The following is a 50,971-nucleotide window of genomic DNA, read 5'->3' on the forward strand; positions in this document are numbered from 1 at the left end:
ATATCAATAATAATAAGTCTGAGCACACTTATCAAACTAGTTTGAGGCTAAATCAGCCTACCACAAGATTGGGGTGGAACAAGCTCTAATCATATATGTCAATGATAATCATATATATATATATATATATATATATATATATATATATATATATATATATATATATATATATATATATGTATGTATATATATATATATATATATATATATATATATATATATATATATATATATATATATATATATATATATATATATATATATATATATACATGCATATAAGTTTTTGGGGTTTTTTGTAATTTATCTTTTTATTTCTCTGAAAGTTCAATGTGGGACACAGACTTTGCTCATGATATGCCAAGTGTTGTACAGTGACAGAAGAGATTGGATCATACATGAGCAGAATCCCATAAATTATTTGGAGGAACACAGTAATTCAGTAGTCCATCATTGAAGTAACATGATAAAAAGTTAGGAGTACTCATGAGTCTGGTCACCAGAGGGACAAGACAGCAAACCTGAGAGGGCCTGTGTGTCTTTTGATGAATATAAGAGCGCCTCAATGAGCTCAACACAGCTTAACCCATTAAGACCCAACCATTGAAAAAAATGCTAAAATAAGTCTATTTACAATTTGAAGTCTTTATTTATCCTTTGAATGAATTGTGAAGAGATATTTACTATTTATTTTTTACAGTGTAATCTTCTGCTTTCTGGTGTCCATTAAGGGGCAGAAGATAAAGGTCAGATTAAGATTTTGAGCAACGTTTGTACCATAAGGTGATGCCAAAGGTCACAGAAACTATGTATCATACATGTCATGGAGGGGATCTTTTGGGTTCATTGTGTAAAATAAGCAGCTCTAATGCATATCCCAGACTTTCTTCAGAAGGAATAACTCAGAGTTTTTTTTATTTTGATTCAGGAAACCCAGGGGAAGACCCAGATGTAAATCTCCCCGAAAGGATTAAATAGCTTTGTGATCTTCTTTGTGAGGATGTGGAGATTTGAGTCAAAACACCTGGAACCAAGGTTCAACGTTGCAGAAGTACCACCTTTGTTTTAAACTATTCCTTTTGTCCCATTAAGGAGTGCATGGTTAGAGTTGACTGACTGATAAGCAGAAGAAAATGGATGGATTTTAAATACATAAAAACAGATATGAACGTGTTAATGATTGCATTTTGATGAGTGATAAATGGTGTCTGTTAAGTTCAATCTTCTCCTTTTCATGTTAAAATAAGTTGACTGCTATTTCTGTTGTATTGTTCAATACGATCCTTAATTATTTGCAAACTATTTCCTGGTTGTTCGTTGAGGGGTTTGCCACCAACCACATTCTCCAAGTTAGTGCAACTGCACATGCAGTAACATGCAACAAATTCTCTTAGATATGCCAGGTTAAAACCACCATGACTGCTCACTAAAAATGAAGGTTCTTTCCAAACATTATTACTTCAATGTTTTTAGTCTGTAGAGAGACAAAAACAATCCATACCATCTGCTGACGTAGTCCCTTATTGTCCTCAAAGACAGTTTTTTTGTCTCACAGTATGCTTTTCCTAAAAGATGTGCAAAAAAATGAAGGAAGGTCTAATTTCTTTCCTTTTCACTTCCTTTTGGTTTTCATTAGGATGAAATCATTAACAGGTTTGTAAATGGCCAAGTTTATTTTTCCAGTCCAACAAGAAATCGCAGCCAAAATTTCATGTGGCGCTTCAAGTCATTGAAATACGTTTGACTTCAAAGGCAGTGGAAAAACAAACGTCAAGTTTCCTCTTGTGTTTGTGGAAAAAAAACATATGCCCACAAAAATGAGACTCAAATGAATTTGATTTGTTTTATTTATATTAGGTAATATCGCAACACATAGGCGTTTTTAGCCCATTTCTGGGGGGTGCTGAAGCACGGAAACAAAGCACCCCTAAAATCTGATTCTTTTAGTGTATGCGTTTTAAATACACACACACACACACATATATATATATATATATATATATATATATATATATATATATATATATATATATATATATATATATATATATATATATATATGTGTGTGTAAGAGTATGTATGTGAGACCATATGCTGGTGCGGTTGGTCCTGGGTTCCTCCTAATGCAAGACACAACTAGACCTCATGTGGCTGGAATGTGTCAGCAGTTCCTGCAACAAGAAGGCATTGATGTTATGGACTGGCCCGCCTGTTCCCCAGACCTGAATCCAATTAAGCACATCTGGGACATCATGTCTCGCTCCATCCACCAACGCCAAGTTGCCCCACAGACTGTCCAGGAGTTGGCGGATGCTTTAGTCCAGGTCTGAGAGGAGATCCCTCAGGAGAACATCCACCACCTCATCAGGAGCATGCCCAGGCGTTGTAGGGAGGTCATACGGGCACGCGGAGGCCACACACACTACTGAGCCTCATTTTGACTTGTTTAAAGGACATTCCATCAAAGTTGGATCAGCCAGTAGTGTGTTTTTCCACTTTAATTTGGAGTATAACTCCAAATCCAGACCTCCATGGGTTGATAGATTTGATTTACATTGATCATTTTTGTGTGATTTTGTTGTCAGCACATTCAACTATAGAAAGAACAAAGTATTTAATAAAAATATTTCATTCATTCAGATCTACATGTTACTTTAGTGTTCCTTTCATTTTTTTGAGCAATGTGTATACACACAAATACATATATATATATATATATATATATATATATATATATATATTTCATTTTCATCTGTCTCCAAGAACACTGGTCTGCTGGTCACTCAATGCATTTAAACAAACTTCTTGCTCAGATATTTATGCTTGAAAATTTTTCAATTTTATGAAACCAATCCATTAAATATATTTGTGTTTTAAACATTCTGTTGAGCGTTTTAATTTTTGGTTACAAATATACTTGCAGTGATATGAGAAGTCTCCTACTGTGCATCAGAGGTGTCCAATAATACTCTCATGTGTAATGCAATCAAATCATTAAGTTTTAAATCGGGTCATGTATAAAGACATTGACTTAAAATACACATAGTTTTCCTAGAACATTTAAACAACAATAAAATGTTTTGTAATAAATTAAAAGGTCAAACTTTAATTTCATAGAAATGTTACAGAAGGACTTTAACAAGCTTAAGATATACTGCAGATGAAGCTGTTATCTAAGAACAAATTAACTAAAAAATCTACAAGTGGATACATAGATGATAAAATATCATCCATTTATCTGAATTGTGAAGCTACATTTTCTATTTTTACACCAATTTTAAGAGAAAAATCAATGCAATATTCTTCAAAAATATAGAATATTGTACATGCACTAGAAATGTGAAAGTAAACTAGAATAAGACATTAGAAATCAACAGAAACATTTATCTGATAAACCAAAGCAAGACACAATAATAATTCAACCAAATCGATGACCATAAAGGGGGTTTATGAGTGTTCACTGATCTTGCAAACCACAAAAATTTTGACATGATTATCTACATACATCCTCTCCCTGAGCCGTCACCTTATCGTGGTGGAGGGGTTTGTGCGTCCCGAAGATCCTAGCAGCTATGTTGTCGGGGGCTTTATGCCCCTGGTAGGGTCACCCATGGCAAACAGGTGTCTAGGGGAGGGACCAGACCAAGCACGGCTCATAGACCCCTATGATGACGACCAACCTGGGCATGAATGTTCCCTTGCCCGGACGCGGGTTACCGGGACCCCCCTCTGGAGCCAGGCCTGGAGGCGGGGTACGAGAGCGAGCGTCTGGTGGCCGGGCCTTCGCCCATGGGGCCCGGTCGGGCTCAGCCCGAAAGGGTTACATGGGCCCCACCTCCCGTGGGCTCACCATCTGCGGGAGGAGCCGTAGGGGTCGGGTGCAATGTGAGCTGGGCGGCAGCAAGGGGCGGGGACCCTGGCGGTCTGATCCCCGGCTGCAGAAGCTGGCTCTAGGGACGTGGAACGTCACCTCTCTGGTGGGGAAGGAGCCTGAGCTTGTGCGCGAGGTTGAGCGGTTCCGACTAGATATAGTTGGACTCACCTCGACGCATGGCTTGGGCTCTGGAACCAGTACCCTCGAGAGGGGCTGGACCTTCTTCCACTCTGGAGTTGCTCATGGTGAGAGGCGCCGAGCAGGTGTGGGCATTCTCATCAGCCCCCAGCTTGGTGCCTGCACGTTGGGGTTTACCCCGGTGGATGAAAGGGTAGTTTCCCTCCGCCTCCGGGTGGGGGGACGGGTCCTGACTGTTGTCTGTGCTTATGCACCGAACAGCAGTTCAGAGTACCCACCCTTTCTGGGGTCCTTGGAGGGAGTGCTGGAGGGTGCTCCTTCTGGGGACTCCATAGTTCTGCTGGGGGACTTCAATGCTCACGTGGGCAATGACAGTGAGACCTGGAGGGGAGTGATTGGGAGGCATGGTCCCCCCCCTCTGAACCCAAATGGTGTTTTGTTATTGGACTTCTGTGCTCATCATGGATTTTCTATAACGAACACCATGTTCCAGCATAAGAGTGTTCATATGTACACCTGGCATCAGGATTCCCTGGGCCGCAGTTCAATGATCGACTTTGTAGTCGTATCGTCGGACCTGCGGCCACATGCCTTGGACACTCGGGTGAAGAGGGGGGCGGAGCTGTCAACTGATCACCACCTGGTGGTGAGTTGGCTCAGATGGTGGGGGAGGAAGCCGGTCAGAGCTGGCAGGCCCAAACGTGTTGTGAGGGTCTGCTGGGAACGTCTGGCTGAGTCCCCTGTCAGAGCGAGCTTCAACTCCCACCTTCAGCAGAGCTTCGAACATGTCCCGGGTGAGGCGGAGGACATTGAGTCCGAATGGGCTGTGTTCCGTGCCTCTATTGCTGAGGCGGCCAGCCGGAGCTGTGGCTGCAAGGTCGTTGGTGCCTGTCGTGGCGGTAATCCCAGGACTCGTTGGTGGACACCAGCAGTGAGGGATGCCGTCAAGCTGAAGAAGGAGTCCTATCGGGCCTTCTTGGCCTGTGGGACTCTGGAGGCAGCTGATGGGTACCGACGGGCTAAGCGGCATGCGGCTTCGGCCGTTGCCGAGGCAAAAACTCGGGCATGGGAGGAGTTCGGCGAGGCCATGGAGAAAGACTTCCGGACGGCTTCGAGGAGATTCTGGTCCACCATCCGGCGGCTCAGGGGGGGGGAAGCAGTGCTCCATCAATACTGTGTACAGTGGAGATGGGGAGCTGCTGACCTCAACTCGGGACGTTGTGGGTCGGTGGAGGGAATACTTCGAAGACCTCCTCAATCCTACCAACACGTCTTCCCATGAGGGAGCAGAGCTGGTGGACTCAGGGGTGGACTCTCCTATCTCTGGGGCTGAAGTCGCTGAGGTGGTCAAAAAGCTCCTTGGCGGCAAGGCCCCGGGGGTGGATGAGATCCGCCCGGAGTTCCTTAAGGCTCTGGATGCTATGGGGCTGTCCTGGCTGACACGCCTCTGCAGCATCGCGTGGACATCGGGGGCAGTACCGCTGGATTGGCAGACTGGGGTGGTGGTCCCCCTTTTTAAGAAGGGGGACCGGAGGGTGTGTTCCAATTACAGGGGAATCACACTCCTCAGCCTCCCTGGTAAGGTCTATTCAGGGGTCCTGGAGAGGAGGGTCCGCCGGATAGTCGAATCCCGGATTGAGGAGGAGCAGTGTGGTTTTCGTCCTGGTCGCGGAACAGTGGACCAGCTCTATACCCTCTCTGGGGTCCTGGAGGGGGCATGGGAGTTTGCCCAACCAGTCTACATGTGCTTTGTGGACCTGGAGAAGGCATTCGACCGTGTCCCCCGGGGGCTCCTGTGGGGGGTACTCCGGGAGTATGGGGTACCGGACCCCCTTGTACGAGCTGTCCGGTCCCTGTATGACAGGTGTCAGAGCTTGGTCCGCATTGCCGATAGTAAGTCGGATTCGTTTCCGGTGAGGGTTGGACTCCGCCAAGGCTGCCCTTTATCACCGATTCTGTTCATAACTTATATGGACAGAATTTCTAGGCGCAGCCGAGGGGTTGAGGGGATCCGACTTGGTGGCCTCAGGATTGGGTCCCTGCTTTTTGCGGATGACGTGGTCCTGTTGGCTTCATCTGGTCGTGATCTCCAGCTCTCGCTTGAGCGATTCGCGGCCGAGTGTGAAGCGGCTGGGATGAGAATCAGCACCTCAAAATCTGAGACCATGGTCCTCAGCCGGAATAGGGTGGATTGCCCTCTCCGGGTCGGGAGTCAGGTCCTGCCTCAAGTGGAGGAGTTTAAATATCTCGGGGTCTTGTTCACGAGTGAGGGAAGGATGGAGTGTGAGATCGACAGACGGATCGGTGCGGCGTCTGCAGTAACGCGGGCTCTGCGCCGGTCTGTCGTGGTGAAGAAGGAGCTGAGCCAGAAGGCGAAGCTCTCGATTTATCAGTCGATCTACGTTCCTACCCTCACCTATGGTCATGAGCTGTGGGTCGTGACCGAAAGAACGAGATCTCGTATACAGGCGGCTGAAATGAGTTTCCTCCACAGGGTGGCCGGGCTCTCCCTTAGAGATAGGGTGAGGAGCTCAGTCATCCGGGAGGGGCTCAGAGTAGAGCCGCTGCTCCTTCGCATCGAGAGGAACCAGTTGAGGTGGCTCGGGCATCTGGTCAGGATGCCTCCTGGACGCCTCCCTGGTGAGGTGTTCCAGGCACGTCCCTCGGGGAGGAGACCCCGGGGAAGACCCAGGACACGCTGGAGGGATTACATCTCTCGGCTGGCCTGGGAACGCCTCTGGATCCCCCCCGCAGAGTTGGCAAATGTGGCTGGGGAGAGGGAAGTCTGGGCTTCCCTGCTTAGGCTGCTGCCCCCGCGACCCGACCCCGGATAAGCGGCAGAAGATGGATGGACTATCTACATACATAATAAATTAAAGTTAGTAGGTGGTCTTGCAACATAACAAATAAATCAGTTCAATCCTATGAAGACGTCTAGTATACTGCTTGGACATGTTACTTCCATTTTTATTGGTATCATGTAACTTTAGCTTTAGGATTAGGAGTTACTTTGTCACAATCTAAGACAGATTTACAGATTATGAATAGGTAGTTATCACAATAATGAAATCAAATAGCTGTGGTTCAAATGTCAAGTAGGTGTCGGGTCAAAAAAGAAGAAAGTATAAAGCTGGAATGTGAAGAAATGCAGGTTGTGCTCAACATGTAGGCCACTGCAAAATCACTTTGTACATGTCTTCAGAAACATCCTTTAGTCGTGACCTTTTTACCTTCTACGTGCCAAAATCTGATAACCAAGGCCTAAAAGGGGGATTCATCGATGAGATCAAGTTTATTGCAGTTTCAAAGAACATGAATAAACAATGTATGACAGGTGGAATAAAAAAAAAAACTATGATTCTAGTTACTATAAACAGTTATACACAGAAGAGAAGAAAGTCGATACAGATAATCAATGGATATTAAAACAGTAGTTGATTAGTGACTTCGGTTTAATATCCTTTAAGCTTGAAAAGAATAACATCCATTGTTTTCAGTATAAGGTCAATGGCAAAATATTTGCTTTATGTTTGACAGACAGTGCTTGTGTCTTTAGGTCAGTGGTTTCACCCAAATTTATCATTGTCACCTTTTCTTCCTGCGATACTTCGCAGTAAGCTTAGCTCTACCAGCTGTCGTCCTTGTTGCTGTAAGTTGACTTTTCTAGTGAAACATTTCCAGAAACATAATTGTCTGTAAAGTGCATTTTTAATACCTCTCTGCTTTTGGAAAAAAAAAAAATAACCACAAAGTCTTAGATGCCATCCATCCATTTTCTTAACCGCTTGGTCCAATTACGGGTCATGGGATGCACACTCACTCCTAGGGACAATTTAGAGCCGGGTGGGCAACTCTTACATGTTTTGGAGTTTGCAAACACACCTGACACAGAAGAAATAATTAGCAGACTTGTGCAGACATCGAACTCTACACAAGTTTGTTGATTACACATTGATTTAAGTCAGGTGTGTTGCAACAGGGAAACTCCAAACACTTGCAGGACTACAGCCCCCAAGGTCCAGAGTTTGCCTGATTTAGAGTGACTAATTCACCTGGATGTCTCTCTGGTTACTTCGGAGGGAACATGAAACTCCACACAGAAAGGCCACCGTTGCAAACTCCCCCCCAGCCGAGGCTCCAAACAGCAACCTTGCTGTGAGGCCACAGAGCGAACTGCTACACCACCATGTCTCAGATGTTCATGTTTAAATGCTTTACGAGTATAACTATGCAAAAATAATGAAACAGTGACCTTTTTTTTATCCTGCATGATATACGTTAATATTCAAATCTCAACCATGTGCTGGACTGTATAAAAAATGGATAATATATCATCCAAGGTTGCCAATCGGAATGTAGCTAAAACTTACTGAAAACTCACAATTTCATAAATGATTATATTTGCATTGTGCATTTTGTTAGCCTCCAATTATCTGTTCTTTTATATGTATATTATACAGATTCCTACATGTATTTTTACCTCCGCCAAGGAGGTTGTTATTACCGGCATTTGTTTGTGTTTAAGATATCTAAAAAAGTTATGGACAGATTTTCATGAAATTTTCAGGAGTTGTTGAAATGTTAAAAGAAAAAAATTATTTTATTGTGGTGGTGATTCGGATCACCGTTTGGATCCAGAATATTTTAAAGGATCCTTTAACATTGTGACATAGGGCCATTTTCAACATTTGTGCACGTAACTCCAACTAAAATGGTTGGAGCACTAAGGAAAAAAATACAGGACAAGCTTCCAACAGGCTGTCAAATATATCAAAGACTGATGCAGGTAAATGAATCCTTCTGGATACTATGATCCAGAATATGAAAAATTAGGGGGTCTTTGGAATTTTCATCATAGGAAGAGAACAAATAATTGCCATGTGGGGAGAACTGTGGCCCTTGGTGGAGTTCTGTGCTCTCTGAGTGCTTTTCTAGTCTTTTTTGTTGTTAACTCTTAAAACAAGCTTGATATTATGACTGGAAATTGAACCGTTGAAAGTTGGGGGCAAACTCTTAGTCTATTTCTAGAATCTTTCAGGCTCTGATAGATCTAGCTTTTTGATGACTCGGTGTATCTCTGAAGCAACAGTATGTTTGTTGGACTTCTCTCAGTCAGTTCACAGCATCTATGAGGTCAGGCAATCTGGGCTTCATGTAGTGAAAAGATGTGTCTGCTCACATTTAAAAGGCAAGACCTCGAAACGTCTAGTTCTCCATGTTCAGCTTTCCTTTTCATTTTAAGTTCTTTTGAACAGTCAGAAGAAGTGGTGTCCTTCAGCATCAGATGCACCCCTATACAATCTGAGAGCTAAATTACCCTTCAGAAAACATTAAAAAAAAACAACATGAATTCTGTAAAAGGATAAACATACAGACCAGTTACAATCACTTTTCCAGTTTAGAGCACTGTTTCACAAGCTAGAGAAGCAATTAGCATGAACATCAAACCCTTTGTTTGCAAGGATTTATATCCTTTCAAAAGTCTCAAGCACAAACACATTCTAACACACAGAAATAAAAGTACACATAAAGATCATAGAGATAAAAAGATAAAAGTAGTGCCCGCACTAAGGCACTTTGGCCTGGTCAACAAGGACTCTGCATGGATTCAATCAGTCCTGTACGTTCAACACAGAGACAAAAACATGAAAAGGCACAGTGGAGACAGACAGAGAAGGGTGAGATGGCCATGCAGGGCTGGTAATGTGTCAATATGTGCAGATTCCCTGCAACATTTAAAGTTACAGTTGCAGTCATGCTTTATCTGTGGACAGTTTGTCGCCCGTCAGCCTTTCTCGTTCTCTGTGCCGCTGGATGGCTCGCCAGATCCGGCAAAGGACTCCACCCCTGGGAGTGAAGAGGACCATTTTAGAGGCAATCTTTTTCTTTTACATAGCCGAATTATGATTGGTGTCTAAAGCTGTGAGAGGTGGAAAATCTCATAAAAATCACACATGAATATTACAGCACTCTCTTGTTATTTAGCAAGATAGCCTGAGGCTTTATGGAGGTGGAAACGTAGCTTCATGTAACCTCTGTTTTACTCTGATTTCCTGAGATAGGACAGAAAGATATGTGGGTACCGTAGGCGTAGACAGCGGAGCTCATCTTTGCTAACGTCATTCAGGATGTCAGTCAGTGTGTATTCCTCTATCACAAACTGGAACAGCAAACGGACACTGTTAGTTTGGAAACACAGTGGTTGAACAGTAAAAAGAGCATGTACAGGAATATTTAGGGGGGGAAAGGACAATCTTGATACTAAACCTTGTCTATAGTGTCGGCATCTGCACCCTGCTCTTTCAGCCAATCAGTGAGCAGCTTGTCTGGCTCATGCTCTGCTGGGATGTGAAAGATGGAGGGAGGTGAGACGTCCACAAACAGAAGCAAATGTTTTACTTCCTCAAAGAAGATTTCAACCTCAGTAATATGTACATTTACACAATCTAACCTACTAATCTAACCAGATCAACTGTAGAAATTCTTCTATATATTCTTCCTTATTATAAAGTCCACTTTTATACCCAGTTAATCAACCCTTTTTCATTCCAACAGTCAAGCAGGAACCCTCAAAGCGTGTCTGTTTTCTTTTCTCTTGACAAATGATTCCTTTTTTTTCTTATACGTGGTGAAAAACTAGTTGTCAAAAATTAAGATGCCTTTATTTGGAATTTACTTGAATATTCTACTAGATCAGGTCACAATATTGCATCTGCATTACTAAATCACATTGTAACCACATGTATTACCAATATGTGACAACTTTTTTTTATTATTACAACTGTCAATACTGCTAAATTGTGACACCCATAATAAATTAAAGCAGCTGTAAAGTGAGTGAGACATGTTTATGTCTGACTTGTATTATTTAAAAATGGTTTAATTCTGGAGTTGCATTCAGATTAAGCATTTTTGAGGATAAATTGTTGCTGTAAGAATTAAGGATGGTTTGAGATTATACAAACGGGGAAAAAGAGCCCAACATATGCAGAATGTAGCAGGTTACTATAATATATTATTTTTTACCAGGGGGTCTGTGTTTGAGTTTGACCAGCTCCAGGTCCAGCGTCCTCTGCTGCAGTGTGGCCTTCAGGACCTGCTGATACTCCTTCTCCTTTTGCATCAGTTCCTCCAGCATCCTGCAGCAACAGCAACATGTGTTATTGTTAATGTTAGACATCCTATATTACAGCTGTAAGAGACTCCATAGATGCACAAACTTCTCAAAGAGTCAAGTTGAAATAAAAAGGGTTTGTGCAAGCTAAAAGACTACAGTCAGGTCCTTGACAGGTCCTCAACATTTACACCGATTTGATCATAACAGTTATAGACATGGATCCAATTTTTCATTTTTAAGCATATTTGAAAGAAAAGCTTGTTTTTAATCAATTTAATGATTTTATGCAAAACTATTGTATTGGTTCTGGTCAAACCAAAGTATGGAGACGCACTGGTCTATGTTGGGCATTTATTTAAACCTAAACAAGAAAAAAGATGCTCTCTATTTGCTTGACCTTAGTGATGCCCTTAATACTGTGGAACATGGCTTAAATATATTTCATGAGTGGTCCTTTCTAGAGGGTTGGATGGGTAAAGCAGTGTTGCTCTGATGTTTTATTTATCTATTTTTTTTTATGATTATTGCTGTTGTTTTTTCAACAGACATAAATCCCTTTCAGTCACAAATGTTACGTAAAGTACTAAAGGTGCTTCAGGGATGAAGATCGATTGATAAACAACATGTGGTGAAACTTCTGAGAAAAACATACTTTTGCAGAAGGTTGTAGTTTCTTGGTCTAAAACCTTTTCCAGAATTCAGATATTTTACTTTCTGCAGCTGTTGGTTAAAAATCATCAGATATGGATGTTTTCTTTGAAGCTGGGGTAGGTAATGTTGGGGAGCTAGTAACATGTATGGCTTTGACGATATGCTTTTGATTAGACTCTGATTCCGATTTTTTGGGTGCCGATTCAATTTAAATTGCGATTCTCACAGTTCTTCAATATTGCTGATTTTTGTAGATTAAAAACAAAAAAAAATGTAAAACACTTTTTTTTGCTCGTCATTTTTCTTGATTTCCATTAGTAAAAAACCACACAGTCACCAGACCATCCTTCTACTGTTATATTGCACAAGAAGACAAGTAAAAAGACCAATAAAAACAATAAAAATGACAAAAATTTTCATAATGGATTATTATTATTTATTTGGGGAAAAAAAAATGTTTTAACAAAAAAAATCTATTTGTAAAGCAAAAAATTGTAAAGCAAAAAATCCCGATTTTTGATTTTTTGATTTGATTGTCCCACCCCCAGTAAGATGTGAAAGTAGCGCCCTGTCCTGGCTCCTCCCCTCTGGTTTTGCTCCTTGCCTGATCCAAGGTTTTTTTTCTTACCTCTGCCAAGGCGGTTATGTTTTTACTGGTGTTCATCTGTTTGTGTTCAAGATAAATCAAAAAGTTATGGACGGATTTTCATGAAATCTTCATGAGTTGTTGGAAATTTTACAATGAATAAGTGGTTTAATTTTGATGGTGATCCGGATCACCGTTTGGATCCAGGAACTTTTTAAAGGCCTTGGTGGAGGTTTGTGCTCTCCGAGTGCTTTTCTAGTTCGCAACTTTTTCCACCAACGATTTTTTCTTTTTCGGCTGTTTAGCGGGAGGAGGCAAATAAACCGTTTCTGGGACATCTTTTTTGTATTTTTTCAGCCATGTTTTCCTTCCAAATTTCTTCTTCACTACTTTGTATTTTCATCCTAACACACTATTTATATGCAGGGTGTGGCTATCAGGTTTGCGCTGCAGGAGGGGGAGGAGGGGAACTGGGAGAAAAAGCTTTCGAAATATAAGAAATTAACAACTTCAATTTGGCCCGAACATTTGGGTTGGTCAGAGTTTTTACAGATTTACAGTAAACTGAGGGGTCTAACTATATTTCTTATTGTTCATGATTACAAAATGAATGGACAACTATCAGGACGAGGAACCACTTCACCCAGAGTAAAAAAAAATGTCTCTGAGCAACATTACCTAGTCCAGCTTTAAGTTTGGTCTCCAAACACAAGTAATTATATTATATATATTTCTGCTTTGCATAGTTTTTGGAATTTAAGAGAATAATTCCCTTGTTAGAAAAGTCTCATTAAACAATTCAAGCTGTTTTCATAAAGTCTAGACATTTTCTGGATAATAAGTCCTCGACAATGTCAAGATTTCCAACTTCACACACATTTAATACAACTGGAAAGTGTTGGTGTGAGACAAATTGTCAAAACTAAACAGTTTAAAGAAGCATCAGAATAAAGAACACAGATAGCACAATCTAATGCTGTAGAAATGTGTTTCCAGTGTTATGAAGATAGAGGATAAGGTCTCAAACCTTTCCCTGAAGGGTTTCATTGATGCACTGTACATATTGTTCAGGATTGAGTCCTCACACAGTATCAGGGTAAAAATATTCATAAATAAAAAGACAAGCAGATGGAAGTATCATCACACACATTGTGCTACTCTTGTGAAACAGTTACGTGTTGGTTTTTTATAGATAGTCTCAATTGAACATTAGTTTGCGTTCATTCAGAAAAAGCTGCACAGATTCTTACAGTTGTCTTCGTACGTAAAGCTCGTCTGTGTAACGTCCCGGAAATTTCGAGGCAGCTGTGGATGTATGAACACACCCTGAAAGAAGCTTGTAAAAGTCTGAATTAAATGTTTTAATGCAAGAGCAAATGTTGCTTCCAGTCTATTCTGGGTAGAACCAGATTCCTTGGACCATGACTCTGAGGACTGGATGGTCGAGTCAGAAAGTAAAGAAACAAGCTAACATGCTTCGTTCTGAAGCACTCATTCTTAATCTTGACAGAAACATCAGAAGGATAAAGCAAAATGACAGGAGAAATACTCATAATGACATAAATTATATTACTGAATAACTAATGTCGGCAGAATAAAAGAAGGAGGAAGCAGCCAAAGTTGTCAGTCTGCTCATATCTTCCTGTTCTCAGATTTCTTAAGATGAATTGATAAAAGTGCATGAAAATAACTGAGCATGGCTTTGAATGTTTACTCTGCAAAGTTTACGGGTTGTGGCGTCTCCATGCAGCCTCATCCAGTTGAGTGACACACCGCCCCAAGACATGGTTTATTATCAAAACATTATTTCCTATATTATATATCTAGGAAGAGTGATTGCACGCCTGAGTAACCTAAAGCAAACATCTAAAATTAAACAAAAGCTCAACTAAAACTAGATTTTTATTAAGAGAAAACTCTATAAAACACACCTTCAAATGACTAATGTGGTTGCAATTAATAAAAAAAAGATGAGTTATTATAGCTAATAAAAGGACATCTTAAAGGTGGAGTATGTAAGATTTTCAATATTTTCAAAATAAATTAACTAATAAAATAACTACAATCATAATTAGATAGTTTTTTGAACATGTAGGTTCCAGTCTGTCCATATTTGATGCGTTATTAAATTACAAGTTTAATTAATGACAAATGACAAAAAGCACTTTTTTTTTTTACTTGTAGGCAAACATTTAAGAAGGGTCTTTGTCATTAATTAAACCTGTAGTTTAATAACACATCAAATATGGACAGACTGGAACATGTTTAAAAAAAACTACCTAATTATGATTGTAGTTTTTTTTTTTTAGTTAATTTATTTTGAAAATATTGAAAATCTGACATACTCCACCTTTAAAGTAATGAGCCCATCTAACATCAGTTGCTCTGTGAGTTTATGATCATCTATTCAGTTTCCAACATGAGAATCAGAAATAACAACACCATGACATTTACGTGTGTGCACACAGCAGACTCTGAACCAAAGTGTAAACATTTTGTATCAACTATGTCAACAAGAGTGACGCTGTAACCTTAAAATAGCCAAAATGCTTTCTTTTATTTCCTCATCACACTCCTCTTTGATGCAGTGACCGCACAGTCCTGGCATTGTCCACCCTCAGCCCCCGCCAACCCACCATGAACAGCTTCCATCCCCGCGCTGTTAATGCAAACTCCAGTTTCCAATAGTTCATGGATATCATGATGACATTCAAATTATGCTGCACTTTACTTTTAACCTTTTGAGTCTTTTGCCTCTTTTGTACAACGGTTGAAAAAATGCATAAGCATAGAGACTTCTTCATGCAGCCACGAGTCATATTTAAATACTTTTGGAGTCACCGTAATCAATGGAACATTTGTGAGATCTATTAAGATGTGTAAACCCAGTACAGTTGTGCTCATAAGTTTACATATGCTGGCATAATTGTAAATAGATTGTCAACGGCAGAAGTTATTTGTCTGAAAGGGTGATGACATCTATGAACTTTTCTAATGTTGTTTTTTTTTTTTTTTTAAATATATTGTGGTGCTCTGTTATGCTATTTCTAGTTTTCTGAGCTTTCTGAGGTGTTATAGTGTAGAATACTCATTAGACATATGAAAGGCGCCGTATTTTTTTATCACCTAAACGCATGTTTGAGTTTTCCAGCACTCTCTACATTCGGTTTCCATGGCCACGGAAACGATTGGTTTTAGAGAGTTTTTTTCTACTTAGAAATTTTAGTGACATCCCGGTGGAGGGACTCGCCATCTTCTCTAGGTTGTGCACATTCACGAGAAGAAAGCCAGGCCCACCTTCACTGCTCAATATAACTACTCCTTGAAGTTGAACTTGCATATTAAAATAAATTAGACTGAAATGTGCATAATAGAGGCACTTTAAGTGCTTGTCGTTGTATAAGAGAATGGTTTGGGTAATGATTTTGGAAAAATGTACAGGTAAAGCAAGATTTCTCTGAGTCTAATGACTTTGTGACTGAATACCTGTGTGTGAGTTGACTGTTCAAGCATGTCCTTGTCAGCTACTATTTTAGAATGAGGAAACTAACAATTGCAGATTCCATTCAGATAATGTGCGTAAACCTGTCCCAGCTTTTCCACAACACCTTAACTATGGACAGCAGTGGATATGTGATTGGTTTGCACCTGTTGGTTTCCTGTTTTAGGCGCCCCAGCTGTGCTCCCAGGTGATGATGCGATCGCTGATATTCTTGGGTGTGGGGGGAGTTCTGTGTGCTGGCAGCCGAGTGGGAGGGGTCGACTGATGTCCCCGGGTCGTCTGAATTTGAAGCTAAAACTGGACCGAACTCTGCTTCTTCTTCATCAACCTCATCATCCTTCTCTGCGCCCTCACACTCCGACGCTGGACCAAAGTGGGTCTGCAGCTCTGCAGGTCAAACACATGACATTCTCATAAGATTACTTTAGATTGTGTTTGTCCGACATTTTCCTTAGCTTAAATATCTGTCAGATTTATTTGTCCACATGATTACATTTTTTTTTATGTCAAAACACATTATGCTGCAATTATTTGTGTTGCTACCTGGTATGAGAATGGTGATAGCAGCCTGCACCGCCCGGCGGATGATGTTATCCATCGCAAACATCCAGTGTGGTTTAATGTGATGATTCCTCAGGACCTTGTTCACCTGAGAATAAAAGGACACATGATCATATATTTTTAGTTTTAAACACTAACTCACAGTAAGTACATAATATAGTTTTAATGTGTTGATTGTTAGAGTTTCTGCAAAGCTCAGCTGATTAAAAAAATTAAATTATTTTATGAATGTAATTTTACATTGTTTAATAATCTAAACACTAGGGACGGTTAAGTAAAAAATAACTCATTTTTAAGAATGGATGTCTTGATATTTATAGAGTTTGTGCAGAGTTTCTTTTTGGAGAAGTTCACAATGGGAATGTTTTCATCTCAAGGGACTGTACAGAGTGCTTTTCAGGACTTTCCACTGATCTGCAGATAAGCCGACAAATCTCACACACCAGCCAAAAAACAAAAGGAAGATAAAGCTGTAAAATAAATATCGCATTTTTTCATGTGCTTCAGATGGACTCCCACCATTCTGTTAATTCTACATTAATTATAGCTTTTTCTTTATGCCGCTTTTAGTTCTAGTTGCATTTAGAGTTCTTTTTTTTTTTTTACCATAAGTCTATATATATTCTTTTCTTTTTATTGGGACTTTATCAGTGCTGTCTGATCTTGATATACTCATTTTTCCTTATCAAGTATATAACAAACTGTTTGGCAACTTTTGCCTCTGCTTAATCTGCATCACTTAAGCAGTGTCAGTCAAATTTAACCAGCATGTGAAAGTGTGTTTTATTGTGTGTGTTTGTGCTGACCGAGTCCTGGAAGCCAAACAGCACCAACTGGATCTGATTGATGGAGGTGGAGTCAAAATCAAGGTCCAGCTTGAGCTTGGAGATGGTGGCCGCCATGACACGCCTCTCTGGAGAATGGATGAAGTCCCGAAGTATGCAGATGATCTGCTTGATGTGTTCCACTGAAAGCTGGAGCTCCTCACTGCCCTGTTTACAAACAGAAACTCATCAGTCTTTTACTGATTAAGATGAAACTATATTCATCACAGCCTTATTGTGAAGCAATTATGATTCAAATCACTGAGTAGAATATGATATGTGATGGTCTGTCAAGAAGGAAGTTGCAAAAACAAAATGCAACAAGAGGTGATAAAAGTATTTTGATAGAAAATTTACACCCCCTACTGGTAGTAATAGGAACTGCAGGCTTACTTTCATGTGAACTACTGCGATCGTCAAAATTATTTTTAACCCGGTTTCTTCGGATTTTATTTGGAAAATACTAAATTCCTTTAAAAAGCAACTAAAGTCCTTTAAACAGCAACTATGATGCAAAATGGTGAATAAACTGATTAAATTATGAAAATTATAAACCAAACTCCCAAGGTGGATTCCACATTAAGCCACAACAACAGTGTGCTGATGCTGCAAAACAAAAGACAGAAAGAAGCACTGGCCTGCATCATATTTTTTTTTAAAAAGACGAGAAGTTGGGGATTTTAATCGTTTATTCCAGGAGCTGCAGCTGGACCACGGCCACATCTGCCTGGACTTCTATGACATGAGGTGAGTTCGAGGATTTCTTTAGCATAGCTGCTTGCTTTAAGAAGCAGAGAAGGAATGATGAAGATGTTCATCATGATGATAAAAAGTTTGAAACATATAGCAGCAAAGAGACCTCTGCTTAGCTCAAGACCAATGATCTGTTAGTCAACATACCTTCTCTGATTAGTTGATTATATCTGTTGGACGCGAATATAAAAAAATAAAAAAAAAAGAAAATCAAACTCAGTTTGAAAAAATAAAATTCACAAAGTCACTGGACACAATTTCATCCCTAATGTGAACGTTTACATTAATTTGATATTAACTTGACAAAAAATATTTCCAAGCAAATTATTGGGATGTGTTGATATCTAGTTGCTAAAAGTGTGACAGAGTACAGGAAAGTAAAATGGTGCCGTAAAATAATATGGTTTCCCAACCTCAGGACACTGATAGCTGTTGGAAGAGACATAACAAATGTCACTGTGTCATCAAAAAGTTTTCAAGTTGGATTGTTGTGTAGAGCAACTTTAATATGCTTTCTTCCCCATGGATCTTCCTGTATGTGAAACAATCAATTGGACATTTTGATTTCGAGTTTAAAAGCACAAACAAATGCAGCTTGAGTTCTGCTCCCCCCTTCCTCCTTCCCTTTCTGTTATTTTGAGTTCTGTTTCTGTTCAGGAGGATGTCATGATGCATATATATAAAAATAAAATAACTACTACTGTATAAAAGACCATTATTGACTTTATTGAAGAAACAGCTTCTCTGATTATTTTTTCTCAGAATCTGTGGATTCTTGTAAAATTCATCATTAGGACAAGTAAATACATCAAGATTCTCTATATCATGTTGCCACAATAGATTTATGATAGTAACAGCTTCATACTTGTTTAAGTTGCAAACTTCTGCTTTTAGTCCATGGATAGTTCATACAAAGTGCTTTACATTGAATCTATTATTCATCCGCTCCTTATTATTGCTTGGTGATGGTAAGTTACATGCGTAACCCCATCTGCCCTGGGGCAGGATGACAGACACGCAGCAGTCAATATGCACCAATGGCTTCTCTGACCACCACTGAAACATTTATTCAGATTGGAAGCCTGTTTATTTTCCTGTCAATGACATTAAAAAATCTTCCCCATGGGGATTTTCTTTTTGTCTCCATAAGATATTTGAGTCCCCATATTTCATCTTAGTAGAAGGACAAGTGTCCCCACAATGTGAGTAATACAAGTTACCACATGCGCACACATACACACAAGCAAAGACACACACCTGGATGTGGTTTTCTTTGAGGTTGGAGATGACCTTTTCCTGGTCATCATTGAGGACCTTGTACAGAATAGCACGTCTCTCACTGTCCTTCTTCAGCAGGAACAGACCGCTGTCCCTGTCTTCAGGTGAGGGAGGAGCACTGCGGTCCTCAGACACAGTACTGTCATCTGGAACACTGCAACACACACATACACACACTGTGACTTCATAGCTACATAAAACAAGAATTACACAAATGATTTACAACAGCGTGACACGCCACTCAATTTATTTACAGATGCAAGCCTCTCCTGGCTACTGTGTGTGTCCAGGGAAGTGCAGGACCAGCATGAGTCAATCCAGTAGGACGTGCACAGGTGTGCACGCACTTGTATCTGTGCACAACCAATGATTTGTGTGTGTGTGTGTGTGTGTGTGTGTGTGTGTGTGTGTGTGTGTGCAAGGAAACCAGATGAAGATCACTACATTATCCAACCTCGTTATATCAGTGTTGTAAAAGGCAGCAGAGAACAAACAGGCCACCTGCCACCAAAAAGCACTCATGCACTCACACATATTCACTCGCATCTCTTCAACCGTTTGTCCATTTTTTTTACAAGTGCAATATTAGTTTTGATTTAGTTTCACAATGAGAAAATGCATTTACTTTATTTATGATAATATTTAAATACATTGAATTAAATTAGGTTTAATAAATCCTACAATTATGCTCATATGTATTCATCCCCTTTCATTAAAGAAAAGGCTGAATTTACAACAGTCACTCAAATAACTGGAGACTTAAAAAAGGAACAATAACTAAACATTTGCAACAATATAATTTAGTAATATAAGACACTGTTTTTTCATTTAAATTGAGTTGAAGAAAGAAAAAAAAAATGGTCCTGGACAAATTAGAGACTTTTCTGTTGAACAGTGGGACAAAATACCTGTCAACTGGTGCAGAAGTCTGACTGAGAGGAACAGAAAACACCTGACTGGAGCGGAAACATTAAAGGATTGTTCAACTAAATATTAGTTTATTAGTGATGCAATATGTAATAAATTATCTTATTTGTTTGCTTTTAAAAAAAAATATTTCTATTGGACCAGAATTAGAAAATAATGTAAAGATTTTCATAAATTTTTTATTTATTATTACTTTAGTCAACTTCAGCTTATTTTACAGGCAGCTGTTTTTTTCCTTCTTGAATGAAAGAGTATGAATAAATATGAGCACAATTGTATCTAGTGAACTTTGGCTCTGTTTGGGATGTAAACTTCTAACTTTCTGACCTGAGGTAACTTGAGTTGGGAGGTTTGAGGAGGTTGTCTGAACCAGAACGCTGCTTCTTCTGGAAGAAAACGTCATGTTTGGAGTCGCAGTCTGGACTCACAGAGCCGTGCTCACTGCTGCTGCTGCCGGCAGCCTCGCCCTGCAGCTGCACCGGTATGGAGACATTTTGTATGTAGTCTGGCAACACAAACACACACAGGAAACACACATAAGCACATGTTCAGAAATTTAAATTCACCCCTGTTACTCTAATCAGCCTTGATCTGTTTAAATTTTGATCAAATTGTTAAATTTAGCTTTGTTTGAACTACCTCACTTAATTAAAATTTTTCCATTTAATACAACCAATTTCCCAATAAGCTGCTCTCATTTAAGTATTTACATAAAAAGTTGTGACCCTTTCAAACTGTGTGTCTGTTCACAATCACTTAAAGCATTTTGTACTGCTGTGCAAATATTGGAATTCCCCCTCGGGGATTAATAAAGCACACTTGACTTGACTTACATAAACTGAGACAAGGTTGGGCGATCAATTAAAATGGTCAGGTATAGGTATTATAGGTCTTCTTACATAGCTGTACGTGTCGCCTTGTGCATGCTCAGGATGGGGATCAGATCAAAGATTCAATGTAGTCTGTTGGTTCTCCTTATCTAGGTTGTTTATTATGAACTGTCTGGAAATGATGTGTCTGTAAAGTGCCCTGAGATGACACTGTTGTGATATGGTGCTCTCCAAATAAAGCTGAACTGGATTGAATTAAATAACTTCCGCCTTAATTCAGCTACAGTTGTTATTAGTACTGATGTGCAAGTCACCCCATCGCCCCAAGGAAACATAAGCTGTAAAGAGTCAGTATTGTGAAGTACTTGCCATACCGCTGACCATTCACTTGTCTTAACCACAAAAACGACATGAGCACAAAAGAGTATTATCAGCAAAAACTATGTTTATGTAACCTGATGGTTTAAAGGCAATCTTGCTCTTTTTGCCCTTCGTGTTGTGCCTGAGGAAAAGATCTCTGAGCAGGTCCGAAGCGATGGCTCTCTTGTGAGGGTCGGGCTCAAAGCAGCGCAGGATGAAGGACTTGGCCTCCAGCGACAAAGACTCGGGGATCTCTGGGTGGATTTTAAACATGCCCACCTGCAAGATAAAAACATAGAAATTTCTTCACGGTCTAAGTTTAAAAGAACACTTTCAAGGTTTTACAAAGTCAATCAATACAAAAACAAAGAAATAAAAAGAAAACAATAAATTAGCAGCTTTACAACAATTTGTAAAAACAAAGTCTACCTTGAACATGGCAGCTTGGGGCTCTCCCAACTCATGAAATGGAGGTTTTCCAGTTGCCATTTCTATGATGGTACAACCCAGAGACCAAATGTCAGCTGGGGCCCCATAGCCTCGAGGGCCCTTATCAATGATTTCTGGAGCCATGTACTGCAGTGTGCCTTTGAGCAAAGAGGCAACAGATATAGAGATACATTATTTGACTAATTCAATGATGGTATGGTATCAAAACATATCTTTATCTAAATCTTAGCTATTAAGCCAGGTATTTTATTTTATTCCATGACCTTCAACACAAAGTATAAACAACAAATTTGGCAATAAAGCTTATTTAAATGAATGAAAAATGGCTGAAGTTACAATAAGTGAAAACATAAACATTAACTTTCATCCTGCTGTCTCATGTTTATTCTCGGCTGCCAGAACTTCAGAGCAGATTTACAGCTGGAGCTATAAAAAAAATTGAGTGTGAGCTGAGCAGAAGAAGTGGAGAAACAGATAAGCAGACACAAACACACCTGCTAATGAAAGGTAAACACCCTTCTGCCTCTGCTTGATTAGCTAATCTAATTACACACCTCTGTGGCTGCAGGAGAAGGCCAGATGGCCAATGAATGTGCATGTCTGTGTATGCTGGTGTGTTGGAGTGTTTCCATAGAGGCTGATAGTGGCTCTTGACATTTTGAGGGTCATTTGATATTTACAGTCATAGTCTAAGACTGCAGCATTTCAATTACTCCATTTATACTGCCCTGACTGCATTACTGTTTGTTTATGCAGAACTGGCTGAAATTTGTGTGTCGTTGGTCTATGAACTTTGAGCCCGTTTTTTTTTTTTTTTTTTAGCTTATAAACAAAAATAACGGGATATCTGCTATTACTTTTCCACTTTTTGTGCGATATCGACCCATTGGACTGTTAGTTTTTTGTTAAATTTCTTTGACATTTTGTTCGATGCAACCTGTTGCAAAGTTTTTGTTTAGCAAAAAATGTGTGTGCTTTCTGGTCTCCGGTCTGACTATTTATTTATTACGTTATATTACCTTTCAGAGTCAGCATTGAACTCTAATTTAAATCCTGTCTTATCAAGACAATGTTGAGATTATTAAGTGCAGCTGTGCTTGACATAGTAAGTTGATGGGAAACAACTGGCCTAGACTAACTAATCAGCATTCATTTATAAATTTGTATGAGAAACACCTCTTCATTGCAGTATCTTTTTGTTTTGACATCTATCAGTTTTTACCATTGCTTCAAGTAACACAAAAGACAGTTTGTTTTTCTCTTTTGTCTTTTCTGACTGCAAAATTTAAAAATAAAATAGCATTCACTGATTTTCTATCAGCTATTTAATCAATATAATTATTCAACATCACTATAACACTGTCACTGTAGTGTCAGTGTAGTTATAAAGGCATGCAGCAACTTCATTGATGTCAACTATTTTGATAATACAGTCTGAGAGATAAGCAGGAGCAGAATCTGTAAATATTTTATCTGAAACCTTCAATGGAAAACTGCTTCAGAGCAGGTTATGAATCCAGCATTAGTTACCATGGTGATTAGCGGGTTCAAAGAGAGCCAACTTCACGACACTACAGACTGACTTTTAGCTTGTTAAGGAGCTGATCTTGCTTACATCGGTATGTCTCCCATGGCATGTCATGTACCACACTGAAAGGTTATAGATTAGAACGTATAAAGTCAACTCAGCACATGTTAAAGAGCAGAAACACCCACAGATGTTGTAAATTGTTTGCTAACCATAAACCATAAACAGTTCAGCTACACTGTATCTCAAGCTATGGGTGAAAAAAAAAGCTACACATTTATCTTTTATTTTCTTAATGTAATATTAAACAAAATATTAAAATAATGCATTCTGTACGGATTTTCATGATCAATAGATGGGTTCAAGGTGGCATACACAGACCAGTGATAACTTCTATAACTTGTCTCAGATTAAAAGATAAAATCACACCGTCCTGTTTTTTCTAATTTCATTTTGAGCACAAATAAAATTTTGGACTAGAAAAGAGATAAATCAGGGTTTTTTTTATGTTTTGCTTTGTTTTTTACTTTAAATAGAAATACTGACTGCCTGCATATAAACTGGTTGGTACCTGATTTAGTTTGTTTTTCCTGAACTGACAAAAGACTGAAATTGTGGGTTTTTGTTGGTTTTTTTTGTTTTTTTTTTTAATGGGAGTTTTTTCTTTCTTTCATGAATTACAATTTACATGAGTTTTTACCAAATGTTCTTAACAACTTTTGTACATCTCTTCTTTGGTGTTTGTATATCAGTTTCTCTATATAAGTGAAATCACATATACAGATTGCAACTGAGATTCACTGAAGCAGGAGCAAACCTGTAAACAGCTACCTGTAAATGTTTCTGTACATGGATTGACTCCGGCCAGCCGCTTCGAGGTTCCAAAGTCAGAAATTTTCAAGACGCCACTATAAGTGTTTACCAACACATTATCACCCTGGAGAAGACACAGACAAAAAAGGGTTAAAGGGGATTAAGGGCTTAATGTTTACCTGTTTTCACTGCCTTACTTACCTTATTGATATGAACTACTTTGTAAGAGTGTTAATATTCCTTCAGATATCCTTTCCTCTGATATTCTAAAGTGGTCTGCAGATTCCCTGAATGCCTGTCTTATTCTGTGGACATTGCCTGCTTTTTCACTAGTTTTCAGTCCATTTTGTTTACCTAAAACTTTTAAAGGGACCTGTTTGTTAAGACACCCATGATTGACCTTGAAATCATAAAAGCAAAGAAAAAGCACTTAAGGGACACAGCAGTATTGTGTCTCCACATAACACAACTTAGCAAAGAATTATTGTCATTTGCACTGATTGTAGCAGTTTGTTGATAAGCTGCATTATTTTTTGCTTTTTTTAAACTTTTTTTTTGTAGATGCAGCTAAATTTAACTAAGTTTGACAGATATAATACACTTTTTCTGCAACAAGATGACTTTCATGGATAAGAAAATTGAGTGATCCCTTGACAGGACCTTAGCTGATCCACCTACACTGAAGCATCACTGAAAACATCTCCACAGTGGCTGTTAAGAAACCTTGCAGAAGGAAGGGAATCGGGTGGAAATGAATGACTCAAGACTGCAAATCATTGTCAATAGGTCAGATGGTTTGATGAATCCTCACCAGAGCCCAGACCTCAACATGATTCAAGCAGTGTGAGATTATGTTGACATGAAACTGAACAAACAGCAGAGTTTCCCTTCATGCTAGAAAACACTGTTTTGAACATGCAACATTGCTGATTCAGCAAAAAAAAAAACACAAGAAGATTAAAAGAGACAGGGACAAAACAAAAGTCATCGTAAAATCTCCTTTTGCTGGCTGGAGAGAGCTAACAGGTCAGGTAGGATGCAAGATGGATGCTGAATTAGCTGTTGATAGGGGGCGTATGACGGGCAAAATGGCAAAAATTCTGTAGTGTGTATTAAATTAAACTATAAAGCTTGGTTTACTCAAATTAAAAGTATCTTCTCTTAAAGTGTTTTCTACAGTGTGATCACCTTAATATCTCTGTGGACGATCTGGTTATCGTGCAGGTAACGCAGCCCCTCCAGAATCTGCCTGGTGTAGAATATGATCGTCGCCTCCTTCAGAGGGCCCCATTTTGACCGCAGCAATGCGGACAGGCTTCCTGGAGAAAGGAGACAAGGAATGTCCAAAACCTATCATGAAATGGGAAGATGACCAAGCAGTTAAGAGAGACCGCCCAGTAACCAAGAGGTCACAAGCATCGATCTCTGAAACATTGGTCCCTCATGAGCATGAAGTCATACTTAACTGAGATCCTCTGTGATCTAATGTGTTTATTTTAATCCAAATAATATACTTATCAGCTAAATGTATGTTTTTTACTCAACACCAAATAAATTCGTAAGGGTGCAGGCTGAGATACACTGTATACACACACTGTCTTTGTACAAATGTACCTCCAGGCACTTGCTCCATGAAGATCTTGATGTATCCGTTCTCAGAAACAGAACCCAAATACTGAACAATGTTCCTGTGCTTCAGGTACTTGTGAAGAGCAATTTCCTCATGAAGGGGCTGTGAATATCTGAATCACAAGAGGGAAAAATCACAAGACAATAAGCTGCATTTTGTTTCTTTGCTTCAGCGTGCCAATAAAACAGCCTTCTTCATACCACTATGAACAAAGGCCAGAATAGCCGCCGAATGTCCTATAACTCATACAGAGTCATAGAAAAAAGGGCTCTGTCTTTCTATTCTACGATTTTAGCTATCATCTGGTCTTCACCAGGTCTTAAAATATAGTAAATAAACCTTAGATCAACGTGATATATGATGTTATTGGACTGTGGAGTAATTTTGGTCAACCATTTTGAACATAATTTCAGATCTTGTAGACTTGCTGTCATTTCTACATTCAAAAGCTCTCTTTAGGTTTTAAGGCATTCAGCATTCAGTCAGTCGAGTGTATGGTCCACTCAAAGAGTGCAAGGTGTCCAGGCCTTGTGGCTGTAAAATAAGCCCAAACCATCAGCTGTCCACCACTGTGCTTGACAGTTGGAATGAGGAGTTTGAGCTGATGTGCTGTGTTTGATTTCCACCAATTATGCTGCCGTCTGTTTCGGGCAAACATCACCGTTGATGTCGTATGTCTAAAGGGCCTTTTTTTTTTTTTTTAATTTGGTACAGATACAATGGTCCATATAGATAAAAGAAACAACATAAACAAACAAAGATACATCGACAACACTCTAATTAGTTCATGTGGTTGTTAAAAAGTTTCTCTGTCCAATATTTACTCAAATCAGAGGTATAGCGACAGCTGCTTAATTAAGGGTTTCTGAAAGTCTGTATGATGGAGTTTTCTGACTCCTCTAGCCACTGCATGAGTTTGAACATTAAATGTCTTAGCAGTGCCTCACAGGTGGGAATCTGATTCTTTACAAACAGCTGACTCGCTTTGTGCCACCTGGGCACCCCAACCAACAGCCTAAATGTGTCCTTATATACCCCATTCAGTCTATGAATAGCGCATCGCCCGAAGTTTTTTTCCAGAAGTTTTGTGGTTGGTTTAGATGCAACTGCAAGTCTAAGTTGTGCTGCCATGTTGTTTTCATAGAGCAAATGTCAATCTCTTGCAACCTTACCAAACAAGCCATACATAGTCAGTGTTTTTCAAATTGTGTTGTTACAAAGTCTAAGATTTAACGCGTCTAATGAGGCCTGTAGATCGCAAAGATGTAGCTTTTGGGTTTTTAGCTCTTTGTCTGACCACTGCCACCATGGTTGATGTCTTTGCTTCCGAGTATTGTTTTAAATCACACCTAAATGCTCAACACAAGCAAACTGATAAAGGATTTTTTTAGAGGGGCTCACTTTACTCGCTGCTACTTAGGCTCTTAATTTCTTTGGAATCAGTAAGGATACTTTGTTTTTCCACACACTACTTCTGAAGCTTTTATCTTAATTTAGTTAAATAAATAAAGATTAAGTCTATTATGTTGTTATTAACCTGATGTATTTATGCAATTTTAAGACCTGGTAGTGACCATAAATAAAAAACAAACATTGCAAATCTTTCAAGTTTTTGTATTTTACTGAAAATTTCCTGAAACTTTGAACATGCCACAGGCCATGAACATACCGGCTGTCTCTTTCGGGAATTTCTTTGATGGCGATTCGGACCTGGTTGCTCAAGTCTCTCCCAGCATACACCACTCCGTAAGTTCCCCTCCCCAGCACCACCCTGTCCCCTGTCTCATTAGTGTCATACTCATACTGGTACACACAAACACAGAGAGGAATCATGTGCAGGTCATTAATGTAAAATGAACCATCTAAAACATTATCTTACATTTAGAAATAAATAGATATAAATGTCAACTAACCTCCAGCGTGTCTCCATCTCCATCTCCTTCAAGCTCTACAGCATTCCCTGTACCATCAGATATCATCTCTTTCACCATGGAGCAGAAGCTGATACACACCGCCAGACATAAATATGATTACTGTTGATTAGGTTTGTGATTTTGTGATTTTACACATACAGGTTGTACAAAGACAAACATGGACAAACACACACACCTACACAGACACATCAAGACGAGTGTGTCCTCACCGACCGCACTGCTCCTCCGTGGAGAAATAGATCTGGAAGTCATCAGAGTTGTCGTGGACGTACAGGAAGCAGCAGCGCTCGTCAAACTTACTGATGCTGCAGACGAGGTGACAGTGAAATGTCATTAGGTCATCCAGCACATTTTACAGACTGTGTGCTCTCATAGTAAAGCAAAACTTATCAGGAAAGCCTCAGATTTTATAATGGGCAATATGTCTTCTATTATAAATTACATCAATGTTATTTTATTTTAAATCAGTGCCTTAAATCTGTGCAGAGCTCAAATATTTTTCTAACTGCTCTAACAGTCCAGCTACTATTAGCAATCATGGGTTACAGACATTGTGTTACATTTTTCCCATTTAGCAAACCACTAGACCCCATCCCCCTCCCCCTCAGTGTTTTATGTTACACTGATTATGTAACTGTAACTTGCATGTAAAGGGTGATTAGGTCAGCTGGAGGGTTGTGCCGAATGTGTATACACAATGCAGTTCAAGATGCTAAATCTGTGCTTACTATCAGTTAGACTTAACTCTATGAAGCCAAGCGCACCATATTCTATACATACACTCTATAGGACATTTTGCATCAATTTATGGATAAAACTTTGCTCAAAATCCCTTTCTATAATCTCTTTTTTTGTATCAGTTAGACTTTAATGCTTGAAATAAATAAATAAATGAAAAATATTATTAAGGAAATATATACATAAATAAACAAATGAATTAAAAAAAGAATTAAATGGGTTTTTTTTATTTGTAATAGTTAGACTTCAATCCTTAAAAAAAATAAATAAATGAAAAATATTATTAAGGAAATATATAAATAAATAAACAAATGAATAAAAAAAAGACTTAAATGTTTTTAGTCATGCATCTCCTCTCACTCCTACCAAAATTATGTTTAGAACAAATCTCTCATTTCTCTTAAATATGACAAAAGATACTAATATAATGCAGAGTAAGACTAGTAGAACTACAACATCAACACAATAAACCTAGAAATTATTGTTATGCAGCCATTTTTTTTAATTTGCTTAATAGCTTGATGGATCCCAGTCTCTTTGTTTGTACCTAATGCCTTTGATGGATGTAGCAGTAAAGTTCCACTCATGGATTCCCTTCTGTAATGAAAGCAAAGAATTAAATTATTTGTCTCCTGATCAAAGCATCAGAACATGTTTGATGTTTAATTCTAAAACCTAAACAAAACATGTCAAATCAAGAATAAAGACTATTTTTACCGTTTCAGCGGGGGAAACATGCCAGATAGAGACATTCATTTCTTCAGCTTCATTGTTAATAGATACATAGGAGGGTTGGTAAATCTTGGTTGGCTCAAGAATCAACACCTGTAGAAACAATACATTTTAATGGGTATAAAATATGCAGTTTAATGTGGAATTAAACATTAATGCAGTGGTTTTCAAACTGAGTGGAGCATCCCTGCAGGGGAGCATGGTGACATGACAGAAGGGGGGCATAGAATTGGGAAAATGTTGCAAAGTAATGGATGTTTTGACAACTCAGAGTAGCTGAAACATTCTGGTCCATGCTCTGGCCAATTGGTGGTGGTAATGCAGTTTTTGCCAACAGCCTTAAAACATCAAGAACAACACCACATTGGAATAATTGCTGAAACCAAAATAGATCAGAACAGTTGGTGGAAATGGGGCTTCTCAGACCCTTTTCAGGCTACAAACAACCATGGTAACAAGACAAAGATAAGATGGACAGAGGGAGGGAAATAGAAGAAGAAACAGGTAACTGTGATGAAAGAAAGTGTACAACCCCTAACATCAGGAAGACACTCCAGTCTTGAGATGAAACAATTAAAGACGTCTAACCCCTGAACAAGAATGAACTATTAATGATAAACTGGCCAATCTCAGACACATATCTGGAAAGCTCAATGAATTACATCTCTAGCTTTGAGCTGAATCATGCACAGGTCTAATTTGTACAACCTGAACCAATGCACAGTTTTAATGATAATTACCAAACAACCCATTGCCATGGTATCCTTCCTGCCAAATCTGGATCACACCACTGATATATAGGTGAACCAAACTGTGTTGCACACACAGCACAGCGATGATCTTTGGAGGTGGTTTATTTCCTGCTGAACATACTCTATATATATTTAATATAACTTGAATCATATTGCATCTATACTTTGTTGCTTTCCACAGGGACATTATTCAAACCAAGCTGGCTTTGTAAACCAGTCCCTAGTTAATCCAGTTCCAAGAAAGGAAACCACGGCACCCAATACTTTGGACTACTGTTACATAAAAATCCAAAACATAACACAGTAATTTAATACCTTTATTTAAAGTAAACATACTATTTGTATTGTCTTTTTCCTTCTTTTTTCAGTTGTGAAGCAACTTTCCTGCAGACCACCACTGAGATATTGAGCTTGGGGTGTTTTTACCTCAGGGACAGGACAGGTTTTTACTGCAGGGGGCATGATATAAAAAGTTTGAGAACCATTGTCTTAATGCAAGTGTGAGCATGTTTAGATGTGTATTCGTACAGGAAACCGCAGTCTTTTGGTGGTGCCTTGTGTGGCCTCAACAATAATGTCCATCCAGAAGTCCAGTCTTTCTCGCTGAGGAGAGTGTTCTACTGCCTGCTTCTTAAACCTTTGGATCAGCTGCAGATTTTGCACCACAGACCGTAAATACCTGGAAGAAAACCCAAATTAACCAATAAAAATTAGAAGCAGGGAGGCACTGCAAATCATTTGTAAATCCACTTCATTCCCCTAAACTGATTATTATTTGCATGTCCATGTCACACACAGAATATCAAATAGGTAACAGCAATAATGTTACATTTCTAGTTTTTTTTTGTAAAATCCAGGAAGCTATTAGGAGAAATGTGTTTCAGTACGTAACTGGCAATTTGAAATTAAACAATTATTCATTACTGAAAGCAGAAACGGGATTGATTATAAAAATCCTGTTTTAGGCTAGGCAAGTTTATTTGTACACCACCTTTCATGTACAAGACAATTCAAATTGCTTTACATAAAACATGTATAGGAGCATGAGAAAAGAAGCCTTTTAACCTGATTTTAAAAGTATCTACATTTGGTGAGAGTTTAATCTTCTCTTGCAGTTTGTTCCACTTGTTCGTAGCATAACAGCTAAATGCTGCTTTTCTGTCTGTATTCTGGTCTGGACTATTTGACCTGAGTCATTGGATTGAAGAACTCTGCTTGGTTTTTCTTCCCTGAACAAATCACAGATGTTTTCTGGACCTGAACCGTTGTGGAATCTATAAGTAATTGGCAGGGTTTTAAAATCTATCCTGTGACTTACTGGAAACCAGTGCAAAGTTTTAAAAAGTTGTGTGATGTGTTTAGATCTTTTAACCCTAGTAAAAGCTCTGGTATAAGTATCTGGATGAGCTGCTGATGCTTACCATAACAGTAATCCAGTCTACTGGAGATTATTAAATGGATGAGTTTCTCCTGGTCTAAACATTTAATTCTGTTGATGTTTCTGAGTTAGTAAAAAGTACTTAGGAAAGCTTTGATGTGGCTACTGAAAGTCAGATCTGAGTCCATTAACACTCCAAGGTTACAAACTTGGTTGGTGGTTTTGAGAGTCTCCAGGTGTTTACCAATGCTGACCCCTTTGTGCTACCAAAGAGAAAAATCTCAGTTTTGTCTCATTTAATTATAGAAAATTCTCTTATTCTCTCGCTTATGTGTCTTTGTCATCAAACGACTAAAGTCCAATAGTTCTTCTGTGTCAGTGTTTGGAGCAAATCTATTCGACTTTAGTTGTCTGATGACAAAACACATAAAGTTGTGTATCGTCTGCATGGGTGTGATAATAAATGTTAAAATTCTGTAGTAACTGACCCAAAGAGAATACGAGTTGAACAGAAAAAGGCCAAGGACTGACACCTGAGGTACACCTTAAGTCCTTTTCTTTAGGAGTGGCTTGTAGGCAGCTACAGTATCTTTAGTGATTTGGGAAAAATACCTGAAGCTGTTAGCCATAAGGAGGAGATCACTTTCTAGCAAGAAGCTGTTTTTGAAAAGTCAGATGGTATCATGTCCACAGTGTATGTTGTTGATGATTTAAATGACAAAGTCTTTTGAAGGATTTTTAAATCGATAATATCAAATTGTGACATCAGTTATTTCCAAATTTTGGAGATTTCATGTTTGGCTGTGTGGAATTAATATTTTGTCTAATTGTTTGAATATTACAAAGTCGGAAAATTGATGACATTGCATTGATGAGCTTTTCAATCATAGCAAACAGAGTGTGAGGATTGTTGACATTCTTAATAATCGTCTGATATAGATACTGCTCTCTGGCTTTGCACAGTTCATTGTTATCCTTTTTTGAAGTCTTTATTTGTACAGCAAATAAATTAAAGCAAACACTTGAAATGTACTAATATAAACATGCAACTACAAATAAGAAAAAAAAGAGGTGGGTAGGTGGATTTTTTAGATATGATCAATAAATTAACTTATTTGATACTTTTAGTTATCATCCAATCAGAATTTCTTACTTGCCAAATATTTTTAGGTAAAATAAGATAACATCACATTATGAGTGCAAATGAATGCATTTAATCGTAAATGTGTCTAGCTGCATTTCCATTTCATCTGGAATTGTGCAAAAACGAAATGTTGCAACAAAAAATCGCCAATGCAAATACATTTAGAAAAAAAGTCTCCAATATCACTAAACATTTTTACGCTCTCATGAGGTGGATTTCAGATATTTTGATATAAGAATATACTGCAAAAGTGTAATGGAAACACTTTACGTGTCCCTGGATGTGACGTGGCGGGTCATGACCAGTTCATTTCCGGTAAAGATGGAACAAACAACAGCGAATTTCAGATATTTAGAAATGAAAATGAGGGAGAAAAGCTTCAAAATGCTATAACAAATTCTCCGCAGCAAATAGAAAACCCTAAAATAATGCTACGTGGCTACTTTGCGTCTGCTGCAATTATTAGGAAAACCAGACGAGATTTTATGACAACTGAGGCTTATGGGCTAAACACTGTTTAATAAAAACACGTGCATTTGTAATTCTTGATTGTCCAAACTAACAAATATCACTTTTATTCTGCTTAAAAATGGAAATGCAGCTTCTGTAAACTCGTTTCTTATTTTGTGAAAACGCTAAACCCTAGCAACATTTTTTGCTTCTAAAACATTTAAAATTTTCTACTTTAAAACTTATCTCAGTCCAATTTTTCATATCACGATACTCAAGATTCACTTTATTCATCCAGCATTTTGGAATATATTATGTAAGTTAAAGATGTATCAAAATAAAAAATAACACAGCCATCTTAACAGAACATTCATTGTACATCCACTATTTTATTGACATGGAATCAAATGTCTTCAGACCTATCATCAGATCTATAATGTTCAGAGTCCTGTCTGTATTCTGTCTGTGTCAGTGTCAGTTCTTTCAGCTTGGTCTGCATAACCTCAAACTATCTGCATGCCAGATCTGAATGGCTTTCAACTCCTCTTTTGTAGTCAACATTATCCCTCACCTTTCTTTTTCATACCCAGCTTGATCTTTACAACATCCAAACCCCTCCACAACTATATTTTACATTCTACATGTCACTTACTTTGTTCAAATTTTTCTTCTCAGTCATTGTTTAGGCAAGCAGTAGTGTGTAAAATGACACCACACGCGCTAAAGTAAGCACAAAGCCAATGCATGCATGACATGTCATGGAATAAGGTTGATGGGGAATACAATGATAGCATTGCCAGGACAAATAACCAAAATTATTTGCTTCATTGCAGCTGTTACTCTGTAGTTCCAGTTAGATTGAAATCAATTTTTATATTTTTTTTAAAACAAGTTACCACTATAAATGTGAATAAAGTCACATATTGCTCATACTAGTTCCAACATAAGGGGTCTTTTGTATGGAAAAGACATAACAGAAGCATGTTTTTGTTATGTCAGACTTACCACAACGGTGGCTTCAGTTTGAAGAGCTTCTCAGCAGCTTGAGTAGCTTTAGGGATATCACTAGCTAACATGCTAACGGTGAAGAACTGGCCCACGTCCCAGTAGTTATTCATTTTCTCCAGGGAACCTTTGCGCCCCAGAAGGCTGTTCAACCTCACACCTATAGAAACATATTTATTTATGACAATCAAATAACAATGCCTTCCCTTTCATTCGAACATCACCCAAAACACCTCTTTAAAATAGTTTTTTTTATATCAAACTTTAGCACATCCACTGAAACAAAAGAGCCTTTTTGATGTACTAGCTTGTGCGCCAATATAAAAGTAATTCGGAAGTTGCAAGGTCACCTATTTTTCTCAGCTCAATGGAGCTCTCAAACTGCTGGCCTGCTACTATGAGGAGGACTGCGAGGTTGATGCCAGAGTATAGAGTCGGCTGCAGCTCAAAACCCTTCCTGTACCTGTAGGTTGAAGGGGAAACAGATGACAACACCACTGGGAATAATAAAATAGAAGATAGATTCATTTATTTATGTGGGTTCTCACCACTGTATAGCATTGTCTCTGTTTATGGTGTCTTTGCAGTCTGAGTCAAGGAAAATGTCCTTATAGATGCGCCCACAGAGGCAGAACATGTCTGGTGCAGGATGTTCACACGACTGCAGCACCTGGAGCATCACTCTGAGAGCCTGCTCCCTGTCTCCAGGACTGTTCCTCCTGCACACAGTCATATGCAGAAATCAGAGTAAAACGATAACCAGGCATTTGAATGGCTGTGAGATTACCATTAAGTATTAAGCCATGAAAAAATAAAATTTTGTCACTGTGTGGACGAGAGGCCACAAAAGTGTAGACATATTTAACTTTTTCAAAGACCTTCAACTTCAAGGAAGCTTTTTATTTATATTCTGTGTTTTGTTTTGTTTTGTTTTTTTTTATCTTGGCTTAATCTAAACCTCGTCAGGTTGAATTTAGTACTAGTCTGATTAGCTCAGATTTTGATTAAATCTGGTTGCCTTTAGTTATAAGTAAGGAAAAACATCTCATAGCTACAGTAGCTAATACCAATTACCACTGGCAAGAGTTTATTTTAAAATCAACAGGATTTATTTTTTGCTTTTTACTTTTTCCTCCATCTTAACTTATAATTATTTATCGAAATAGAATGATTATCTGTGAGTGAGGATAGCCTAAAAAGCTCCATTGCCAATTAAGGACTAAACTTCCTTTAAGCCTGAATCTCTGGCAGCAAAAGAGTTTTAATCCAGCAGTTGTTTACCTGTTCAGGGCAAATGCATAGTGGAACTGGATCATGGGCTGAGTGGCCAGGTCACAAGTTGGTAGCATTTCCAGAGTCTGCACAAGCTTCACCATTGCATCATAGTCCTGTTAATCATACAAAAACAAGCAAATGACATGTTTTAATTTCACTGCAAGAACATTATTCCCAATAGACAATGATGGAGGAATATTTTAAAATAAGAAGTTTGTACTTGTATGTCTCTGTACGAAAACAGCAGGTTCATGACGATATCCTGTGTTAAGACCTCTGTGTTGTCTATTCGAAGCTTGATCCGGGAAAGCTCCTTGGCCAGCTCCTCTCCTTGGTACTTCTCCCTGGCCTTCCGGATATCGTTGAGCAGGGTGTCCTTAAAAGATGCGCTGCAGAAAGGTGGTGAAGTAGAAATTGGAATGAAGAATGAAAGAAATTTTTTTTTAGGGAAAGGAAAGATGGATCATTTTGATCAGAATGAGGAGAGGGAATTTTAATTCTGACGTTATTCCAACATTTTCCCGCTCTTGCATGAAATTTGAATTTTGATGATAGTCATTAAACTTGCATTGTTTGTTACACACTAGACAAAAGAAATAAGCTGAGAATGGTCCCTATGCTGGTTTAAAGGCCAAATTCACTTTTTTCTCCTCTCTCACCAGGATGTAACATGGATATCCTTCAGCAGGCTGGTGAAACGATCAGTCAGGGGGACACACAGGGGCCCCAGCAAGTTGTCCCAGCTGGGTTGCATGTACTCACTGGCCCTGCGCTGGGCATCACTCTCACAGCACATATACTCATGGTTAGGAGTCACTATGTAAGGGATGAAGTAGTAGTTCCCACTGGATGCCTAGAAATGGAAAAGCAGAGTTTTAGTACTGTTTAGATTTCTTTTTTTTTTTTTTTAAAAAAGGGATCTGAATACAAGAAAAGACTTTAAAAGCCTGCAGATGCAGGTGTAATGTATTTACTTAACAAGCAAACAAACATGCAGGATGCTGAGGGCAGGTGTTAAGGGAGTCCAGGAGGATAAACAAAAGGAGGTGCAGGGATTAGAGAGTGATAAATGAGCAGAGGATCAGAACACTGCAGATCATCTGGTAGCATTGTGACATTATCAGTAGGTTAGAACGAGCAGGGTTGTGTGTTTACAGGAACAGAAAAGCCTTTTCTCATTCAGCCCTGTCTATCTGATTGACTCAGAGTACAAAAATAACAAAAAAGTAAATACATAAAATTAAATATCAGATATCAAATACATAAAATACAAATATCAGCTCTTCTCCTCTTTAAGCTTACTGCAACATTTGGACACTGTACCCAGGTAACAGTGTGAAAACCTTAGCCATTCAACGTGTTGCTGGTTTGTAATGTGCAAACTTTAGTATCTGAGGAACACTAATATTCTGTTTGCTATCCACAGTATACTGTAGTTTGTGATATTGGTATACATAACTGGCTATATCATAGAGTTTAGTGTGATACAAGGTAATCAGATTATTTGAGAAACAATTATGCAGTTCAGTAGATAAAGCAACAATTAGACCACCATATTTTACCATATCCGATGTGACCTTTTGAGTCTGGTTTTGAAGAATTTTTTTTTAAAGGAACTATTTTCCCCCCCCATAACTAAGTGCTTTTCAGGGGGAACTGCTTAATTTTTTTCTATCACATGATGAAAAATACTTTCCCCACGATGCTCAACAGTCAGTAGCTGTGTTTCCATTAGTTTTTTGCTAAATAAAAGCAATATTTATAAGTTTCGACAATAAACAATTGTGATTTGCAGGTGTTTCCATTGGAGTTTAAATATCTCTGGGTCTTGTTCACGAGTGAGGGAAGGATGGAGCTTGAGATTGACTGGTTGATCGGTGTAGCATCTGCAGAAATGTGGACTCTGTGCCGGTCTGTCGTGGTGAAGAAGTAGCTGAGCCAGAAAGTGAAGTTCTCGATTTACCAGTCGATCTATGCTGCTACCATCACCTATGGTCATGAGCTGTGGGTCGTGACCGAAAGAACGAGATCTCGCACACAGGCGGCTGAAATGAGTTTTTCTCTGCAGGGTGGCCGGGTTCTCCCTTAGAGATAGGGTGAGGAGCTCTGTCTTTTGGGAGGGGCTCACAGTAGAGCCGCTGCTCCTTCGCATCGAGAGGAACCAGTTGAGGTATCCCGGTCATCTGGTCAGGATGCCTCCTGGACGCCTCCCTGGTGAGGTGTTCCAGGCAGGAGGAGACCCCGGGGAAGACCCAGGACACGCTGGAGGGATTATATCTCTCGGCTGGCCTTGAAATGCCTTGGGATCCCCCCCGCAGATCTGGAACATGTGGCTGGGAAGAGGGAAGTCTGGGCCGGACCCCGGATAAAGCGGCAGAAAATTGATGGATGGATGGATGGATGGATGGATGGATGGATGGATGGATTTCATTGAACATTTTTTAGCGCATAAGCCTCAGTTCTCGTAAAATCTCATCATCCAGACAAGATTTTATGAGAACTGCAGCTTATACAAGGTAGCCATGCTGCATTATTTTTTTGGGGGGTGTTCTAATCTTTGTAAAACTCTTAAATTTATCTGTTGTTTGTTCCATACAACACCATCTCATTAACTGGTCGTATCAGGGGACACATATGCAAAAAAATAAATAGTTTCTATTACACTTTTGATGCATATATCATAAGTTGATACGTCTGAAAAAGCATCACATTAAAACATAAAAAATTTTTGAGAAATTGTGAAAAGTGTTTTTTCAAAATGTAAAGACTTCCTTTAGCATTTTTTTACTGTGATATTTAGTGTTTGTGTAGTTCTATGTTTTATTGGAAACACACCTAGCGACTATCTGTTAGTTATTACAAAATTAACGCTTGCCAAGGGTTTTTATATCTTTTATTAAATGATTAGCAGCAAATACATGCAAACATGGCATCATGTTGTCACAAAATGGGTCATGTCCTTGTCATTCTCCGTTTTTACTAGAAATTATCACACAGTGCAGCAAAGGGATACATACAGTGAATTCGGGGAAAGCATTAACCAGAACACAATCATGTCCATAACTTGTTCTACTTTGGCTTTAATGTGTTATTCATTCAACATCCCATGGGGGGGGGGTTGCTCCTGGATTATTAGTATCAGCAGCCTGAAAGCATGCTTTAGGGCAGGCCTCATACTGTACCTACTTTATTTCGCAGTCCAGAGCCTCTGTATTCTGGAGGCAACTGAACCCAGAGAAAGCCTAACGCCGAAGGACGAGTAGCCTACTCCACACACACATATACACACAAATACACAGCACACATATATTAACCTTTTTTTCTAATAAAGGAAAACTTGCTGCTGATCATATTTCAGGACCCTGTCATAAGCACATGCACATTACAGTGCATGTGCTCATTTATATATGTGACAGTTTGGGGGTGTGTTGGTGTGTTAAGAGGAAGAGAGAGAATGGAAAGCATTCCTGAGAGTATTTCACACGAAAGGCTGGACAGAACTTGTTAGGGATATTCCTAGAAATAGTAGAGGACAGTATGCACACATAAATCATTGTGAAACACACACACACACACACACATACATAAAACACACAAACAGAAACTTACTGTGTTTTTCTGTGCCACCATGTCCTGAAAAAGCATAAAACAAAAAATAAAAAGTATGATATGTTTCAAGGCTGTAAATTACAGTGACAGTATATTTTAAAACAGTCTTAGAACTGACTGTACTGCACACACACACACACACACACACTCACACACGAGTCTCTAAATAACTTAAAGGATCACTTTGTTCTCAGGCTGCGTGAAGGAATGGCATGCTTGAACTCTGATTACACCGACGGCTGAGTCAAAGAGGTGTGTGTGTGTGTGTTTACCTTTAGTGACTGGGCTGTGTCGGGGTCCGTGTCGTGGTATAGGATGACGTTGTTGGCCATGTCGAAGCTCTCCCTCACGCCCAGGTGGTAAAACAAGGACGGCTGGCGAAACACATCGCTCATGTCCACAACTGCAATGTCTGAGAAGAGGAAGTAATGTTAGCAACAACATGACATTTATCATTTTAAGAAAGGACACCTGAACTGACTGCGATGGACTGGCGAGCTGTCCAGGGTGTACCCTACCTTTCGCCCAATAGACTGCTGGGATAGGCTCCAGCTTCCCTGCAACCCTTTATCGGATTAAGCGGTTAGGATAATGAAAGAATGAATGAATGACACCTGAACTAAGGCCTCTGAGCTCAAGACAGCATGAAGTGAATGACTACATGCAGAAGTTGGAAGCTCTACAAGCACAAATAGCTTCTAGTTACTTGCAATACTTTATAAGTCCCCTTTTCTAGGTCTGCTATTTACATTAAAAAAAAAGAAACTGAGGGAAAATCCTTCCTGTAACTGGTAGTTTTGCATTTCAGGAAACATAGATGCCTGCAGCGTTTCACATGACCTGATGAGAAAGCGAAGACAAACCACATCTCTCTTCTCAGGCAGCTTTCATCTAAAGACTATTATTACAGACACACACTGCCAGCGAGCACTGTTGTGTATTAATGGCTCTCTTGGTGTATCCAGACAGCCCATAAAGTTGCTTTTTTTTTTTGTTTGAAAAGCAGAAGCATTGCAGATATTTCTCAAAGAATTAATTAAGTCAGTGAAGTTTACATTAATATATCTGTGACTATTCATGGCTGTCAGAGGATGAATCCTAAAAACAATGGCAGTGCACTGATGTTCATCAACACCAACAGCAGTTAAATCAGTTCCAATATGCTCATAGACTGTATAAAAAAGATGTACAGAGCCTCCGTGACGTCACCCGTAAGTTTCTAAAGAGCTGAATTGAAGCTCAGTGGGCAGTTCCTACCATCGCCATTTTGGCAGGGGCATGCGTGTTGTCTTGTCCGGAAAATACAAATATGGGCAAAGAGGTGGAGCTGAGAGGGGGGCTGTGAACGTAATGGTGGATGATTGACATCGAGCGAACTCCGAGCTGCCTGTAGCTAAGAGCTAACCGAGCTAACTCAGAGATAACAGGAGCTATCCAGCTAACGGAGGTAAGCAGGCTAAAGCTAAGTCACGTTGTAAACCGGCTAAAAACTCAGCCGGAGCCAGGCCCACCCCATAGGCTGTTTCAGTTTTAGCATCTTACTCCACATTGTTAACATAAACTAAATAAAATGTGAATGTAACACACTTATTTTAATTCTTTGAGGCTTTTGCATACTTTTTTGGCCTCTGCTTGAAAAAAATGTTTATATTTTTTGCAAACATGTGGTCTTTTTGAATATTTTGGAATGACAATAAAGGGAAGATTTTGAGTTAGAAAATATCAGCTTATATGTTACTGGGGACGAATAAACCAAAATGACACAAAGTACAAATGACAAAAGTTTTGTGCTTGCCTGCAAAAGGGAAAAAATAGGATTAATATGTATTGGTCCAGGGTTTGTTGATATATTTCAGTTAATTCACACTTACCCATTATCCAATTCAAAAGCTTTTTTTCTGCTTTACATGTCATGGCAGGATCAAGGTGCCAGCAGAATTAAAGCTCTGTGGGATTTTCTAGAAAAACATTTGAATCATAGCTTTTTCACCTGTCCTGACAAGTCCCAACTCTGGCATTAGAACAAGCTTAATCTCTTCTAACAACTGACTTATTAATCACTCATAACAAGATACAGATTGTGTTTGTTTCTTGCTCCATCCTCGGAAGATGATCCCTGCGGAGCCACCAGTTCTGCAGATTTCTGTAACTAAAATTTAAACCTCTGTGCCCATGTTGTCTGCAGCAGAGGTGTGGGCAACAGCAAATGGTATAAATAGCTGGCAGTTAAAGGCCCCAGAGAGCAGCAGCTCTCATTTCGTTGCCCTGATCCAAGAAGGAGCTGTAAAGAATGCCTGGTCTGCATGAGGAAGGCAGAATGATGAATAACATTAATGAAAACTAGCTGCCAAACAGAGATGACTTTCCATTCCAGGGTCACACTGGGTCACACAGTTATAGGTGGTGATTTAATTTACTTTAATAGCAAACAGCAAACAGTTAAGTAGGCAAACAAAATACAGCATGTGTCATCATGTTAAGAGGATGATGCGTTCACATGTTCAGTTTATGATGACTGTGCAGCGGGAGAAGATTACAATCCTGAGAAGTAAAGACTAAAAAACAGAAAGCGTCTTTAGATTTAATATTTTTATTGGGCAAAACCTTCCCAGCACCATTATTGATCTAGTATAGGCTGTTTTTCTTGTTTTAATGAAAAAATCTGTGAGGGATTGACAGTCAAATGAGGACTTCTCTTTCATTTCAATACCTCATTTTCACTCTCTCCTCTAATTAAGTAAAGGGAGGAAGTGGCATACTGTTTTTCCCAGTGGCATGGTCAATCATTACTGAAACAGTAATGAAAATGGCTTATTCCATCCCTTGTTTTACAGCTCTTTGTATTGGAATTTTATGATGGATGTGCAAATAAATTGGCCTAAAACTAATCCGGCCTTGACATTTAGTATATTTAGTAAGCAGTCTCTTGGTATGAGCTGATTGTGGCGTCTGGTGTGTATTTAATGTTTTTATTAGACAGATCAATGATCTGAAATATTGGAATAATGATTTATGTTGTGTAAAAAAACAAATAAATGACTAATTTACTTCTAGCTTGAAGCCACCAAGTAGTCCAAAAATAGTCCTTAGCCAATTTATTCTCACTTCTAACTGGTGTATTGATGCTGAGCTTCAACACAGAAGCTCTCGACCAAGTGTCACTATGTAGTCAGTTGGCAGAAAAGATAAGTGAACGTTAGGAGGGAGTTTTTTTTTTAATGGGGGTTTTACTCTGCTAAAAGATCAAAGTCCTTCATGCAGAGTGATAACTGCAACACTTTTGCATTTAAAACATGGCAGCAAAGATTGCAAAACAATAAAAGTAGACAGTGTTTTGCAGACAGTGTGAAGTTTCTCAGCAATAAAATGATTTATCACTGATTGTAAACAGCGCAAACAGAAAGATGATTTTCTATCACTGTCATTGTCGAATATAGCTATGTTTGCCAAATGGTTTGGACAAATAGTTAAAATTGATTTCTGATTTCAGGGCCTATATTCATAATTGTTATGTTGTACATGATTTTTACAGAAGCTGTAAAAGAGTGAAAAATTGCAGGCTATGAATTGTTTTTATGGACACTTTACAACTCGCCAAGGTTACTTTTTCTTTGTGTTTTGTGCAAATTTTAAAGTTTCAGAGTGTTTATGAGTCAGGTTAATGTTTCTGCAGCTAATTAATATTTTGTCACCTGTACAGAACACTTTAAAGTGGAACTATTATGTTCATTTCAGGCTCATTTATTTTTATTTCTGAGACCAGAAGGGCTGGGATTGATCAAGTTATTGTCACAAATCGCTTTATTTACTTCAGACCGGCCCTCTCCGTAGGCTGTCAGATCAGCCTGCGGGCAAAACGAGTGGATTGAGACTCTTCCGCATTAAGCCCCGCCTCCCGCCACTGCACTACATCGGGAGCGCGCACTGCACCTGATTTCGCCGTCACTGTAACGTCTCATAAACAGAAGGATTAGGCTAATATGAACTCAATAAAAAAACCAAAATACAATGTCAACAATTAGCATACAGCCCTACATGTTGGAACCTGAATCAGACCCTGAAAACCAAGTGGAAAACAGCAACCCACAGCAACGAATGCAGCAGGATGTCTCTCTTTGGTAAACTCACCAGCCATCGTTGGAAATAACTTTATCCCACGTTTTCCACCCGCCTGATGTATTTGTACATACCCTTGTTAACCAGTAGAAGGTAACCAATCACCGAAGCTTATCCCCCGGGACGTCACAAGGATTTCCAAGTAGAAAAAACTCTCTAAAACGACACGTTTTTCGTCGCCATGGAAACCGAACGGAGAGAGTGCTGGGACTCAAACTCAAACTCAAACATGCGTTTAGGTGATAAAAAACAGTGCCGTTCACATGTCTGATGAGGATTCAACACTAACACAATGCTCAGAAAACTCAAAATACCATAATAGCGCCCCTTTAAAAGTTAATCGCAGGGTCCACTGCCTATATAAACACAATAGGTTTCAAACCAATATGTACTCCCCATGGTGCAGATCAGACAACTGGAGTATGTTTAAGACAGAAATTATTGCTGTTAATTTATCCAACTAAATAATCCAAGAGGAGTTCATGCCTCCAAACACTCCTGATATTAAGGATGCAAACCAGAAAGTTCTGTTCAAGACATCATACAGCAGCTTTTACACATATATGAACTGTTCCAGCCACTGTTGCATAATTAATGTAATTCACACTGAAACACACAGATGTTGATTTAACTGTGGAGTTAGGGCTACCTCAGAGAGCAATGTCATAACATGTTTTTGTGGAAAGGGTGGCCCCTTACTGACTACAAAAAGGAGAGCACCTAATGTAAATAAAAACGTCTCCATTGTTTTGACACACACTTCACCCAGGTCTATTATGAAAAAAAAAGTCTCTTATAGAAAGAATTCTCCATTTTCTCATCCAAGCAACCCGGTCTACATGTTGAGAAACTGCAAGGATATGTTAAAGACACCATGCTGTATGTGGCGACTAATAACTTGGCCACTCATTCACTGGCAGAATCCTTTGAAGACTTTGAGGTTTACAGGTTCTGCAGGTTCTGTATGGTGGCAAGTAGGGAGCTAAAGACAAGACAAGGAGGTATATTCAGGCACCTTTGAACCACACACTAAAGATAAACACAACCATCAGGGTAAAGATGAACAAAGGATCCCACATTGGCTGAACAGTATGGTTTTAAATGCAGGTGTGTACTGACTGATAGTCTAAAACAGGGGTCTCCAATCCTGATCCTCATGAGCTACCATCCTTCAGGTTTTAGTGTTTCCTGGTACAACCCACTGATTCAAATCAAGCGGCAATCTCCAGCAGTTAAAATTGCCTATGCGAAGTGCCAAAAATTGCAGTTCACCCTTCATCCACTAGGGGGTCTAAAACAGAGCAAATCCCCATAGACTCCCATGTTAAAAAGACCAACTTCACAGCAGAAATAAACATGTTTACAGCCTGGTACAAAAGTCCATTTTAGGTTTAATAGGTCAAGTATATGTTCATGACAACTGTGGGGGGGAGTGAATTTTTTTCTAACCCCTCCATTTATAAGTAATTTCATCTCAAAATTTGGCATATTTTGGAGTGTGTCCTTTTGATTGACATGTACCTGATATCTCGCTTCAAGAAGTAGGAATATAGAACAACCGCAGTTTTTAGCCGGTTAATAGCGTGACTTAGCTTTAGCTGGTTACCTCCGTTAGCTGGTTAGCTCCGGGTTAGCTTGGTTAGCTCTTAGCTACAGGCAGGTTGGAGTTCAATAGATGTCAATAATCCACCACAACACTCACAGCCCCCCTTTCAGCTCTACCTCTTTGCCCATTTTCATATTTTCCGGGAGAGACGACATGCTTGACGCTGCAAAGATAGCCATTGAACTTCAATTCAGCTCTTTTGAAATCTATGGGTGACGTCACGGAGGTTCCATCCATCTTTTAATATACAGTCTATGATTCAAATGAAAAGGTTTTCCAACGATTTTTTGTCATCTTCTGCCCCTGCCTGTTTATGAGGTGTGTCACAGCAGGAAAACACTAAAACCTGCAGGATGATAGCTCACCTGGACTGGAGCTGGAGACTCCTGGTCCAGAACAGACCAGGGACCGGGCTTTTGCAGTGGCAGCACCTAAACTGTGGAACGAGCTTCCTTTACATATTGGAGCGGCCTCCTCTGTATCTGCTTTTAAATCTTTACTGAAGACCCATTTGTTTAAGCTGGCTTTTTTTCTGCACAACCATTGACTTTTTAGATCTGATTTTATTTAATTGTTTTAATTTGATTGTTTTTATTTTTGATTGCTTTTAGCTGACAAATTTTTTAATCGTCCTCTTGTATGTTATTTATTCTGGGGTTTTTTTGGGGGTTTTTTTTGGGGGGGAGGGGTTGTTTGTTTTTTAACCCCCCACAATGTGGCACTTTGGTCAACGTTGTTTTTAAAGTGCATTATAAATAAAGTTGTTTAGTACCGTATTGTATAACCATTTTGCATGACCTCTTAGATTCCACTTTGCTCTACAGACTGTAGATCATACGTGATTACAAAAAAAAAATTCACCAGAGAAACACTGATTCATGCTATCAAGTCCTCGAGACTTGATAGACTCTACCAAATGGACCACTGGTGGAAATGAACATAAACACTGGATCTGAATCAGAGTCCTTCCACTACTCATTGGCCAGAAGAAAATGCATGGAAAGCATTCAGGCTCTTCAAAAGTATTACTGAGTTGGCTGTTGCAACCACACTGATGAGTCAGGTCACTTCCTTTATCACAAACTGCAAGAAAACAGGGAACTGCTGCAAGCTTGATTTCCTGATTTTAGATTTTGTCCAAATAAAAAAATAAAAACATAGCTGCACTAAGTATTACCCTCAGCTGATCGAGACACTTGGTTTCACTCATACATGTAGATGTCTAGACAAGGTGATTTGAGGCCAAGGACAAATTCTTTATTCGGAACAAATCACAACTTCTAAACGTAGCTCTTACACTCGCTAAGAAACACCAGAAAATGTCTGTCCGACTCAAGTTCATTTTCCAAGCCCACAGCTGAAATGAACAAAGTTACTACAGCATCTGTCTCATGTTTCCCAGAGAATATCTAACAGGTGCTCTGCCAGTCTGCTGCTGTTTGTGTCAATGGACTGAGATATTGTGTTGACATGACTGTCTCTTGGCTCATGTCTTGGCATCCTTGAGTTCAAGCAGATCAAACAGATAGTGGCAAATAACACAGAGATCCCATGAATTTACAACCCAATGGCTCCAGGATGTACTTAACTACTTCCTCATGAAGATTTGTATATTAAAAAACTGCTTACAATGGTTCAGCAACCAATTGTTTTTAGGACACGTTAAATGAACTAGTTGTTGTTTTTATCCCCAGGATGTTACCGCATCAGAACATGACCTTGAGGCTCATTGTCACAGAGAAGGATGTTAGAAAGGTCATCATGGATACAAGGCCTGCTACAACAGAGGATTTGACCAATCAGCTTATAGTAAGATTTGGACAAAATTACAATTTCTGTCTTAGGTTCTACGATCAAACATTAAATTACTAACTATGCGACCAAACATATTAAAGAAATGCAGCTTCAAGAAAAGACAACAGTCAACGTCTTTCCTTTCCGCAATCTGGTGTTTCTTTCACCATCTGGTGAAACCCAGAGTGACACACACAGTTCAACAGACAGAAATCCTGTTGACATCATCTCAGCCTGTAGTTAAGCAGGTTTTCTAGACTTTTCCATTGATGCAGAGCTCAGTCTTAGACAAGTGTGTCTTCATAATTACAACCCTGAAAGTATCAAAGGAGCCGAAACACTCGATCCTTGTAATAATGGCTGAAAGCAAGAATAGCTACACAGTGTATCCAAACAATGCTCAGTTTGAAATTGCAGCCCTAGCAGTGATAACCAAACACCCTAATCTGCAGGAATGAGGCTTATCCAGTCGCTGTAGTGATTGGACAAATAGTCAGAAATACAAAATGAAAAACTGTTTAACAAAGCACAGATGATCATTATGCCCTGATGGAGAGATAAATGCAGGAATACATGGAGGGCCTGCAGCAGGAGAACCAGCGAACAACAACGAGGTGAAGAAATATGAACCACCTGCTGAAATTTTGAGAGGAATGTAAAATAGCAGTCCTGAAGATGCTTGCAAAGATTTGCAAACATAATGCAAAAGAAAACACCAAAGAGGCAGCTTGTGAAACTTGTGAAGCTGGACTTGACACTTGCAAGAAAACAGGTGATGGAGTGAAGCTGAACCTTCCATTAGCCAGATGGTGGAACTTCATTTTCACTGAAGAGCAGGGATTTTAAAGGACAAATTTAGAAATATTTTTTCTTTTTTCAAAATTGAGATGCATATGTCGCAAACATCTATGATGAAGATTCAACCAGAGTATAACTTTCCCTAAATATATAATGTTTTCTATTCTTGCATGGAGTTCAACAGAATTGTGGACAAAGCAAGAATTCTAAAGGCCCATTTATGCTGGATGGAGAAGATGGAAACGCAGACAAATGGACAGTTTCGAGAGGCCTAGCTATCCGTCACCTGATACAGATACGCAACCAGCAAAAGCCAAAAACCAGAAAAGAAGAAGAGGAACAGGAAGACAACGGCACAGAAACTGCCAAACAAAAAGCACCTGAAGAAGACGCAGAAGTTGAGATGTGAAGTTGAGATGTTGAAATGTAAAATAAAAAGTGTGTTGAGTCTACTGAGCAGCCATAACCTCAGAAATTTTGTAGGTTGTCATGGAATCAAAGTAAAGTTTTACAAGTAAGTAATTTTATAGTTATGTTCTAACAATACTAATGTAAGGTGTTACCCATAGACTGTATAAAAAAGATGGACGAAGTCTCCGTGACGTCACCCATAGGTTTCTGAAGAGCTGAACTGAAGCTCGGTGGGCAGTTCCTACCGTTGCCATGTTGGCAGCGTCATGTGCGTCATCTCACCTGGAAAATACATATATGGGCAAAGAGGTGGAGCTGAGAGGGGAGCCGTGAGCGTCATGGCGGATGATTGACATCAAGCGAACTCCGAGCTTTCTGTAGCTAACAGCTAACCAAGCTAGCTCTGAAATAACAGGAGCTTCCCAGCTAACCAAGGTAAGCGGGCTAAAGCTAAGTCACGTTGTTAACCGGCTAAAAACTGCAGTTGTTCTACGTTCTTTGACTTGAAGTCAGAGATTGGTACCTGTCAATCAAAAGGACACGCCCTTAAATATGCCGAACTTCAAGATTAAATTACTTTTAAACGGGCGAGTTAGAAAAAAAATGTACCCCCCCCCACAGTTGTCATGAAGGTAAACCTGACCTATAAACCGAAAATGGATTTTTGAACCAGGCATGTAAACATGTTTATTTCTGCTGTGAAGTTGGTCTTTTTAACATGGGAGTCTATGGGGATTTGCTCTGTTTTGCCGCCCCTAGTGGATGAAGGGGGAACTGCAGTTTTATGCACTTCCGCATAGGCTTCACTTTTAACCGCCGGAGGTTGCCGCTTGGTGTTACCACACAAACTATTTTGTGTCTTTTACAAACATGCAGGATTTTAGAAAAACTATTTTATTAGTAGTATAAAGAGAACTCTGCATCCTGAGCAGTGTATATTAAAACACACATGCCAGCACCTGACCGCACTTTCTGACATTATGTGTTGAAGTGATGTATGGGATGTGCAGGACTGTAAAATGTTATCTTTAAATCCAAATCAATAGATTGTGTGACTGTTAGTCAAGTTTGAGAGAGTTCCTTTAAAGTCTCTGTGGATTGTGGATTTTTAATATATAACCAATGTTTTTGTGAATATTCAAGTGAAATTAAAAAGTGGCTGAAACCTGAGGATGCATTGGTCAAGACTTTTATTTGTCATTTAAATGATTGTTTGTGCAAAACTGCAAGACTGCTCTAAAATCAAAATATGTTAATGTTTTTAATTTGTCCTTTGATTAAATTTTGTTTTTATTAGAAAACTTTACATTTGCCAAAACTGCATTATTTACATCAACAAATAAAATTAGGTATTGATTAACTAAACGCTTATGTAGGTTCCAAAGAAAATAAATAAAGTGGATTAAGGGTTATTTGAAAAGTCAAATAGTTCTTCATGTCAGTCCAACTTAAAGTGTTTGTGTGTGTAAAAACTAAAGTTGTGCAAGGGAACAGGTTTCCAAGCAAATCTCCAGTAAATTCTCTTACCCCAGGATAACAGTGCAGCGGTACAAAGCTGTCATATCAGTGACTCAAAAGAAAATTACCTTTTGCAAACGTTTTATACTATTTCTTTACAGTTTGATCATTTATTATGATGAGATTTGTGTTTTCCAGTGTGGATTGTCACCGATTAAATGCAGTTTCAGTCAGATGATGGAACTAACAATGACCCCCTTCGCTGTACCTGGCCTCAATTGCTATAAAAGAAAAAATACAGTACAATTTTATAGTAACCGGATTGTAACATTGCTGCGAGTAGTTTACTGTAAATTCAGCTTCTTTTTTCTTCTTTCTTTTTTTCATTTTACAATGCAGACAGCTCATGAAAGACTCTTGTCCTGTCCTGACAAGATACCTGAGGAAATAGACTGCTCGAGCAGACTTCAGCCACATGAAGTGAAACAACAGACGTATTGCAGATGTTCTGACATCAGTCAGTGAAACTCCACCCTTTGGCAGTAGTTTGAGTCTTCAAACATCAGATTTCAGTATGAACGTGGTGAAAAAGATCAATGTATGCCACTATGTGGAGGTTATGATAATATATTGTTTTGATTATGACAATATGGTTGCTGTTGTTTGTCCTCTTGGTAATGTTTTATTTTATTGTTTTATGTTTTTGGTTTTTTGTTTTTGTTTTGTTTTTGTTTTTTTTGTTTTTTTTTTTTTTGTTAACTTATCAAAGTCGTAAAGCAACAGCTAAACTACTTCAGAGAAAAAAATCCTGCCACCCAGAGACTGGTTTCGATTTGCAATAAAAACTGATGACATAGGGCTCATGCAAGCAATTTTTTCTTCTCATGTCAGTGATCAAACCGTGAAGCCAGACTCTAACACACCTGCATCGTAGAAACTATCCAGCACAGATGTTTCTCCAAAGTCCAGCCTTCCGAAAGTGACGGTGGTCAGCAGCGCGCTCTCCGCGTCGCAGGCTCTCTGCAGACACTGCAGCGCTCCGGACTCCGGGCTGCTCGCCATCACCGACTTCAGCCCGTCGTTCAGGACGTACACGACCCGCAGGGAGCGTTGCTTGGCCGGTGGGGAAGGACTGGACACCTCGCCCCTCTCCCGGTCCCTGTCCCGCTCCAACAGGCACACAGCCGGGGAGTGCTCTCCCACCATGTCGGCGACCTGCGCGCTCTGCCCCGTTTCCATAGCCAAAGTCTGGGAAGCGACTCTGCTTTATTCACCTCCTTCCCTGTCCACTTGCTGTCCACTTCTCCGCCCTCTTTATTCTGTCTGCTCCTCTGCCTTGTACTCCTCTCGCTCACTGGTGTCCCACCTGTCGAGGCCGAGTTGGTCCTCCCGCATCTCCGCCTCATTAACTCCGATCTGGTGCCGATTATCTCGCACCACGACGCCCGCTTTGCCCAGACTGGATCCGACCAGATCACAGAGATGAAGAAGGGGCACGGAAGTCTGAAAAAATCATCCAAAAAGTGGAACTGTTGTTCTCTGGTTTACAGTTTTGCCTGGTTTCCAGTTTCCAGCTGGAGGTCGCTGACAAACAGCTCCCTGGCCAAGCATGAAATGTCATCGCTGTGTCTCCAGCTGTCTATATATATATATATAACCGTGTCCTTCTGGTGTCTTCATGCCCACCGTGCACAGCAGCCAAGTTATTATCAGCTGTGTTTTCCAGCAGCAACGACATTCAGCAGGAGTCAGAAGAAATTTTCGTTTTTTTTATATTTAAATAATTTATTTAGCAGACAGATGAGACTGTAACCTACCCTGGCACATGGTATACGCACTGGTGTCACCTGTTCATGCTGGACTGGGTGACACCCAGTTGCCATCTATCACACCCTGAGAGAGGACAGACACTACAGATTCATGCATTCCCGAAATGGGTGCCAACTTGT

At 39.3% G+C, this 50,971-nt stretch overlaps 1 protein-coding gene across 2 annotated transcripts; it reads right to left on the reverse strand.

Annotated features, from left to right (window-relative positions):
• Nucleotides 1–6,952: 6,952 nt before the first annotated feature.
• On the reverse strand, nt 6,953–50,619 carry map3k15 (mitogen-activated protein kinase kinase kinase 15). 2 transcript variants are annotated; one of them, XM_079259696.1, is made up of 30 exons: nt 49,946–50,619; nt 39,112–39,251; nt 38,840–38,863; nt 38,417–38,494; nt 35,890–36,083; nt 35,451–35,619; nt 35,237–35,343; nt 34,504–34,674; nt 34,306–34,418; nt 33,956–34,115; nt 30,507–30,657; nt 29,212–29,319; nt 29,042–29,091; nt 27,966–28,061; nt 27,736–27,823; nt 27,492–27,625; nt 25,807–25,934; nt 25,381–25,511; nt 24,211–24,316; nt 21,831–21,988; nt 21,497–21,680; nt 20,539–20,716; nt 19,264–19,438; nt 17,236–17,421; nt 16,412–16,517; nt 16,015–16,255; nt 11,039–11,151; nt 10,280–10,350; nt 10,096–10,172; nt 6,953–9,859 (listed from the first exon to the last, which is right to left on the reverse strand). In XM_079259696.1, exons 1-30 carry the CDS (start codon nt 50,259–50,261, stop codon nt 9,766–9,768), a joined length of 4,047 nt encoding a protein of 1,348 aa, XP_079115822.1. In that variant the 5' UTR covers nt 50,262–50,619; the 3' UTR covers nt 6,953–9,765. The 2 variants fall into 2 exon arrangements, with proteins under 2 accessions (XP_079115822.1, XP_079115821.1); XM_079259695.1 differs by having other exon boundaries at nt 10,280–10,353.
• Nucleotides 50,620–50,971: the final 352 nt, after the last annotated feature.

Source organism: Telmatherina bonti, assembly GCF_933228915.1.
Source record: "Telmatherina bonti genome assembly, chromosome: 20".
In the NCBI taxonomy this organism is placed as follows: Eukaryota; Metazoa; Chordata; class Actinopteri; order Atheriniformes; family Telmatherinidae; genus Telmatherina; species Telmatherina bonti.

What these genes read in the sequence shown, in the direction of transcription:
- map3k15 (XM_079259695.1), bottom strand. Translation starts at nt 50,261, where the DNA reads ATGGAAACGGGGCAGAGCGCGCAGGTCGCCGACATGGTGGGAGAGCAC. An exon ending in ACTCAAACACAGACCCCCTG is followed by an intron (nt 10,354 to 11,038) that starts GTAAAAAATAAT and finishes TTCACATCCCAG; the next exon opens with CAGAGCATGAGCCAGACAAG. An exon ending in ATGCCGACACTATAGACAAG is followed by an intron (nt 10,173 to 10,279) that starts GTTTAGTATCAA and finishes TTGCTGTTCCAG; the next exon opens with TTTGTGATAGAGGAATACAC.